This window comes from Bufo bufo, chromosome 6 (genome assembly GCF_905171765.1).
Source record: "Bufo bufo chromosome 6, aBufBuf1.1, whole genome shotgun sequence".
NCBI lineage: Eukaryota > Metazoa > Chordata > Amphibia > Anura > Bufonidae > Bufo > Bufo bufo.
The window spans coordinates 339,847,033-339,919,121 of record NC_053394.1 but is presented as its reverse complement, the minus strand read 5'-3'; the positions used below and the strand labels follow the sequence as shown (position 1 = coordinate 339,919,121).

General features: G+C 44.8%; 1 protein-coding gene across 1 annotated transcript; it reads right to left on the bottom strand.

Annotated features, from left to right (window-relative positions):
• Positions 1–21,525: 21,525 nt before the first annotated feature.
• Positions 21,526–55,046, bottom strand: SLC32A1 (solute carrier family 32 member 1). Its single transcript, XM_040437909.1, has 2 exons — positions 54,678–55,046; positions 21,526–22,713 (listed from the first exon to the last, which is right to left on the bottom strand). The coding sequence occupies exons 1-2, from the start codon at positions 55,044–55,046 to the stop codon at positions 21,526–21,528; spliced, it is 1,557 nt and encodes a 518-aa protein (XP_040293843.1).
• Positions 55,047–72,089: the final 17,043 nt, after the last annotated feature.

The window sequence follows — 72,089 nt, the reverse complement described above, 5'->3', positions numbered from 1 at the left end:
CATCCTCCGTCTCCTTCTTGGCTGACTCCTCCTTTTCCACTGCTACCGTCTCTTCCGCTGCACCCCCCAAGCTCCCCAGAACCTATTCGACATGCCAGGTGAGACGTTGCCATGCTGTGCTGCGGCTGTTGTGCCTGTGAGGCAAGAGCCATACTGGTCCTGCACTGCTTTCAGCTCTGCGGTCACAGGCCGATCAGTGGCTAACCCTGCTCAATTTGACAGTTGGTTAAGTGGTGTGCGACAATGGTGCCAATCTGCTGAGCGCGCTCAACAGGGCAAAATGACTAAACTTAGTCGTGCAGCGATTCATTGCCAAATACCCCGGGGTCCAGGACATCTTGCGGCAGGCCAGAAAAATCTCTGGCCATTTTAGAAGATCTTACATGGCCATGTCTCGCCTTGCTGACGTTCAGCGGCGACACCACCTGCCCGTCAGACGTCTGATTTGTGACGGCCCGACACGCTGGAACTCCACCTTGTATCTGCTTGATAGGTTGCTTTAGCAGGAACGTGCCGTTAACGACTACCTGTACAAACTCTGCAGCAAGACAGGTTCTGGGGAGCTTGGTTTCTGAGTGGCTGCTCATGTGCGACGCATGCAGACTTCTGCGGCCATTTGATGAGATCAGTAAACTGGTCAGTCGCAGCCAGGGCGCCATCAGTGACATCGTACCTTACACCTTCTTTCTGGAGCATGCATTGTGTCGTGTCATTGATCAAGCCGTCGAGGAGCAGTAGCTGGAAGATGAGGAAGTCTCAATGCTGGAGTCAGAGAAGGATGGTGACTGGGGGGAGGAGGAGCAAGAAAAGCAGGCTTTGAGGGGGACTTTAAACTTTTCGGGGATCCCTGGTGTTGTTCGTGGCTGGGGGGACGAGACCGAGGACGACATTCTCCTGGGCGATGAGCAGGAGCCAGGGAGCTCCACTGCTTCTAATTTAGTGCAAATGGGGGCCTTCATGCTGAAGTGTTTGAAGAGGGACCCCCGTATAAAAAGCATAAAGGGCAAGGACCAGTACTGGGTGGCAACGTACTTAGACCCCCGGTACAAACACAAAATGGCAGACATGTTACCAGCCTCACAGAGGGCTGTCAGAATGCAGCATTTCCAGGCCTTGCTGCGAGAGATGCTGCATTCTTCTATTGCGGACATGGCAGAGGAATTTCCTCCCACAGCGAAACAGGTGCGGGTACCAATCCTACTGCGCCTGCAAGAAGAGGACGGTTTGAAGATGTGTTTGTCACTACGGATATGAGATAATTCTTGCAGCCAACCCATCGACAGCCGCCCCACGGATCCAGCCTCAGGGAGCGCCTAGCCCTAGACCAACATGTGTCCGACTACATCAGGTTAACAGCCGATGTGGACGCTCTGAGAAGCGAGGAACCCCTGGACTACTGGGTGTGCAGGCTTGACCTGTGGCCAGAGCTGGCACAATTTGTCATGGATCTCTTGGCTTGCCCCTCGTCGAGTGTCCTGTCCGAAAGGACGTTCAGCGCAGAAGGGGGGATCGTGACCGATAAGCGCACACGCCTAGCTCACGACAGTGTGGACTACCTCACATTTCTAAAAATGAATGAGGCATGGATCTCGGAGGAATTCAACACCTGTGACGACCACGTGTAATTGAATTTCACCTATTATCATTTGGGGTTTATTCAAGAGAGGGGATTTCGTTTGCCATGTTTTTAATCCAATTTTATATTTTTAGTTCTTTTAAACATATGTATTTGACATGTATTTGTGCTGGCCTACAGTACATTTTTAATCCAGTGACTGCCTAATGTACCTCCAGCCACATAATCACAAGTTCTTTTCTGTCAGGTGAATGCCTACGTTTTGGGGCCTGTACTCCCGTGGCCTAAAATAAAAATTTTCTAGGCTCCAGCAGGGCACATTTTTGAGAGTTTCCCTTTAAGATGCATAAAAATGGCCCCTGATTAATTACATATTTTTTGTGGGAATTTTTGACAATGATCCCCCTCTGGTATGTCACTGTCCATGTTGTGGGCCTATTTGTGCACTTCTAGAAAGTATTGGTGGCTGCAAATATGACCTGAAGGTTTTTCAGGTTCGATTGCCATTAAAGTGAATGGGGCCCGCCGAGAAACGCGCGTTCGCGAAACGTCCCGGACGATGTTCGTCCATCCCTACTGATAAACTTCCCCACAAACTTAAGCCAGGCTGGCGTTTTGCTCAGAAGGAATAGTCAGGCACGTGCTACAACACCAGTTATGGGAAGGGGAATACTGTAGAGCAGGCATGGCCAACCTGAGGCTCTCCAGCTGTTGCAAAACTACAACTCCCAGCATGCTCAGACTGCCTATAGCTATCAGCCTGCAGCAGGGCATGGTGGGAGTTGTAGTTTTACAACAGCTGGAGAGCCACAGGTTGGCCATGCCTGCTGTAGAGCTTTGTAAGATTGTAAGCTATTGTGCTGCACTGCAGGCTAGCCCACACCACGCTCCCATACAATTATTCTTGTTTTTTTAGGGTAATAACAGATGTGGCAGTTTAGTTATGCCCGCCAGTAGGTAAATTACCAAGCTTTCCTCCTGCATCCATCGGAGTGCGCCGCGCTGTGCAACACAAGGGTCTCAGCCTTTGTGCTGGGTGTATGTAAATTTATTGTATGTTCCCAGCATTTGTGGTTGTGTTCATTACCACATTTAAGTAAAATTCTGTTTTGGCAAAAGCTGGTGGTGGAGTTGTTTTACTCTTTTGTGACTTCGCTGTATCCTGGGGAGCCCACCCCAGTACACGGCTTACAAATGGGCACAATGTTTGGGGGCACTATAGACAGGGCTGGGACAAGGCCATTTGGTGCCCAGGGCGAAGATGGCAAACTGCGCACCCCCCCCCCTCCCCCCCCCCCCCCCCCCCCCCGGTTTTAAGAAAGAATCAATGTTGTTTCAAAACAAGAATATACTTAAAGCAATAGAACAAAGGACTGTGGGACTTTGAAAGTCACAGACACTATAAAGTTCCCCCCCATCATCATGTGCCAGTATAAAGTCCCCCCCATCATCATGTGCCAGTTTTGTAATAAGCCCCTCCAATGTGCCAGTAACACTATTGTAAAAAAAAAACAAAAAAAAAACACTTATACTTACCTAAGTGTCAGCGATGCGATGCAGCCTCTTCCTGTGTCCCACGCTGTAATGTAAGGCTCAGGCGGCACGATGACGTCATTGCGCCGGCCTCTGATAGGCTGCCGGCCTAGTGCCTGCAGCCAGGGGCGTACATAAAAATCACTGGGCCCCATAGCAGGAATCTAAATTGGGCCCCCATTCCCCTTTTATAGCCCCTCCCTTTGTTCCATGAACTATTCTTGCTGCTGCGTTTTATAATTTATGCCATCAGGGCCGGAATGGGATTACAAAACAGCCCTGGCACACAAAAGAGGTATAATAGATGCAGATGTATATTATATACAGCAGTGTACAGTTATGTGAGGTACGCGGTATAATAGATGCAGTGTGTACAGGTATATAGTATATTCCCTAGTGTTCTGATATGTGAGGTACAGGGTATAATAGATGCAGTGTGTACAGGTATATAGTATATACAGCAGTGTACTGATATGTGAGGTACGGGGTATAATATATGCAGTGTATACAGTATATACAGTAGTGTAATATGTGAGGTACGAGGTATAATAGATGCAGTGTGTACAGGTATATAGTAAATACAGCAGTGTATTGACACCTCGTACCTCACATATCAGTACACTGCTGTATATACTATATATCTGTACACACTGCATCTATTATACCTCGTACCTCACATATATAGTATATACAGAAGTGTACTGATATCTGTACACACAGCATCTATTATACCTCATACCTCACATATCAGTGCACTGCGGTATATACTATATATCTGTACATATTGCATGTATAATACTGTGTAATATATGCAGTGTGTGTGCATGTATGTGTGTGTATATATATATATATATATATATATATATACAGAGCAGTGTATTGATGTGACACATAGAAGGTATAATACTGTAGATGCAGTGTTTATAGAAATATGTGGTCAGTTATGCATTATAGTCACTGTGAGGTACATGAGGTAGTGGTAACTGTCTGAAGTAGTATACATGAGTGAGCAATGAGTAAAAACAGGGCATGGAGGGGGGGGGGGGTAAATGATGAAAAGTGGAGGACCTCCTCTTACCTCTCCATTCCAGTCTGTATGGATCAATACAGAGCTGCTTGTGAACTTTTAATACTTGCTGTTAGGGGTTGAAGGACCTGTGATGATGTCATCACAGGTCCTGGCAGATGTACCTTTGAAACCTAGGAACTACACCATTTTTGGTGCAGTTCCTTTGCTAGATTCTGCAGGACCTGTGATGTTGAAGATGATGTCATCACAGGTCCTGGCAGATGCACTGTTCTAACCTGGGAACTACACTTTACACTGTGCAGTTCCCTTACAGGACCTGTGATGACATCATCAAAGGTCCTTTAGCTTTAGAAAGGTAAACAGGAGTAATTAGGGGGCGGGGCCTCTCCTCCACTTCAGTGCCTGCCTGCAGCCTATCAGAGGAAAGGAAAGGGACACGCCTCTCCCTCCCCTGCACCTCCGCTGGCACAGACACTTTACAATGGAGATGAGCGCAATGGAAGCGCTCATCTCCCTGTGCCCGGCGGCGGCTGCTCACTTGGGGGGGGGGGGTCATTTTAGTTGGGGGGGCACATGGGGGGGCACAGCATGATGTAGGGGGGGCCGTGGCCCCCTCTGGCCCCCCCCTGGCGACGCCACTGCTGCTGGCACTTCACCTGCGCCCCCCTCCTGTCCGCAAATGGTAGCGCCCAGGGCACCCGCTCCTTCGGCCCCTGCCTTGTACCGGCCCTGACTATAGGCATGCATGGGATTCAGCCGGTCCCCTCCGGTTCTCCAGATCCGGTTGTAAAAATTGCAGCCAGATCCGAGAACTGTGTTGCCGGCCAAATCCCGACCCGGAGCTTGGCAGCGGCGGCAGCAGGGCGGGGGAGATGAGCGCTTCCATTGTGGAAGCGCTCATCTCCCTACATTCATCTGTATCGCAATACAGCAATACAGATTAATGCTGCTGCAGGGCAAGGGAGAGATATCTCCCTTCCCTGCTCCTCTGATAGGCTTCCCATCGCCGGCACTCTCATAGAAAATTGCGGACAAGAATGGGACATGTTCTACTTCTACAGAAGTGCAGATCTGGATGTACGGATCCACAAATGTGGATGCGGACAGCACATTCTGGCCCCATTGAAAATGAATGGGTCCGCACCTGTTCCGCAAAATTGCGGAACGGACCCATTTTGAATGGACCCTAAACATGTGTCGTGACGCAGTTGAGTAGGGAACCTGTTGTTAAATATTAGAATCCCACCCCTGACTAAGGGGACTGTATGGGATTGGTTGTGTGTAAATATGCATTGGGCAGAGTTAGAGGTGTGGCTTAAGTATAAAAATTTTTGCTGTGGCTAGGGTCAGGATGTTCTGTGCAGGGCTCCAATTTGGCGCAGCGTCCTCCCTCTCCCACTGCTGCCACATATACTGCACTCTTGTCCATTTGGAATGCAATATAACTACTTTCCTTAGGCTGGGATCCACACTCAGGTTTTGTTTAGGTTTTTTGTTGACATTTCTGAAGCCAAAACCAGGTGTGAATTAAATAAAGGAGGAGTGGTAGCACCTGTCCTATAGGCAGGACTTTCTCCCCTTTATGATCCACCTCTGGTTAAAAAAACTTAAAAAAAAAATCTGAACAAAACCTTGAGTGCCCCAGCCTTAAAATGCGCCTCAGCAGTTGTAAACACGCATTGGGGGGCCCACTGGGTTGGAGACCCATTCATTTGTATATTAAAATACTACACACACACCCACACACACACCCTGAGGTAACTTAAAGGGGTATTCAATTTTTATCAAAGGATATTCATTGTATAGTGAAAAGTACATTTATTTTTATTCTTTCTACATAAATTCCTCACAGTTTTCATGATCTGCTCTTTCTGTCAGTCAATAGGAACCTTCATAATTCCAGGGGATAAAATCTTTCCTGGTCATGTGGTGACCACAGAGGTGTCTCTATCAATGTCCTGCCTTGTATTCCATTTTTCCATTTCAATGATCTGATGCACTGGCCTTCATCATGGCAACAGATGACCATATGTGGCCCCAGGCTATCAGATGGATATCAGGGTCCTAGAGGGCTGTTTCTATGATATGTTTTACATTTATTCATGATATTCATTCATAAGCTGCCTGGTGAATTATCCTACTAAGCTAGTAAATTCCCTCATGAGACAGACAATGTAGCCTCTAGTAGGGTTTGCATCAATTTGGAAGAGAAACTATGGGGGACATTTATTAAGATTTATGTACCCATATGCCAGTCTTGATCCCCCTGCTCTGGAGTAAGATGCTCCTAATTTAAATTAGGTGCATCTTTGCCCCTCAGTGGGCCAGAAACTCAAGTCTACACCAGCCAGGAGCTGGTGTAGACTTGAGCTAGAAGTTTTAGTAAAACCAGTAGGTGGCCTGAAACCACGCTTCTTCCTATAAGCCCGCCCCCTTTGTGTAAATTATGTGCAAATATAGTGTGTGCAATAATTTGTGACTTTTATGGCATAAAAGGCGTGAAAACTAATAAATGTCCTCCATTGACTTATTTTCAACTGGAAACACCCACATGTAACATACAATGTTGTTGTAGAGATCTTAGAATATTGGCTACCTACCTCTTTAACTAGTATTGCAGTATGTTATCGGCAGGTTTCTGTAAAGCTCTAGGTCCAAGAGATACTCAACGACAGAGTCTACTGGACCCCTTTTTCCCATGATTTCGGTTTGAGTAATGGAACTCTACTGGGCCCATAAAGTTCGGTATAAGGTGGTTCTTGGAGGTTAATTCTCTGGATAAAAACTGACTAACTGAGAAAGTGGTTGCCAGTGGCAATGGAAAAAACTGAAATGAGGCAGGAATTGTGGACATGCAAGTTGGGTTAGTAATGGAGGAGCAGGAACATCAAAGGCAAAGCAGCATGAAGCCAATCTAAGCCAAATGTCAACAGGTAGTTACAACAAGCAAGGTACAATAGATAGGAAGGAACTCATAAAGCTGAAAGCAGCCCGGAACCAGTTACTGGTTTATACAACTTTTTGACTGGCTGAGAGGGGGGAGGGGGTAATGCCAATGGTCATGTGACACATAGCATACTGCTGAGCCTATTTTCCTGGTTCATAAAGTCTGTTAGGTAGGCCTTTACAAGATATGCAGGAACCAAGCAAATTAATTCTTTATATTGGGTAGGCCACGAGTAACAGAACCCTGTTTCCCTTGTGTAGTTTGCACAGGATAATGAAAAAATGATGTACTGACCCATTACAGGAGTAAATTGGAGTGGTTTCTACCAGCGGCTAAGTGAAGTTGTGCCTATCTTGGGCTACTTTCAGATCTGCGGCCAAGATTTCCGGCCGGCAGTTCCTGTAGAGAATGCTGGGAATTGACCAGACAAAACTGCTACACGCAGTCATTTTTGTCCAGCCGATTTTCAACATATTTGCCGGGTAGCAGTCGGATCTCTGCCGAACACCTTTATAGTCAATGAAGTCCAGTGGGCAGGTGGCAGTATCTGGCAAAGCCAGATCTAGAGAACTCCGTCAGGCTGCTCTCTCCTGGAACAGCCTGCCAGAGGCTCTGCTGCAGATGCGAAACTAGCCTTACCTGTGTTTTGGGGAACGACGCCTTCTGCAACATCACACATTGCATATTCCAGACATGAATTTCAATTTGCTGTTTCCGTTTGGGTACTGCCTGGGGATTCGTTTCTTATAGCAAGACGGGGCAACTTTCCATATGCGGCTGAGATATAGCAAGTCACCTCATCTTGCTGAAATAAACAATACTCACTTGTGGTTAGTTTACTGTTTTTAGAATTTCTCGAAGACCCTCAATCTGTGTTCCCATAGCTGCCCACCATCTTTGGATCGTTAAGTGGCATTTGTGGCTAGTTATATGAAACCACGCTTCATCAGACCTGATATATTGCAAGGGGTCAATGTACATCTAGTCACAACCAACAGCCAACTGCAATATGTCACACACTTCTGTTTATTTCCCTCCTTTAACTCTTGCACAGCTGACACTCAGTATGGCTTATGGTGAAGTGAGTTTAGTTCAGGTCCACATTTTGTTCTGCTGACATGCTCCTGCTGGGATAATTTTTCGTTGATTTCCTTGGACTTATTATAATCCTCTCCTGGATTTCTGCAACAACAACGTATGCAGATTTTTGCTGAAAGGGGATGGTGATTGACCAAAGACTATTATCCTGTGATTCTGTGAATGAGTCTGTGTGTACATAGGCTTCCACTATCACAATTCTTTGTTGAATTGAATACATCATGTTGGACACACTCACAGCACTACTAACCTCTACATAAAATACCACTCGATTGGTAGGGAAGGATACAATGGGCCACAGTCATGGTAATCTGTCAGCGGTTTTATTCTGTATGTGTTATCCGAAAATGAACTATTGTTTAAATCATGTTTTTATGTTTAACATATTTTTTAAGAATTTAGGATTTTGATCACATTGCCCGCTAAGCCTAATAATAGGAGCAACTTCTTGGTCTGTACCAATGACTTTACTGCAGTTATCTGCTTATCTGTCATTCTAATCCTACCTGTAATGATATCACCTTTGTGTATAGATAAAACAGGATCCTCCATTCACAAAAGGTGATTGTCAAAGATTAGCTATTCTTTCCATGTTCAATGACGTATGAACAGGGCACAAAGCATGTCTAGAAAACTCTCCCATAGAAGTCAATGACCATGTGGCTGTCATAAAGCAATTTTCTTAATGCTTTCTAAATGCTGTTAAGAACAGCTCAGGCAAGATGGCTGCCCCCATAATCAAGTTGAGGAAATAGAATAAATCTACAATTAGAAAATAAAAACAGATTAGAAAAAAAGCATATATGTTACTATATGGTTTTAACTGGCAGATAGTATTTTTAGTGACACGTTACCTTTAAAAGTAAACCTGAGGGCAGCGTAGTATAGTGACAGACCTGCTGACTTCAGTGGGCTGTCACTTCTGGGCTACAATTCAATACATTTACAGTACTGACAGGGCAAACCTCAAAAGCAGGCCCCAGTGCTGCAAAGAAAATGAGTTTGATGACACTCGTGGCCCCACCCTACATCCCCTCCTGCCCATGACTGGCAGGTTTCATGTTACGCATAGGAAAGAAACCTGCCAGTCATGGGCAGGAGGAGGGCGGGGCCAGGAGTATCATCTGACTCATCTGAAATCATGGGCAGGAGGAGGGCGGGGCCAGGAGTATCATCTGACTCATCTGAAATCAGCGGGGTCTGCCTCTATACTATGCTGCCCTCAACAAGATCAGCATAGTAGAGGTGACAGGTTCCCTAAGTCCCATCAGCTCCAGCCATACTTGTGAATCTTAGCAAAACAGTGGGGTCAATTAAAGAAAGTGGATCCAAGAGGATCTGCTCTTAGCCTCATTCACACATCAGTGTTTTGGTCAGTGATTTCCATCAGTCATTGTGAACCAAAACCAGGATCGGAGCCTCCACAGACATAAGGTATAAGGGAAAGATCTGCACCTGTTCTGTGTTTAGAGCCGCACCTGGTTTTGGCTCAAAATCACTGATGGAAAGCACTGACCAAAACACTGACGTGTGAATGAGGCATAAGGACACCATAAAACTGGTGACAAATTCCTTTGTAGCTGTTCTGATAAAATAAAAGCTGCGTTCTGGTTGCTGTGTCCAACATAGACCATTTTACTATCGGTTTTACTATTTGGTTTGTACCATATTGACCAAATGTACTATATATCATACATATTAATATTAAAAGTCAGGGCTGGGACAAGGCCATTTGGTGCCCAGGGCGAAGATGGCAAACTGCGCCCCCCCCCCCCCCCCCGTTTTTAAGAAAGAATCAATGTTGTTTCAAAACAAGAATATACAGGGAGTGCAGAATTATTAGGCAAGTTGTATTTTTGAGGATTAATTTTATTATTGAACAACAACCATGTTCTCAATGAACCCAAAAAACTCATTAATATCAAAGCTGAATATTTTTGGAAGTAGTTTTTAGTTTGTTTTTAGTTTTAGCTATTTTAGGGGGATATCTGTGTGTGCAGGTAACTATTACTGTGCATAATTATTACGCAACTTAACAAAAAACAAATATATACCCATTTCAATTATTTATTTTTACCAGTGAAACCAATATAACATCTCAACATTCACAAATATACATTTCTGACATTCAAAAACAAAACAAAAACAAATCAGTGACCAATATAGCCACCTATCTTTGCAAGGACACTCAAAAGCCTGCCATCCATGGATTCTGTCAGTGTTTTGATCTGTTCACCATCAACATTGCGTGCAGCAGCAACCACAGCCTCCCAGACACTGTTCAGAGAGGTGTACTGTTTTCCCTCCTTGTAAATCTCACATTTGATGATGGACCACAGGTTCTCAATGGGGTTCAGATCAGGTGAACAAGGAGGCCATGTCATTAGATTTTCTTCTTTTATACCCTTTCTTGCCAGCCACGCTGTGGAGTACTTTGACGCGTGTGATGGAGCATTGTCCTGCATGAAAATCATGTTTTTCTTGAAGGATGCAGACTTCTTCCTGTACCACTGCTTGAAGAAGGTGTCTTCCAGAAACTGGCAGTAGGACTGGGAGTGGAGCTTGACTCCATCCTCAACCCGAAAAGGCCCCACAAGCTCATCTTTGATGATACCAGCCCAAACCAGTACTCCACCTCCACCTTGCTGGCGTCTGAGTCGGACTGGAGCTCTCTGCCCTTTACCAATCCAGCCATGGGCCCATCAAGACTCACTCTCTTTTCATCAGTCCATAAAACCTTAGAAAAATCAGTCTTGAGATATTTCTTGGCCCAGTCTTGACGTTTCAGCTTGTGTGTCTTGTTCAGTGGTGGTCGTCTTTCAGCCTTTCTTACCTTGGCCATGTCTCTGAGTATTGCACACCTTGTGCTTTTGGGCACTCCAGTGATGTTGCAGCTCTGAAATATGGCCAAACTGGTGGCAAGTGGCATCTTGGCAGCTGCACGCTTGACTTTTCTCAGTTCATGGGCAGTTATTTTGCGCCTTGGTTTTTCCACGCGCTTCTTGCGACCCTGTTTACTATTTTGAATGAAACGCTTGATTGTTCGATGATCACGCTTCAGAAGCTTTGCAATTTTAAGAGTGCTGCATCCCTCTGCAAGATATCTCACTATTTTTGACTTTTCTGAGCCTGTCAAGTCCTTCTTCTGACCCATTTTGCCAAAGGAAAGGAAGTTGCCTAATAATTATGTACACCTGATATAGGGTGTTGATGTCATTAGACCACACCCCTTCTCATTACAGAGATGCACATCACCTAATATGCTTAATTGGTAGTAGGCTTTCGAGCCTATACAGCTTGGAGTAAGACAACATGCATAAAGAGGATGATGTGGTCAAAATACTAATTTGCCTAATAATTCTGTACAGGGTGTACTTAAAGCAATAGAACAAAGGACTGTGGGACTTTGAAAGTCACAGACACTATAAAGTTCCCCCCCATCATCATGTGCCAGTATAAAGTCCCCCCCATCATCATGTGCCAGTTTTGTAATAAGCCCCCCCAATGTGCCAGTAACACTATTGTAAAAAAAACCAAAAAAAAACCACTTATACTTACCTAAGTGTCAGCGATGCGATGCAGCCTCTTCCTGTGTCCCACGCTGTAATGTAAGGCTCAGGCGGCACGATGACGTCATTGCGCCGGCCTCTGATAGGCTGCCGGCCTAGTGCCTGCAGCCAGGGGCGTACATAAAAATCACTGGGCCCCATAGCAGGAATCTAAATTGGGCCCCCATTCCCCTTTTATAGCCCCTCCCTTTGTTCCATGAACTATTCTTGCTGCTGCGTTTTATAATTTATGCCATCAGGGCCGGAATGGGATTACAAAACAGCCCTGGCACACAAAAGAGGTATAATAGATGCAGATGTATATTATATACAGCAGTGTACAGTTATGTGAGGTACGCGGTATAATAGATGCAGTGTGTACAGGTATATAGTATATTCCCTAGTGTTCTGATATGTGAGGTACAGGGTATAATAGATGCAGTGTGTACAGGTATATAGTATATACAGCAGTGTACTGATATGTGAGGTACGGGGTATAATATATGCAGTGTATACAGTATATACAGTAGTGTAATATGTGAGGTACGAGGTATAATAGATGCAGTGTGTACAGGTATATAGTAAATACAGCAGTGTATTGACACCTCGTACCTCACATATCAGTACACTGCTGTATATACTATATATCTGTACACACTGCATCTATTATACCTCGTACCTCACATATATAGTATATACAGAAGTGTACTGATATCTGTACACACAGCATCTATTATACCTCATACCTCACATATCAGTGCACTGCGGTATATACTATATATCTGTACATATTGCATGTATAATACTGTGTAATATATGCAGTGTGTGTGCATGTATGTGTGTGTATATATATATATATATATATATATATATACAGAGCAGTGTATTGATGTGACACATAGAAGGTATAATACTGTAGATGCAGTGTTTATAGAAATATGTGGTCAGTTATGCATTATAGTCACTGTGAGGTACATGAGGTAGTGGTAACTGTCTGAAGTAGTATACATGAGTGAGCAATGAGTAAAAACAGGGCATGGAGGGGGGGGGGGTAAATGATGAAAAGTGGAGGACCTCCTCTTACCTCTCCATTCCAGTCTGTATGGATCAATACAGAGCTGCTTGTGAACTTTTAATACTTGCTGTTAGGGGTTGAAGGACCTGTGATGATGTCATCACAGGTCCTGGCAGATGTACCTTTGAAACCTAGGAACTACACCATTTTTGGTGCAGTTCCTTTGCTAGATTCTGCAGGACCTGTGATGTTGAAGATGATGTCATCACAGGTCCTGGCAGATGCACTGTTCTAACCTGGGAACTACACTTTACACTGTGCAGTTCCCTTACAGGACCTGTGATGACATCATCAAAGGTCCTTTAGCTTTAGAAAGGTAAACAGGAGTAATTAGGGGGCGGGGCCTCTCCTCCACTTCGGTGCCTGCCTGCAGCCTATCAGAGGAAAGGGAAGGGACACGCCTCTCCCTCCCCTGCACCTCCGCTGGCACAGACACTTTACAATGGAGATGAGCGCAATGGAAGCGCTCATCTCCCTGTGCCCGGCGGCGGCTGCTCACTTGGGGGGGGGGTCATTTTAGTTGGGGGGGCACATGGGGGGGCACAGCATGATGTAGGGGGGGCCGTGGCCCCCTCTGGCCCCCCCCTGGCGACGCCACTGCTGCTGGCACTTCACCTGCGCCCCCCTCCTGTCCGCAAATGGTAGCGCCCAGGGCACCCGCTCCTTCGGCCCCTGCCTTGTACCGGCCCTGTTAAAAGTGGCTAAAACTAAACATTTTCTGTCAAAGGAAATACACTGCTCAAAAAAATAAAGGGAACACTTAAACAAGACAATGTAACTCCAAGTCAATCACACTTCTGTGAAATCAAACTGTCCACTTAGGAAGCAACACTGAGTGACAATCAATTTCACATGCTGTTGTGCAAATGGGATAGACAACAGGTGGAAATTATAGGCAATTAGCAAGACACCCCCAATAAAGGAGTGGTTCTGCAGGTGGTGAGCACAGACCACTTCTCAGTTCCTATGCTTCCTGGCTGATGTTTTGGTCACTTTTGAATGCTGGCGGTGCTTTCACTCTAGTGGTAGCATGAGACGGAGTCTACAACCCACACAAGTGGCTCAGGTAGTGCAGTTTATCCAGGATGGCACATCAATGCGAGCTGTGGCAAGAAGGTTTTTCTGTGTCTGTCAGCGTAGTGTCCAGAGCATGGAGGCGCTACCAGGAGACAGGCCAGTACATCAGGAGACGTGGAGGAGGCCGTAGGAGGGCAACAACCCAGCAGCAGGACCTCTACCTCCGCCTTTGTGCAAGGAGGAACAGGAGGAGCACTGCCAGAGCCCTGCAAAATGACCTCCAGCAGGTCACAAATGTGCATGTGTCTGCTCAAACGGTCAGAAACAGCCTCTATGAGGGTGATATGAGGGCCCGACGTCCACAGGTGGGGGTTGTGCTTACAGCCCAACACCGTGCAGGACATTTGGCATTTGCCAGAGAACACCAAGATTGGCAAATTCGCAGGTTCACACTGACCACATGTGACAGACGTGACAGAGTCTTGAGACGCCGTGGAGAACGTTCTGCTGCCTGCAACATCCTCCAGCATGACCGGTTTGGCATTGGGTCAGTAATGGTGTGGGGTGGCATTTCTTTGGAGGGCCGCACAGTCCTCCATGTGCTCGCCAGAGGTAGCCTGACTGCCATTAGGTACCGAGATGAGATCCTCAGACCCCTTGTGAGACCATATGCTGGTGCGGTTGGCCCTGGGTTCCTCCTAATGCAAGACAATGCTAGACCTCATGTGGCTGGAGTGTGTCAGCAGTTCCTGCAAGACGAAGGCATTGATGCTATGGACTGGCCCGCCTGTTCCCCAGACCTGAATCCAATTGAGCACATCTGGGACATCATGTCTCGCTCTATCCACCAACGTCACGTTGCACCACAGACTGTCCAGGAGTTGGCAGATGCTTTAGTCCAGGTCTGGGAGGAGATCCCTCAGGAGACCGTCCTCCACCTCATCAGGAGCATGCACAGGCGTTGTAGGGAGGTCATACAGGCACGTGGAGGCCACACACACTACTGAGCCTCATTTTGACTTGTTTTAAGGAGATTACATCAAAGTTGGATAAGCCTGTAGTGTGTTTTTCCACTTTAATTTTGAGTGTGACTCCAAATCCAGACTTCCATGGGTTGAAAAATTAGATTTCCATATTTTTTTTTTGTGTGATTTTGTTGTCAGCACATTCAACTATGTAAAGAACAAAGTATTTCAGAAGAATATTTAATTAACTCAGATCTAGGATGTGTTATTTTTGTGTTCCCGTTATTTTTTTGAGCAGTGTATTTAACATATCCTCTTAAAAAAATCTCCTTTTACTTTCATACCTATTTTGTAGCATTTTCTTTTCATATTTTTTACCAATGAATCTATTGAAAGGTTAATTGGGATACATAGATTCTCTTTTTTTTACTGTCCCATTACATCTAAAATATAAATAAAATAACTTTTTTCAAATTGATTAAAAATGTATTGAAAATATCTTACCGGTTTCTGTCTACAACTCCAATGTAGGAATAGGTGTCTCCGTGGTTACAGACTACAAACAAACCTTGTGTAGTCAGATCTTGTAGTCATATCCACCTCCATCTGTTCCCTCCCTCTTGCTTACCTTCTGAATGTTCAGTATATTATCAAAAACAAAGGTGCAGGTAGAAGGAAGTCTGACTGCAGATTCAGACTACACAAGCTTTGTTTATAGTATGTAACCATGGAGACATATACACTACTCACAACAAGTTAGGGATATTTGTCTTTTAGGTGAAATTTATGGAAAACGTAAAACGTTCACACTACAGTGATATTATATCATGAAAGTAGGGCATTTAAGTAGAAGCAGCAATGGCAATTTCCTCATCTCAAACTATTTATTGAAACAAAAGCCAACAACAGAGCCAACTACCTCTGTATACCCCCACAAAAAATGTCACTGTCTCAAAAACTTGTCATGTGGCCTTGTACATCAATTATAGCTTGACAACGACATCTCATGCTGTTCACAAGTCGATTTATTATCTGCTGAGGCATGGCATCCCACTCTACTTGAAGGGCCGCCCTCAGGTCATTGAGATTCTGGGGTACAGAGTTACAAGCCTCTACACAGCAACTCAGCTGATCCCATAGGTTTTCAATGGGATTCAGGTCTGGAGAAAGTGCAGGCCACTCCATTTGAGGTACCCCAGTCTCCAGCAGCCATTCCCTAATGATGCAACCTCGGTGAGCTGGCGCATTGTTGTCCATGAACATGAAATTAGACCTGTGTTGTTCATGCAGAGGCACAATGACTGGATTAATTATGTTTTTCAAGTAGTATGGGCTTGTCACTGTACCATTCACAAAGCGTAGGGCAGTTCAGTATTGACTAGACACACCTGCCCACACTGAAACACCACCACTAACAAAGGCTCATCTGGTGACAACAGTTTGCTGATGCATAGCGCTCTCCTTGACGTCTCCAACATCTTTGGCAGCCATCATTTCTGCTCAGCGTGAATCGACTTTCATCAGTGAACAGCACTGAGGCTCACTGGTCCCTCATCCAGCATAGATGCCCCCTGGCTCATACAAGACGATGACGCCTGAGGTCAGGTACCTTGCAGGTTGTCTAACACACAGACCACGCTGATGAAAATGTTTCAAATGGTCTGACGTGACACTTGGGTGCCTCTCACCTGCTTTAAATGTGCCTGGAAATGTGTGGCATTCATCATATGGTTCTGCAGGGCATTGTTCACAATGAAGCGGTCATCAGTGTGGGAAGTGGCCAAAGGACGTTCACTTTTATGCCTTTCTGTGACTCTTCCAGTCTCTCTGTATCTCTGTTGCAACCTGCTGATGACACTCTGTGACACTCTAAGCTTAGTGGCCACTTCCGTTTGAGAACATCCTGCTTGAAGCCTCGCAATGATGAGGTACTATTGATCAATTGTTAGGTGTCGTCTTGGTCTCATGATGTCAAAATGTGAACATGCTAATGAGGAGGACTGTTTAAATACCAATTCTAATTGAACCAGGAAATGTATTGGGCGATTCATGGATCAAACACCTGTTCTGAGTTTTGACGTTAAAGGGGTTCTGCACTTTCATTTAACTGATGATCTATCCTCTGGATAGATCATCAGCTTCTGATCGGCGGGGGTCCGACACTCGGGACCCCCGCCGATCAGCTGTTTGAGAAGGCAGCGGCGCTCCAGCAGGGCCGCGGCCTTCTCACTGTTTACCGCTGGCCCACTGACGTCACGACTAGTATCAACTAGCGTTGTCGCGGCTAAGCTCCATTCAAGTGAACAGAGCTTAGCCGCGCCCAGGCCAATTGATACTAGTTGTGACATCAGTGGGCCAGCGGTAAACAGTGAGAAGGCCGCGGCCCTGCTGGAGCGCCGCTGCCTTCTCAAACAGCTGATCGGTGGGGGTTCCGGGTGTCGGACCCCCACCGATCAGAAGCTGATGATCTATCCAGAGGATAGATCATCAGTTAAATGAAAGTGCAGAACCCCTTTAAGCTCCATGATAAAGAACAGCAAGTTGTGCAAAAAGTACTGAAACATTTAACAGTTAAATTTAAGATGTCCAACTTGCAAAAATTATTTTATTTATTGCTCAATGTATATAAAGTAAAAAAAAAAAAAAAATTAGGCAACTTTTCAAATAGTCCTAATGAAAAATACCCCACCAGCTTGTGTTACCAGGTCCTATGCCGATAAGAACTACTCACAAAAAGTTAGGTATATTTGGCTTGTGGGTGAAATTTCAGGATAAACCTAAAAGCAATCCAACCTTTACAGGTGAACTTAAAGTGTAACTGTCATTCTTTTTTTATTTTTGTAATGGATAGGGGCAGTGATACTGACCATTGTTGTAATATACTTTAATTACTGAAATCGTACATTTCTATTAGAAAAATAGCTGTAAAGTGGCCCATTTTGAGCCCTAGCAACGCTCCTCTTTCTTCTGTTTACATAACAGGGAAAACTTGCTCAACACTGACTGTGTTACGTAAACAGAAGACAAAGGAGCGTTGCTAAGGCTCAGAATGGGCCACTTTAGAGCAAATTTTCTAATAAAAATGTACAATTTCAGTAATTAAAGTATATCACAAAAATGTATAGTATCACTGCCCCTAGATTATATCAGCATAGGACCTGGTTACACAAGCTGGTGGGGTATTTTTCATTAGGACTATTTGAAAAGTTGCCTAATTTTTTACATTTTTTTACTTTATATACATTGAGCAATAAATAAAATCTTAGTTGCAAGTTGGACATAACCTTTAAATGGCATCTGTGATCAGATTTGTACCTATGAAACTAGCTAACCTGTTGCATGTGTGCTTGGCAGCTGAAGGCATCTGTGTTTGTCCCATGTTCATATGTGCCCACATTGCTGAGAAAAATTATATTTTAATATATGCAAATGAGCCTATAGGAGCAACAGGGGCGTTACTGTTACACCTAGAGGCTCTGCCCTCTCTGCAACTGCAACTGCTCTCTCTACAGAGCCTCTAGGAGTAACAGCAGCCCGCCCGTTGCTCCTAGACGCTCGTTTGCATACATTAAAACTTCATCTGTTTACAGATGCCCTTTAAACTAAATGAATTCAGAGCTTTTATGCTTTTGCAGGCTGGCCCTGTAGTACACTTAGTGGATGGAACTTACCTGGTAGAACATTTTTGTTCTCTATCCAGGACTGAAAATAATGGGCTTCATGAAAAGATATTTTAATAGATTCCTATTGCAAAGAAGATATCATTTTATGGTTGAAACAGATCTCGAAGCAGGTGACTTCATATGCCTCTATCCTCTAGTCAATAGTGATATCTCAAATTGTAGACATGTGAATATATACCTGGTCAGGGGTGAACCTATAGGGAAAGCAGAGGTAACAGTTGAATGTAGACTTGTCTTCCCATCAAATTTGACCGAATTAAGGAACACAACTTAGGTGGTTAAAACCCAGTTCTGCTTTTTCACAGCTCTGATAACCTTCAGTGGTAACTTGAAGAAATTCCATCGCTGAGTGAGAATGTTTGTTGACATATACATACAGCATGAAGTGACAGGCTCCCATAGCAGGGGGTGTCAATGAGACGTCATCACACACCCCTGTAAATGAAGAGATAGGAGGCAGCAGACAGGCAACACTAGTGTCATGGGAATGGAAAGATATCAGTAAGGTAAAGAGATTTTAAAGTTCATTTTAAAATCCCTGCCTGGAAAACCTCTGTGATGCTGGGGTCAGGCTGTAGACAGAATTAGTCTCATTCCCCCTTTGGCAGCTGACAATATAGTCCCTTCTTAATTCCTCTTAGATGTCTACTCAGCTGTACTGCTTTGCTCCTACTGAGGCTCTGCTCCCTCCCTGATAACATAGAAACATAGAAACATAGAATGTGTCGGCAGATAAGAACCATTTGGCCCATCTAGTCTGCCCAATATACTGAGTACTATGGATAGCCCCTGGCCCTATCTTATATGAAGGATGGCCTTATGCCTATCCCATGCATGCTTAAACTCCTTCACTGTATTTGCAGCTACCACTTCTGCAGGAAGGCTATTCCATGCATACACTACTCTCTCAGTAAAGTAATACTTCCTGATATTACTTTTAAACCTTTGCCCCTCTAATTTAAAACTCTGTCCTCTTGTAGCAGTTTTTCTTCTTTTAAATATTCTTTCCTCTTTTACCTTGTTGATTCCCTTTATGTATTTAAAAGTTTCTATCATATCCCCTCTGTCTCGTCTTTCTTCCAAGCTATACATGTTAAGGTCCTTTAATCTTTCCTGGTAAGTTTTATCCTGCAATCCATGTACCAGTTTAGTAGCTCTTCTCTGAACTCTCTCCAAAGTATCAATATCCTTCTGGAGATATGGTCTCCAGTACTGAGCACAATACTCCAAATGAGGTCTCACTAGTGCTCTGTAGAGCGGCATGAGCACCTCCCTCTTTCTACTGGTAATGCCTCTCCCTATACACCCAAGCATTCTGCTAGCATTTCCTGCTGCTCTATGACATTGTCTGCCTACCTTTAAGTCTTCTGAAATAATGATCCCTAAATCCCTTTCCTCAGATACTGAGGTTAGGACTGTATCACTGATTTTATATTCTGCTCTTGGGTTTTTACGTCCCAGGTGCATTATCTTGCACTTATCAACATTAAATTTTAGTTGCCAGAAAGCTTTAATCAACAGGTGGGGTCATACAATGTACAGTAAGTAGATGTCATAACTTCAAGCATATAAATAACAAACATTGCACATGTTTTATGATCTGTACCATAAATATAATAGTTAAAGGAGTTGGTCCATCAAACCAACACCAAGATAGCTGCAGGTACAGTACTGGTACCACCTATCTTCATCTATGGAGCTGAAGGAGAGCGCACCAGACATGTGCTCTCCATTCACTGCTATGAGAGATCCAAAAATAGCTACCATAGCAATGAATGGTGGTGGCCGCTCATCTGGGCTGTTCTCTCCTTCACTTTGATGGGCCCATTCTGGAGATAGGAGCAGATCCCAGAGGTGGCACCCACACCTATCTGACATTGATGGCATATCTTAGCAATATGCCATCAATATCTGAGATGGGAATATCCTTTTAATGGGGGGAAGACAGTCCCTTTTGATGCACTGTAACTATAGTAATTTAATGTGCTGCAGGTCTTTCAAAAGCTTTAAGGATCTGGAATCACGCGTGATGAACAAAGTTTGGTGAACTGCAGATGGCTGTAGGTCTCTAGACTTAGAAGAACCATGAATTACTTACCAAAGATGTCACCAAATAAGAAGTGCAGCATTACGTAAGTAGAATATTAGTCCAACTGTGACCGTCGGAGACATAAAATCAGTCATGAGAATCTCTCTTTATTGTCGTATATATTAAGGTACCACAATAGAATTTAGGATATACACTTGTCTCTGAGCACAGTTACGTCACACATACACACACACTCACAGGTAACAAACCTTGCACTTTGGAAAAAACTGCACATGATGAATTTCCACCCCTGTACAAACCCCTTGTGTGTGTACTTTTCCTTCTAGGTGAACCCAACCTTGGAAGAAAATATTCAATAGGCATTCACAGCTCCTGCCTCTAGGTGGACTGTGACATTTTGGACTGAATTGTGCTTCGAAAACCAGGACAGGAGCGACATTTTCACTGGTGGACTCTGATGAGATTTTGTCATAGTCTACTCCTTCCAGTAACTGTCACAATGTGATAACCAATAATGAAAAACAGCTTGGAAGAATGACAGTTATATGTGTTGTTCCAGTGTGCCATTGTGTTGGTGCCTAGCAGACTGAATGGATGAATGGGCAATGAAATAAATGTTTCATGCAGGCTCTTCTCACATGGGACTCTTTGCTATAGACTTCCTTTGTGGTGTTTTTCTATATATATTTATATCCACCATAATTTATCCAAATTAGATTACCTCTAAATAATTATAACAAAAATAAAATATTTCCCTTTGATTCATATACAGATATCTTTTTGTAAGCTTTTCTTGGGGGGGACTAGAAAATGGAATTATACCTCATGATACGAGGATGTTCTAGCTTTTCAGCTACCAGATGTACCAGCAACACAAAACAAGGCAATGTATTGATGGCACCATCTAAGGTAGCAACGCCTGTGTATAGCCAAAATGAGGATGTCAGTAGAAACTGATGCATAATTCTTAGTGATGCTGATGCCAAACTTCACTGTCTTTGCATTAATCTTCTATATTGTACTTAAAGGCTTCTATTAGACCCTCTAGAGAATGTATAAATCCAGAAATGCTACAGATAGAACCAATGACAAAAATGGAAACATCAAAAAAGACATGATGCCACTGAAGCTTCCTCCACAAAAGCTTAAGATGGAAGAGGCTGGGAAGCAGGAAGCAAAGACCAGCTCCTGTGAGGCTACCAGTGAGACCCATCAAAAGAGCAAAGTGGGGCACATAGATGGCCATAAGCAAGGTCAAAACAACTAGGGCACACCTGAGAGTGAGACCCCAAGACTTCAGTCTCCCATCTCCCCCATAACAGTTTGGGAAAACCGCCCTAGTTCCTTCCTGGAACAGAGATTTTTCCAAGACTTCTACTGCAGCGAAGAAGGGCAGTGGATAAGACAGCAAGGCTTTGGACACCAAGAAGATATTGACCACTGCCCTGATAGTGGAGGGTAGGTTGTCTGTTATGACCTCCTTGGTTTCATCTGCCCAGGTTAGATAAGCCACCAGAGCAAAAAGCCCCTTCAGAATGCAAGCAGCGATGTGGGTCCAGTTCATCATGCAGTGGAATTCTTTGGGGTTGTGCATGTTCCCTTCCAGGGAGGGCAGGAAGATCTGGGAGGTGTAGCTGAAGACAATTATGCCTATGGAGATGGGGAACTTCTTTACATCTATGTAAAACTTCACTTTGTCCCAGGCCCAGTCTCTGGCTCTGGACAGACAATAGGCAATTACTAAGATGTTAATGACAAAATGAGCTAAGGTGCAGAGCAAACTGAACTTGGATACAGACTTAAGGTTTTTGAGGAATGCACATGGTAGAAGCGCAGCAGTGGCTATGATTGACCAGGACTTCTGAGAAATTGGTAGGGTTGGGAAGCTGTTGTACATCAAGTTTCCACTGACCACCACATAAAGGATGCACGTCATGACCAGTTCGATAATTTGAGCCACATTAACAATCCTTCCCCCAAGCTTAGGAAATCTCGGTGTGCAGCAGGCATTGGCAATGTCCACATATGAGTCCCTCACTCTCACAGTCTCTCCGTCTTCATTCTCTTCATACAAGCAAGCAATAAGAATTTTTCCAGTGTAGCAACACACAACTGCAGCAAAAATAATGAGGAACAGTCCCAGATATCCACCATGAAGAATTGCGTAAGGTAATCCCAACACGAACATCCCCTGCAAAATACAAACATAACACAAGTGAGGAATCTGTCATTCCATCCACCTTCTGTCTATAAACAGTTCTTATCCAAAATGCTGTCTTCCCATGGTCTTCCCATCTGCATTTTGCATTATACTTCTATATACAGTCCTCACACACTAAGTTGTGACACAGACAGCAGAGGGTTCCTGTGCAAGAAGTGTATATGGGACCCTCTTAAAGGGAATGTGCCGTCAGAAAATGACCTATTGTCTAAGTCATATTTTTATGTTAAACATATTTTGAAAGAATTTTTGATGATGTTATTTTTCATTTTCCATGTCAATATTTATATTTAAACCAAAACCATAAATCTTGCAGTTTTCACACTGGCCACTAAACATAATAATAGATGCCACTTCTTAGTACGGATTACTTTACTGCCATTATCTCCTAATCATTGCAGGTAGGTTTAGAATTATATCACTTCTATGTATAAAAGTGATATAATTAGGTGATTGTCAAAGCTATTCTTTCCTTGTACAATGACCTCTGCACAGGTCACAGAACATGCTTAGAAGACTCTCCCATAGAAGCCAATGAGGTCCCCTCCTGACCTTCGTGTCTATGGCCCATGAGGCTGCTGTAAAGCAATTCTTTAAATGTTGTTAGGAACAGGTCAGGGAAGACGGCCGCCCCCATAATCATGTTCAGCAATCGGATACAAAAATCTGTGATCAGAAAATAAAAACAGATCAGAAAAAAAGGAGATGTTTTGCTGTCTGATTTTAACTGGCAGAAAAAAAAATTGATGACACATTCCCTTTAAGGTGGCAGTTTACACATATAATATTACTTACCCTGATGTGAATATCACACTATTAAAAACTTTATTCAATTATTACTTGAAAACTTTATTCAATTATTACTTGTTAAGTCAAAAACTCTTAAAGTAGAAAACCCCCAAACCACTTTCTTGAAGTCTAGGGGCAATAAAATCCCTTGCCCCTGCTCAGGGCCAATGCAACCATATAGGCGAACTAGGCGTTGTTACAAATCAGTGAGTGAGTGAATGTCAGTGAGTGTGGATGTCTGTCGGTCAGTAAGTGTCTGTATGTTTGTCAGTGAGTATGTGTATGTTTGTAAGTGAGTATATGTGTGTGTTTGTCTGCCAGTGAGTGAGTGTCTGTCAGTGAGTTTCTGTGTGTGTGTGTTTCAGTGGGTAGGTGTATGTCTGTCAGTGAGTGAGTTTCTGTGTACGTCATTCAGTGAGTGTCTGAGTGCGTGTCTGTCTGTCAGTAAGTGTATGTGTCTGTCAGTGAGTGTATGTGTGTCTGTCAGTGAGTTTCTGTGTACGTCATTCAGTGAGTGTCTGACTGCGTGTCTGTCTGTCAGTGTGTGTGTGTGTCTGTCAGTGAGTGAGTGACATGAGGGGGCGGCAAAATGGATCTTTGCCTAGGGCGGCAAAAATCCTTGCACCGGCCCTGCTGCTGCTTAATTACCCCTCATACCCCCCTATCTAGATGTAAATGATTTCCTGTATCGTTGACCACTCTGTCTATACATGTTGTAGGCCCATAATTGGTAGTCACCAGTACTGGTGGTTGGCGTATGTCAAATAAAAATCTTTTGTGCCTCCTGACAGCTCTGCTCAGTTGACCGGTGTTCTACTGTATATTCTTTGCTGACTCCAAGTGATTCATGACAGCACTGATTGAATTGTCATGGCTAGCCAAGGCTTCATCTGCTGCCTAGTAGATGACTGTAAGGAATCTCCAGACCAACACCTTTCATGTAAACGGAGCTTTGGGGGCAAGTATACTTTTCCGACTCTTACTAAAGGCTAAACTAAAATAAAGGGCTTGTTCTCTCCTGCTAGGGTTCAGTTTAGCAGTCTATTCTTACAAAGTAAACGGGTTATTCCATTATTTATGTTACAAATTAAAATTAGATAGATCTTATAGAGCTTGAAAATCTCTTTCCAACAAAGCTAGCCCTGTACCTCACATAGATCCAGAGATACCCCCATTCATTGCCTCAATTGTTCTTCTAGATTCTCTTCAGGCTGACAGCTCAGGGGCATGTCCTTTCTGCTGCAGCTCTCTCCCTGTCACAGCTCAGGGGGAGTCTCTTTTCTGATGCAGCTCTCTCCCTATCAAAGATCAGGGGGAATGTCTTTTCTGCTGCAGCTCTTTCCATTTAACTGTCACAGCTCCTAACAGTAGATAGGGTGGGTGGCAGTTGATGGATGGAACTGAGCATGTGTGACCACTTCAGTAGGTGACCATTAATATCCAGATTAAACACCAGGGGTGAAGTTAAGAGAATGTCTCAAAGGAGCATTTGTGTAACAGAAAGTTTCCATGCTAAATTATATTAAAATAACATTCAATGGTGGCACAATCTCTTCAAGGGACAGATATATTAATAATTCACAGTCTAAAAAAGGCAACTAGTGGTAAAATATAAAGAAATATAAAAATAAAAAACTATAAAGAATTTATTTTTTATTTTTTTAACCCCACCATACAAAGTATTTTAATTAAATTATTGCTTGATGTATTAACAATGACTGAATGTTTATTGATGATGATGATGTGTAACACCCCAGAGTGGTGTTACCACTTCTGCACCTTGCTACTTTCCCTAATGGTCTAATACAGTGTTTCCCAACCAATGTGCCTCCAGCTGTTGAAAAACTACAACTCCCAGCATGCCCGGACAGCCTTTGGCTGTGCGGGCATGCTGGGAGTTGTAGTTTTGCAACAGCTGGGGGCACACTGGTTGGGAAACACTGGTCTAACATAAAGCTATCTATGCATCATGTTCCAGGTCCTCTCCATAATGTGCATCTATAATAATGTTTGCAACTGTTTATAACATGTAACATGCCTGGTTCACCAGCAGGTGGCAGAAAACCCCGCAGAGCTATAATTTTGTAGAATGGAGCTATCCATTCAATTCTAACCCCCCTCTGGGGAGAAGTGGGCAAGTCCTATTTCCTGGAGAAACGGTGGGGACCAGTTAGAACTGGTTCTAGTGCTAGTGCTAATAGTAGTGTGTATGCTGGTAGGTAGAGTTGAGCGAACTTTAGGTTTTTCGGCACCCGGATCCGAACCTGAACATTTACGTAAAAGTCCGGGTTCGGGTTCGGTGTTCGGCGCTTTCTTGGACAGCAGCCAATCAACAAGCGTCATACTACTTGCCCCAAAAGGCCATCACAGCCATGCCTACTATTGGCATGGCTGTGATTGGCCAACTGCAGCATGTGACCCAGCCTCTATTTAAGCTAGAGTCACGCATCGCCGCCCGTCACTCTGCTCGGATTAGTGTAGGGAGAGGCTGCAGCTGCTGTGAGGGAGAGATCAGGGAGAAATCTTATGAAGAACTGCTTTTTTACTCAGCGATCTACAGAAAAAGTGTTTTGTGGGTGCAGTGCACAATTCTTTTAAGCCTGCCCTGAGCCAACTACTACTAAAAAAAGACTTTTTTTTACTTCAGTTTGTCAATATCAATACATAATCGGCAGCCATTTTATGCAACGATAGTGCACCAGCACAGGATATCTGCATGTCTGCAAGTCCAGAAATACAGCTTTTTGCTTACTGGGGTTAAAAAAAAAACTTTTTTTCATATAGTGCACATCTGGGATTATACGTGTATAAGTGAGTGTCACATTTAGGCCAGAAATACAGCTTTTGCTTACTGGGGTGAAAAAACCCTCTGATATACTGCACATCTGGGATTAGACGTGCATAAGTGACTGTGAAATTTAGGCCACAAATACGGCTTTCTCATACTGGGGCATACTGGGGTGAAAAAAAAAACATCTGTTTCATATAGTGCACATCTAGAATTAGACGTGCATAAGTGGGTGTCACATTTAGGCCAGAAATACAGCTTTTTGCTTACTGGGGTGAAAAAAAAACATCTGTTTCATATAGTGCACATCTAGGATTAGACGTGCATAAGCGAGTGTCACATTTAGGCCGGAAATACAGCTTTTTGCTTACTGGGGTGAAAAAAAACCCATCTGTTTCATATAGTGCACATCTAGGATTAGACGTGCATAAGTGAGTGTCACATTTAGGCCAGAAATACAGCTTTTTGCTTACTGGGGTGAAAAAAACCTCTGATATACTGCACATCTGGGATTAGATGTGCATAAGCGAGTGTCACATTTAGGCCAGAAATACGGCTTTTTGCTTACTGGGGTGAAAAAACCCTCTGATATACTGCACATCTGGGATTAGACGTGCATAAGTGAGTGTCACATTTAGGCCAGAAATACAGTACATCTTTTTGGTTACTGGGGTGAAAAAACCCTCTGATATACTGCACATCTAGGATTAGACGTGCATAAGTGAGTGTCACATTTAGGCCAGAAATACAGCTTTTTGCTTACTGGGGTGAAAAAACCCTCTGATATACTGCACATCTGGGATTAGACGTGCATAAGTGACTGTGAAATTTAGGCCACAAATACGGCTTTCTCATACTAGGGCATACTGGGTTGAAAAAAAAACATCTCTTTCATATAGTGCACATCTAGGATTAGACGTGCATAAGTGAGTGTCACATTTAGGCCAGAAATACAGCTTTTTGCTTACTGGGGTGAAAAAAAACATCTGTTTCATACAGTGCACATCTAGGATTAGACTTGCATAAGTGAGTGTCACATTTAGGCCAGAAATACAGCTTTTTGCTTACTGGGGTGAAAAAACCCTCTGATATACTGCACATCTAGGATTAGACGTACATAATTGAGTGTCACATTTAGGCCAGAAATACGGCTTTTTGCTTACTGGGGTGAAAAAACCCTCTGATATACTGCACATCTGGGATTAGACGTGCATAAGTGAGTGTCACATTTAGGCCAGAAATACAGTACATCTTTTTGGTTACTGGGGTGAAAAAACCCTCTGATATACTGCACATCGAGGATTAGACGTGCATAAGTGAGTGTCACATTTAGGCCAGAAATACGGCTTTTTGGTTACTGGGGTAAAAAAAAACCTCTGATATACTGCACATCTGGGATTAGACGTGCATAAGTGAGTGTCACATTTAGGCCAGAAATACAGTACATCTTTTTGGTTACTGGGGTGAAAAAACCCTCTGATATACTGCACATCTGGGATTAGACGTGCATAAGAGAGTGTCACAATTAGGCCAGAAATACGGCTTTTTGCTTACTGGGGTGAAAAAACCCTCTGATATACTGCACATCTGGGATTAGACGTGCATAAGTGAGTGTCACATTTAGGCCAGAAATACAGTACATCTTTTTGGTTACTGGGGTGAAAAAACCCTCTGATATACTGCACATCTAGGATTAGACGTGCATAAGTGAGTGTCACATTTAGGCCAGAAATACAGCTTTTTGCTTACTGGGGTGAAAAAAAACATCTGTTTCATACAGTGCACATCTAGGATTAGACTTGCATAAGTGAGTGGCACATTTAGGCCAGAAATACAGCTTTTTGCTTACTGGGGTGAAAAAACCCTCTGATATACTGCACATCTGGGATTAGACGTGCATAAGTGAGTGTCACATTTAGGCCAGAAATACGTCTTCTTGGTTACTGGGGTGAAAAAACCCTCTGATATACTGCACATCTGGGATTAGACGTGCATAAGTGAGTGTCACATTTAGGCCAGAAATACAGTACATCTTTTTGGTTACTGGGGTGAAAAAACCCTCTGATATACTGCACATCTAGGATTAGACTTGCATAAGTGAGTGTCACATTTAGGCCAGAAATACAGCTTTTTGCTTACTGGGGTGAAAAAGCCCTCTGATATACTGCACATCTGGGATTAGACGTGCATAAGTGACTGTGAAATTTAGGCCACAAATACGGCTTTCTCATACTGGGACATACTGGGGTGAAAAAAACCCATCTGTTTCATATAGTGCACATCTAGGATTAAACGTGCATAAGTGAGTGTCACATTTAGGCCAGAAATACAGCTTTTTGCTTACTGGGGTGAAAAAAAACATCTGTTTAATATAGTGCACATCTAGGATTAGACTTGCATAAGTGAGTGGCACATTTAGGCCAGAAATACAGCTTTTTGCTTACTGGGGTGAAAAAACCCTCTGATATACTGCACATCTGGGATTAGACGTGCATAATTGAGTGTCACATTTAGGCCAGAAATACAGTGCATCTTTTTGGTTACTGGGGTGAAAAAACCCTCTGATATACTGCACATCTGGGATTAGACATACATAAGTGAGTGTTACATTTAGGCCAGAAATACAGCTTTTTACTTACTGGGGTGAAAAAACCCTCTGATATACTACACATCTGGGATTAGACGTGCATAAGTGAGTGTCACATTTAGGCCAGAAATACGGCTTTTTGGTTACTGGGGTGAAAAAACCCTCTGATATACTGCACATCTGGGATTAGACGTGCATAAGTGAGTGTCTCAAATTTAGGCCAGAAATACGGCTGTCATATAGAGTTTAAAAAAAAAAATTTGAGTACAATACCCTACATCAGAGTTTTTATTGGCGGTTAATTATTTTTAACAGACTTAACCACTTTTTACTTTGCTTGGTGAACGCTAACTATGAGGCAAACATCTAATAAGGGACGCGGTCATGGCCGTGGTGTTGGTGTTGGTGGAGCCGACAGTGGATCCAGCACATTCACATTATCTCCCACCCAGTCTTCTGCAGAAAGCGCCTGAAACCCATGCCCATCAGTCTGTCACATCACCCCTGTGCATATCGGGGAACCTGTCTGAGCCTCAAGTCATGCAGCAGTCTCTTATGCTGTTTGAAGACTCTGCTGGCAGGGTTTCCCAAGGGCATCCACCTAGCCCTTCCCCAGGGGTGGAAGACATAGAATGCACTGACGCACAACCACTTATGTTTCTTGATGAGGACATGGGAATACCACCTCAGCACGTCTCTGATGATGACGAAACACGTATTTCTGCAGTGGGCAGACCGAAAAGGAGGTCAGGGAGGAAGACTGGGTGGAAGACGATGCAGGGGACGATGAGGTCCTAGGTCCCACATGAAATGAAGGTCGTGCCACTGACTTTCAGAGTTCGGAGGAAGAGGCAGTGGTGAGACCGAGCCAACAGCGTAGCAAAAGAGGGAGCAGGGTGCAAAAGCAGAGCAGCCGTCGCCAAAACAGTTTGCCTGCTACTGGCCACCGTCACCAGGGACCGAGCACACCAAAGACAGCTTCAAGGAGTTCCCTGGCATGGCACTTCTTCACACAATGTGCTGACGACAAGACCCGAGTGGTTTGCAGGCTGTGCCATCAGAGCCTGAAGCAAGGCATTAACGTTCTGAACCTTAGCACAACCTGCATGACCAGGCATCTACATGCGAGACACGGGCTGCAGTGGAGTAAACACCTTCAAAACCAAGAAAGGGCTCAGGCCCCTCCTGCTCCCTCTTCTGCTGCTGCCTCGGCCTCTTCCTCCACCTCTGGAGGAACGTTGGCACCTGCCGCCCAGCAAACAGAGGATATGCCACCAACAACACCACCTCCGTCACCAAACATCTCCACCATGTCACATGGAAGCGTTCAGCTCTCCATCTCACAAACCTTTGAGAGAAAGCGTAAATTCCCACCTAGCCACCCTCGATCCCTGGCCCTGAATGCCAGCATTTCTAAACTACTGGCCTTTGAAATGCTGTCATTCAGGCTGGTGGAGACGGACAGCTTCAAACAGCTCATGTCGCTTGCTGTCCCACAGTACGTCTTTCCCAGCCGCCACTACTTCTCCAGGAGAGCCGTGCCCTCCCTGCACAACCAAGTATCGAATAAAATCAAGTGTGCACCGCACAACGCCATCTGTGGCAAGGTCCACCTAACCACAGATACATGGACCAGTAAGCACGGCCAGGGACGCTATATCTCCCTTACTGCACACTGGGTAAATGTAGTGGCAGCTGGGCCCCAGGCGGAGAGCTGTTTGGCGCGCGTTCTTCTGCCGCCAAGGATCGCAGGGCATCATTCTTTGCCTCCTCTTCCTACTCGGCTTCCTCCTCCTCTTCTACCACCTCCTCATCCGGTCAGCGACAAACCTTCACCACCAACTTCAGCACAGCCAGGGGTAAACGTCAGCAGGCCGTTCTGCTCCCTCTTCTGCTGCTGCCTCGGCCTCTTCCTCCACCTCTGGAGGAACGTTGGCACCTGCCGCCCAGCAAACAGAGGATATGCCACCAACAACACCACCTCCGTCACCAAACATCTCCACCATGTCACATGGAAGCGTTCAGCTCTCCATCTCACAAACCTTTGAGAGAAAGCGTAAATTCCCACCTAGCCACCCTCGATCCCTGGCCCTGAATGCCAGCATTTCTAAACTACTGGCCTTTGAAATGCTGTCATTCAGACTGGTGGAGACGGACAGCTTCAAACAGCTCATGTCGCTTGCTGTCCCACAGTACGTCGTTCCCAGCCGCCACTACTTCTCCAGGAGAGCCGTGCCCTCCCTGCACAACCAAGTATCGAATAAAATCAAGTGTGCACCGCACAACGCCATCTGTGGCAAGGTCCACCTAACCACAGATACATGGACCAGTAAGCACGGCCAGGGACGCTATATCTCCCTTACTGCACACTGGGTAAATGTAGTGGCAGCTGGGCCCCAGGCGGAGAGCTGTTTGGCGCGCGTTCTTCTGCCGCCAAGGATCGCAGGGCATCATTCTTTGCCTCCTCCTCCTACTCGGCTTCCTCCTCCTCTTCTACCACCTCCTCATCCGGTCAGCGACAAACCTTCACCACCAACTTCAGCACAGCCAGGGGTAAACGTCAGCAGGCCGTTCTGCTCCCTCTTCTGCTGCTGCCTCGGCCTCTTCCTCCACCTCTGGAGGAACGTTGGCACCTGCCGCCCAGCAAACAGAGGATATGCCACCAACAACACCACCTCCGTCACCAAACATCTCCACCATGTCACATGGAAGCGTTCAGCTCTCCATCTCACAAACCTTTGAGAGAAAGCGTAAATTCCCACCTAGCCACCCTCGATCCCTGGCCCTGAATGCCAGCATTTCTAAACTACTGGCCTTTGAAATGCTGTCATTCAGACTGGTGGAGATGGACAGCTTCAAACAGCTCATGTCGCTTGCTGTCCCACAGTACGTCGTTCCCAGCCGCCACTACTTCTCCAGGAGAGCCGTGCCCTCCCTGCACAACCAAGTATCGAATAAAATCAAGTGTGCACCGCACAACGCCATCTGTGGCAAGGTCCACCTAACCACAGATACATGGACCAGTAAGCACGGCCAGGGACGCTATATCTCCCTTACTGCACACTGGGTACATGTAGTGGCAGCTGGGCCCCAGGCGGAGAGCTGTTTGGCGCTCGTTCTTCTGCCGCCAAGGATCGCAGGGCATCATTCTTTGCCTCCTGTTGCCTCCTCTTCCTACTCGGCTTCCTCCTCCTCTTCTACCACCTCCTCATCCGGTCAGCGACAAACCTTCACCACCAACTTCAGCACAGCCAGGGGTAAACGTCAGCAGGCCGCTCTGAAACTGATCTGTTTGGGGGACAGGCCCCACACCGCGCAGGAGTTGTGGCGGGGTATAGAACAACAGACCGACGAGTGGTTGCTGCCAGTGAGCCTCAAGCCCGGCCTGGTGGTGTGCGATAATAGGCGAAATCTCATTGCAGCTCTGGGACTAGCCAGTTTGACGCACATCCCTTGCCTGGCACATGTGCTGAATTTGGTGGTGCAGAAATTCATTCACAACTACCCCTACATGTCAGAGCTGCTGCATAAAGTGCGGGCCGTCTGTGCGCGTTTCCAGCGTTCTCATCCTGCCCTCTACAGCGTAACTTCGGCCTTCCCGCTCACCGCCTCATATGAGACGTGCCCACCAGGTGGAACTCCACCTTGCACATGCTGGAGAGACTGTGCAAGCAGCAGGCCATAGTGGAGTTTCAGCTGCAGCACGCACGGGTGAGTCGCACTGCGGAACAGCACCACTTCACCACCAATGACTGGGCCTCCATGCGAGATCTGTGTGCCCTGTTGCACTGATTCGAGTACTCCACCAACATGGCCAGTGGCGATGACGCCGTTATCAGCGTTACAATACCAGTTCTATGTCTCCTTGAGAAAACACTTAGGGCGATGATGGAAGAGGATGTGGCCCAGGACGAGGAGGAGGAAGAGGGGTCATCTCTAACACTTTCAGGCCAGTCTTTTAGAAGTGGCTCAGAAAGAGGATTTTTGCAACAGCAGAGGCCAGGTACAAATTTGGCCAGCCAGGGCCCACTACTGGAGGACGAGGAGGGGGAGGATGAGGATGGGGATAAGGCATGTTCACAGCGGGGTGGCATTCAACGCAGCTCGGGCCCATCACTGGTGCATGGCTGGGGGGATACGGAGGACGCAGACGATACGCCTCCCACAGAGGACAGCTTGTCCTTACCTCTGGGCAGCCTGGCACACATGGGCGACTACATGCTGCAGTGCCTGCGCAACGACAGCAGAGTTGCCCACATTTTAACGTGTGCTGACTACTGGGTGGCCACCCTGCTGGATCCCCGTTACAAAGACAATGTGTGTTAATTCCCTCACTGGAGCGTGATCGGAAGATGCGCGACTACAGGCGCACGCTGGTAGACACGCTCCTGAGAGCATTCCCAACTGATGCCGGGGGACAAGTGGAAGCACAAGGCGAAGGCAGGGGAGGAGGAAGAGGTCGCCAACGCAGCTGTGTCAGCGCCAGCACCTCAGAAGGCAGGGTTAGCATGGCCGACATGTGGAAAAGCTTTGTCACCTCGCCGCAACAACCGGCCCCAACTGCTGATATGGAGCGTGTTAGCAGGAGGCAGCATTTGAACAACATGGTGGAACAGTACCTGTGCACACGCCTACACGTACTGACTGATGGTTCTGCCCAATTCAACTTCTGGGTCTCCAAATTGTCCACATGGCCAGAGCTTGCCCTGTACGCCTTGGAGGTGCTGGCCTGCCCTGCAGCCAGTGTACTCTCTGAATGTGTATTTAGCACGGCAGGAGGCGTCATTACAGACAGACACAGCCGCCTGTCCACAGCCAACGTGGACAAGCTCACGTTCATTAAAATGAACCAGGCTTGGATCCCTCAGGACTTGTCTGTACCTTGGGCAGAATAGACAGTTCTAACAGCCTCAACCATCCATCCTTGTACTCAAGTGCACTTATTCCTTTTTTTTTTTTATATGTCCCAATATTTTGGGGGATACCCCTATGTAAAAATGCAAAATAACACACATCTGTGTTGGCTACCTATTCCTCCTTCGCCGCCGCTTCCACCTAGACCGCCATGTGAGCCTACACGGCCACATCCACCCATTCACTGCTTCCTCAACCTCTTCCTCCTACATCATTCCTAATTTTTATTTTTTTAAGGTCTTTTATGTTTTTTTAATTCATTTCCCTATCCACATTTGTTTGCAGAGCATTTGCCGTGCTCTTAAGCACATTTTGCTGCCTTTTACAGCCCTCTAGCTGTTTCCAGGGCTATTTTAGAGCCATTTTAGTGGCCAAAAGTTCGGGTCCCCATTGACTTCAATGGGGTTCGGGGTCAAGTTCGGGTCCCGAACCCAAACTTTTTTTTTAAGTTCGGCTGAACCTGCCGAACCCGAAAATCCAGGTGTCCGCTCAACTCTACTGGTAGGGACTCCATGTTGGAGGTCATCGGATTCTACCACATCCCTTGGCTGAACATAAGCCCGACCAAAGAGTGAAGCACAGCATCACGAAGAAAGCAAAGATACTAATTAACAAATGTGCAACAAAGAAGAAACAACTAGGCGGCACTCACCAAAAAGTGGATGTTCTTTATTCCAGAAGCCATAAACATTCACTGATACAGGCATGGGGCGGACAAACAAAGAGTGCAGGCAAGTAGCTCATGGCAACCCTTTTGTACCTGAGCACTTCCTCAGGCCACTAACGTTCTGACGTGATTACGTCACCTTTATGTGCCGCTTCATCTGTGCGGAGCACATTGATTGCGTCACAGAGGAACCAGCCAAATACATATAAACACCAAAAATGTGCAAATAAAACAAACAATAAAGATATATATATATTTTTACAGAATTACTCCAAGATCGTTACTCCAAGATCGTTACTCCAAGATCATTTGGATTAGGAAAGTGATAAGAGAAAATTGGGACATAGTGGAAAGGGACGATAGTTTAAAAGAGATCAGAGGGTCTAGCCTTTAGGAGGAGCCATACTCTGAAAGATAGGCTGGTTAGGAGTTGTTTCGTGAAACCAAAATCTGATATATGGCTGAAAGATTGGATACGTGCGGGAAACCGCAGGTGCGGTATTTGTTCCTACTGTAAATACAATCCCCAATGGGATTTACTGGTTTTTGGTGGATTACATCACAAAGTAAATACCTTGATAACTTGCAAAAGTAAATATGTAGTGTACCTCATATTATGTGTATGTGGTGGGTTTTACATAGGAAAAATCATTAGGAGCCGTGGTGAAAGATTTAGAGAACATGTTAATTCAATTGTTACAGGGAAAGTTTGTCCATGATTAATAGAACATGTAAAATCTGAGCATGATGGTAATAGTAAGGTGTTGAGGTTTGCAGGGATTGAGATAGTGTGTAGTCTGCCACAAGGGGGAGATAGACATCGTACCCTCCTAAGGAACGAAGCAAGATGGATCATGCATTCCGGAGCTATGGGCCCTCTGGGACTGAATGACAGAAACGATCTTGGAGTATTTCTGTAAAAATATATGTATCTTTATTGTTTGCTTTATTTGCACATTTTTGGGTGTTTATATGTATTTTGCCAGTTCCTCTGTGACGGAATCAATGTGCTCCACAGAGCTGAAGCGACGCATAAAGGTGACGTAATCACGACAGAACGTTAGTGGCCTGAGGAAGCGCTAAAGCGCGAAACGGCAGTCGCCACGAGCTACTTGCCTGCGCTGTTTGTTTGTCTGCCCCATGCCTGTATCAGTAAATGTTTATGGCATCTGGAATAAAGAACATCCACTTTTTGGTGAGTGCCACCTAGTTGTTTCTTCTTTGTTGCACATTTGAAAGACTTAGAGGCAGAAGCACCGCCACGAGTGGTAGGGTGGACCCAGTCTTGGAGATCCAGTTTTTTTGAAGAAAGGGAAAGGAAGCAGTGCCACCCCTTCTGTGTTCTGGAACTTTTTTAAAGACACTAATTAAGCTTGTCAGGACAGCAGAGTCAGTTATAGCAGAGTTGAGTTTGCCTGCCATTTTAATGCTAAAGCCTGCTGGAACCAAGATAAAGCCTGAAATCTGCTTTGGAAAAACATTTACTTAAGTACAGCTGCCATTGAACGTCATCTCAAGGTCTGGACTCAAGTTCTTCCTTAATCCCTCAATTATTCCCTTTATTTATTGCTTCGGAGCCATAGCCTGGGACACGTTATATACAGGTGAAACTCGAAAAATTAGAATACCGTGCAAAGGTCCATTTATTTCAGTAATGCAAATTAAAAGGAATTGCATTAATGCAGCTTAAAATTTGAATTTTGTGAAAAGATTTAATATTCTAGGCTCAAAGTGTCACACTCTTGTCAGCTAATTAATCCATACCCCCTGAGCAAAGGGTACCTCAAAATTGTGACTTTGGGGTTTTATAAGCTACGAGCCATAATCATCCAAATAATAACAAATAAAGACTTGAAATATCTCGCTTTGCATGTAATGAGTCTCTCATATGTTAGTTTCATCCTTTAAAGGGTTTCTATCACTTCGTATGACATAATTAGCTCTCAGACACTAGCGATCCGCTAGTGTCTGCTCTGGCCAACCATCCTAATATAACAGCTTTTGGGGCAGCCGTTTTGCAAAAAAAATAACTTTTATAAATATGCTAATGAGCCTCTAGGTGCTATGGGGGCATCATTAGCACCTAGAGGCTCCGTCTACCTTCATACACAGCCACCGCCCAGCGCGTCCCTCCAGCCCGCCCATCTCCTGCTGAATGCGATCCTCCGTGTGACGCAACGGACGAATTCTCGCGCATGCGCCGTGCGCGGCTGTATTCGGCGCATGCGCAGTGAATGTCTGACCGCTTCCCTGCTCAGACATCTCCACTGCGCCTGTTCCTTGGAGCACTATGACGTCATCGGCGCAGGCGCAGTGGAGATGTCTGAGCAGGGAAGCGGTCAGACATTCACTGCGCATGCGCCGAATACAGCCGCGCACTGCGCATGCGCGGGAATTCGTCCGTTGCGTCACACGGAGGATCGCATTCATCAGGAGATGGGCGGGCTGGAGGGACGCGCTGGGCGGTGGCTGTGTATGAAGGTAGACGGAGCCTCTAGGTGCTAATGACGCCCCCATAGCACCTAGAGGCTCATTAGCATATTTATAAAAGTTATTTTTTTTGCAAAACGGCTGCCCCAAAAGCTGTTATATTAGGATGGTTGGCCAGAGCAGACACTAGCGGATCGCTAGTGTCTGAGAGTTAATTATGTCATACGAAGTGATAGAAACCCTTTAAGTTGCATTACTGAAATAAATGAACTTTGCACGATATTCTAATTTTTCGAGTTTCACCTGTAAAGGGCCCTAGGGGGAGGCGCCCGTTGCAGATGTCCCTTTAAATGGATAACAATTAGAATTGAATCAATACAGTAAGGATCTGCTTGGATTTAAAGTTTTTCTGCAGCCATAGAAAACGTCTGAATGTTCTCACTGATGGAGAGCCAGGCGCCAGGGGAATTTGCGTCCGGGAAATCTCTGTGCCACTTGTGGCTTATTGTGGCTTTATTTGGGTGATCTGAAAATAGGCCATAGACCTATGGGGTCATTTATTAAGACCGGCATTTTAGATGCTGGTCTAAATAACCCTGTGCTGGTCCTTGATGCAGCTGAGTTATGTAGAGCCACCGGCCTCTACATAACTTAACCACTGGCTGTGTGAATTGCTTAAATTTAAGTCATTTTCTACGCCAAAAACAGGTATAGAAAATTATAAATGAGACTGTCCCACCCCTTCCCACACCACACCTCCTTTTTCCGCCACCTCTGGAAAAGTGATGTGAGCAGAGAAAAGTTGCAGATTCGTCCGCAAATCCTCTTTGCGACCAAATCTGCGACAAAAGTATCCCAAAAAGTGGCATACTTCACTTCATAAATGACCCCCTTACAATTTATAGTTTCATCATCTCCTGGATGAAGCCACAAGAAGCCGCAAAGAGCGAAAATGGCTACCTTCAGTGAAGGTCTTAATGTTCAGATCCTCATCTATTAGGAAAAACATGTCTCAGAACAGAACATCAGAACCAAAATGGCTGTACTTCGTGCTCTTAATTTTGCAACAATGACCCCCAAAAAGAAGAAAATGCAAATAACTATTTCTGATATTTATCTTCATCCTATGATGGGCAGTACCAAAGAGTAGTTTACCAGTCATAACCTCAAGAAAACCACTTAAAGGTGTTGTCCTGGTTCACAGCTTAACCCAGACATATCCGTTTTCACCCAGGCAGGCCCTCTGACATGAGAATCGGAGAATCGCGCAGGTCAAAGGCTTTTTCTGGAGAGATGGTGACATACCGGGCTCTCCATGGAAAAGCTAGACTGAGGCTTCCGCCTAGCAGTGAGCCCAGTGACGTCACCTGCACTAATGGGTGAGCTTTAGCGCTGCGCTAGCCTGTAAAACAGATAGGACAGTGCTAAAGCCCGCCCATCAGTGCCGGTGACATCACCGGGAACACTGCTAGGTGGAAGCCTCCACCTAGCAGTGAAGAAAATATAAGCAAACAGCCCTTTCCCTGCGCGATACAGCGCAAGGCAAGGGAAATGCTCCTATGCTCATCTCAGAAGGGCTTCCTGGGTAAAAATGGCGACAACTCTGAACCAGGACAACCCCTTTAAGTATCGATATGCCAGCGATGAGCTTGTCCTTGGGCACAACTCATCTAATATGATGTGTTTGGCATCTGTAGTTTTACATACGGCAGCAGTTAACCATGTTGAACTGATAAATTAAGCTCTGCTACATCTATATGTTTTCTCAGAAGCTAAGCAGAATCTATTTTGGGCTGAGGATTATGTCTAGTTGATTGGTCACATTACATGTAAGTGAGTAGCTAAATCTGAGTCATATGTTACAGAAGAAGAAAGAATGGGCATTAGTGTATTGGAAGTATTAGTAGAATTTGCTGTCGTAACGGCTAAATGACCTGAAATAACTTGTTTCTTCCTCAATGGGCTTGGATTTTTCATCATTGTTTCCACTGATTCATTGCACTTAAATGGACACTAATCTAAAGTGCAAACTTTGATATGATATCAATTACAAGACAAAAGCCATCAGGTATCCAGAGCGTTGCATTGCATCTCAACCTCTGAGTATAGACAATGACGGTGGTCTACTCTACATACTTCAGGTGGGCCTGAATTCATATTTAATCAAGGACACCTCCATGATGGCCATATTTCCCAACAATTCCTAACAGAAAGGCCTCGTAAAATTCGGATAACCAATTTGATGTCACTTCCTGGTAAGAAATTATGGGAGGACTGTCGCTACAGACTGGAAAGACAATGAAAGACATTACTATTTTTAAGCATACGTATATCCTTTCATTAAATTGTAGATGTTACAGGGGCGGTTTACTTTTCACCATTGTTCTGAGCTCAGGGGCCAGCTTCTTGCGGGTTTGAACTAGGTCCATTGTGTTCAATTGTGGTTAATGCTGCCACTGTTCTGTGCGTCCTGGCTTTGGTTTCTTGTGGGTGTGAGTTGTGGCTATTGTGCTTTGTATCTTGCCTCGGTCAGTACTGATAGGTTTAACCTTCTCCAGCTCTGTGTGTGCAACCTGTTTGTCTAATAAGTTCATTTTCCCTGCTATATACTTTCTGAGTTGTGTGTCCTGCCTCTGTCTGTCAGGGGCACACCACCAATGAGGCCAGGTGAGGCAATTGCCTCAGACAGTGCCTGGGAAGGACAAGTGGGCAGGGTCAGCAGCAGGAGCGGTTAGCAATGATACAGTTGAATATGCAGAGATGGGTGCTTCCACAATGGAAGCGCTCAGTGACGTAGCTATAGGGGAAACAGGGGACATGGCTGTTTTGGGGCCTGAACTCAGGGGCCCACTCAGGAGGAGGGCTAAAAGATTTTATTGTCAGGTCCCTTTGTACAATATTATAAAATGCAATTATATACAGAGACACTGTAGGAAACGGATGGAGCAGTTGTTGGGCCTGAGAGCACGATCTTTACTAGACACAGGAGTGGGTGTTGCACAGGAGTCGGGGGTTGCAAAGAAGTTTCTGGGGGGCATTAAAAAATTTGCTGTGGGGCCCAGTCATATCTGGTTACGCCACTGTGTATTCTCAGGATGCGATACAGTTGAATGCTGCGCCAGGGCACAGGAGCCATGTCTCCCTGCCCTGCTGTTCCCTCTGATAGACTTCAGACCTAGTGCCTTTAGCCTATCAAAGGCCAGCGCAGGCGCCACAATTACATCATCATCATTGCACCTCCTGAGCCGGGCAGAATGCAGCTGAAGGCACAGATCATAAGAAGAATGTGTTGGCACTGTGTCCTGACAGCCACATGGAGGTAAATATTTCAGTTTATTATTTTTCCCTTGCAGCATTCTGTTTGGCCGCTATGGATGGGACGGTTCATTATTTATAACTAGGGGTAGCACTGTTTGAGGCACTAAAAAGTGGCATTTTTGTGCTGTCACACATTATAAGAGGGGCACTATGGGGACATTAGTTCTACTGGGGGCAATAAAAGGGAGTATATTTTGTACTATCAGACGTTACAAGGGGGCATTTTTGTACAGGCACACAGAAGGGGGCATTTTTTGTACTAGCACACATCATAAGGGAGCATTTTTGTACTGGCACATGTTAAAAGGGGGCAATTTTTGTATTGGCATGCATTATAAGGGGGGCACTATGAAGACATTCGTTCTACTGGGGATACTAAAAGGGGGTACGTTTTTGCACTGGCACATGTTATAAGGGGGCACTTTTGTAACGGTACACATTATAAGGGGTATTTTTTAGTACTGACACACTTTGTAAGGGGGTATTTTTTGTACTTACATACATGGTAAGAGGGTATTTTTTGTACTGGCACAAATTGTAAAGGGTATTTTTTGTATTGGCACATATTATAAGGGTGTATTTTTTTGTGCTGGTACACATTAGTGGACATTTTTTCTATTGGTACACATTATAAGGGGAATTACTACTGGGGAACTATTGGGAACATGATTACTAGTATGGGCACAATGGGGGCAGTATTACTATTGTGGACACTGTTAACAGTAAGTGCACTCTGGCAAAGGATTATTACTATTTGTGAGACTTTTGGGAGAACTATTACTGTGGTGAGATCCCTGGCTCAATATTAGCATAGCACAATTTTTTTGGGGGCGGGGCACTATAATAATGACATTATTAGTGTCAGGGGCACTATTTGCTGGGTGTAGTGTGTAGTATTGGGAGCTAGTGGACACAGTATTGGGAGTTGCAGGAAGGGGTGTTCAGAAGATGGGAAGGGTGAAAGAAAAATAGGAAACTAAGATGTCTGTTTGTCAAATTCTGCAGAGACTGATATGGCTGAAAGAAATCATCATGGCAGTCTGGACTGTATGGAGAAGATGAATAAAAAGAACATCTACATCAGAGAAGACATCATTGGATGTAAGAGATATGTGGCGCTGTATTAACCTGTATGTTTTGTAGTGCTGTATGTAAGGTTCATAAATGTCTTTGACAGTAGGGCTGGGGAGAGGGGTTAGTTTGAGAATTTGGCATGTGGTGGCACAGTTCCAATTCTCACCTCAGGCAGCAGAAAGGTTAGGTGCACCCCTGAGTTCTGTCTTCATGGTTTTCCAAGTTCTGATTGGATCTGTTCAGATTATGTCTGCTTGTTCAGAGTTAGAGCTTATATCTGTCTGCCTGGTTTTTCCAGATTTTCTTTGGATCTGTTTAGCTTCTGTCTGTGTCTGAATTCTGACCTAGTTCCGTCTGTGATTACCCTGTGCCTGTTAAATGGATTAGTATGTAAGATTAGTATGTTCTCTGTTTGCCTGCTCTTGTCTTTTTCAGTCTGTGGTTGCCTTGGTCTCGCATACACTCTGTCAACCTGCTCTCCATCTGGTTCTTTGCCTATTCTACTATCTATGCCTCTGGTGATTTGTGCTGGAGTGTCAGGTTCCAACTACAACGGAACTATTCCAACAGGTAGCGGCCTGGTGACGATTATATCCCTGTATAGGAGTTAAAGGGTAAAAAAAAAGGTCCAACTGCCTATCTATTAGTTCTGGCAAATGCCAGATGGGCCGGTGGTGGAGTGGGCTGCCCCAGGCCCCGAAAGTAGTTGTTGCCACTGATACAGTTGGATAATGTGGACATGGCAAACAATGGTTCCCGGCCCTGTCATTCACTATAGAGGGGCCTATAATAACAATTGGGGCACTATAGAGGTGTCTTTAATAACTACTGGGGGCAGTATAGGGGGGCCTGTAATAACTTATGAAGAACTATAAAGGGGCCTGTAATAACTACTGTAGGAACTATAAAGGGGCCTGTAATAACTATGGGGGCACTATAGAAGGGCCTATATTAATTACTGGGGAACAATAGAGGGATCTACAGTATATTGTTTACTGGGGCACTATAGAGGGACCTATGATAACTACTGGGGACACTATAGAGGGGCGTATAATAACTACTGGGGCACTATAGAGGGGCCTATAATTACTACTGGGGCACTATAGAGATGTCTGTAATAAGTACTGGGGGCAGTATAGGGGGGCCTGTAATAACTTATGAAGAACTATAGAGGGGCCTGTAATAACTACTGGAGGAACTATAAAGGGGCCTGTAATAACTATGGGGGGCACTTTAGAAGGGCCTATATTAATTACTGGGGCACAATATAGGGATCTATATTGTTTACTGGGGCACTATAGAGGGACCTATGATAACTACTGAGGACACTATAAAGAGGCATGTAATAACTACTGGGGCTCTATACAGGGTCCTATGATAACTACTGGGTCAATATAGAGGGGCCTACATTAACTACTGGGAGAACTATAGAGGGGCTATAATAACACTACTGGGGGCACTATAGAGGGGCTATAATAACACTACTGGAGGCACTATAGAGGTGACTATGATAACTATTTGGGCACTACAGTGGGACGTATCATAACGACTGGGGCGTTATAGAAGTGCCTATGATAAATACTAGGGCACTATAGAGGGGCCTGTGATAACTATTGGGGGCACTATAGAGGGGCCTATGATAACTAATAGGAGTACTTTAGAGGGAACTGTAATAACTACTTGGGCACTATAGAGGGGCCTGTAATAACTACTGGAGGCAATATAGTGGGTGCATGTAATAACTATGGGGGGTAACTATAGAGGGGCATGGGGCACCATAGAGGGGCCTATGTTATTTACTAGGGCACTATAGATGGGTCTATGATAAATGCTGGGGGGAACTATAGAGGAGGCTATGATAACTACTGGGCGAACTGTAGAGGGGCCTATGATAACAACTGGGAGTACTATAGAGGGGCTTAGAATATAGTGCTATATATTCGTAATGATGAATATTCGTCATTTTTGTTTCCATCTGAACACATGATTCCTCCCTGCTTCTTGCTTGTTGGCCAATGACGTCATTGGCCCACAAGCAACTTAAAGGGAGTCTATCACCACCATATGGCCATATACAGTGCTTACATTGTCCTATAGCACACCTATACATGAATGTAATGGTATCTTTGTTATTTTCTTTAGACTTGCAGAAGCTGGAAAAACTAAGTTTAATTCATATGCAAATGAGCACTCGCAAGTGCCTAGGGGCGCTGTTCACTGTGTTGGAGCCCAGGCTGCTCTGCCTTTTTTCATTGTTTACCCGCCCCGACCTCTGCCTATGCCCGCCTTCCTATTCCCTTGCGTCATCCTTCAGTCCGGCCGAGATCCCGTTCCTGTGCGCTGCCTCGGTGTACTTGTGAGCACAGCATCGCTTTAACTACCGCACATGCTCTGGCAAACGCTACATTGCCGCCGGTTTCGCGCCATTTGCCGGCGCATGCGCAGTAGTTAAAGCGATGCCGTGCCAACGCTGGGCATCGCAGTGTGCATGCCCCGGCCCAGCGAGGCAGTGCGCAGGCGCAGGATCTCGGCAGGACCGAAGGATGACGCAAGGGAATAGGAGGGCGGGCATAGGCAGAGGCTGGGGCGGGGAAACAATGAAAAAAGGGCAGAGCAGCCTGGGCTCCAACACAGTGAACGCCGACCTTGGGCACTTGCGAGTGCTCATTTGCATATAAATCACAGTTAGTTTTTCCAGCTTCTGCAAGTTTAAAGAAAAAGACAAAGGTACCATTAAATTCATGTATAGGTGTGCTATAGGAAAATGTAAGCACTGTATATGGCAATATGGAGGTGACAGACTCCTTTTAAGCAGGGAAGAATCATGACTTCACATGGAAAAAAATGACGAATATTCTGAAAAACTAATATATAGCACTATATTGAATATAGTGCTATATATTTGTTTTTTAGAATATTCTTCATTTTTTTCCATCTGAAGTCATAATTCCTCCCTGCTTAAGTTGCTTGTGGGCCAATGACTCATTGGCCCACAAGCAAGAAGCAGGGAGGAATCATGTGTTCAGATGGAAAAAATAACGAATATTCTAAAAATGAATATATAGCACTATATTCTATAGTGCTATATATTCATTTTTGACCCACGCCTGCACTGAGCGCGCAATATTCGCATATTAATCGATCATTACCTTGCCGATTTTCACGTAAAAAAAGAAAGAATGTAGACTATAACGAATATACGAATTCGCGAATATATGACGAATATTCTACAAAATATTCGCGAAATATCACAAATTCGAATATGACTCCTGCCGCTCATTACTAATGATAACTACTGGGTCAATATAGAAAGGCCTACATTAACTACTGGGGGCGCTATAGAGGGGCTATAATAACACTACTTGGGGCACTATAGAGGTGCCCATAATAACTACTGGGGGCACTATAGAGGTGACTATGATAACTATTGGGGCACTACAGAGGGGCCTATCATAACTACTGGGGGCGTTATAGAAGTGCCTATGATAAATACTGGGGCACTATAGATTGGCCTGTGATAACTATTGGGGGCACTATAGAGGGGCCTATGATAACTAATGGGAGCACTTTATAGGGGACTGTAATAACTACTGGGGCACTATAGAGGGGCCTGTAATAACTACTGGAGGCAATATAGAGGGGCTTGTAATAACTACTGGAGGCCAGGGGCGGGCTGGGACGGGGGCAGGGAGGCAATTGCCCCGCAGGCCGCCCTAAAAAAAATGGCCGCTGGGTGATCTTTAACAAATAAAAAAAAAAATTATTCCCCAGGCGGCGCGGCCCTGGATGTAAATGCAGCGGTGGTGGCGGCGGGCAGTAGGAGATGAGCGCTTCCATTGTGGAAGCGCTCATCTCCATCTTCATCTGTATCGCCTTCCTCAGGACAGCGATACAGATGGCTGTGCTGTGGGGTAAGGGAGGGAGAGGCGTCTCCCTCCCCTGTTCTTCTGATAGGCCGCAGGCACTAATGCCTGCGGCCTATCAGAGGCCGGCTCAGGCGGCACGATGACGTCATTATCATCGTGTCGCCTGAGCCGGTCAGCACACAGCGCGGGACAAAGGCCGGAAGAGGCCTGCATCGCATCGCTGCTGAGGGAGGTAAGTATTCGCGGTTTTTCTTTGCAGGGGGAGCTGGCACTATGGGGGGCAGCTGGCACTATGGGGGGGTTGGCACTATGGCGGGAGCTGGCACTATGGGGGGGCTGGCACTAGTGGGGGGAGCTGGCACTATGGGGGGAGCTGGCACTATGGGGGGGCTGGCACTATGGGGGGAGCTGGCACTATGAGGGGGAGCTGGCACTATGGGAGAAGCTGGCACTATAGGGGAGCTGGCACTATGGGGGAGCTGTCCTTTTTTACAGACCCATTTTTTTGGGGTAGCATTATGGGGGCATTTATTTCTTGCCCATTTTGGGCGGCACTATGGGGGCATTTCTTACTGGCACATTATGGGGGGGCACCATTGGGGAGAAGAGCACTATGGGGGTATCTGGGGGCTCTAAAGGGGCTTTTTTAAATTAGGCCTTTTTTTAATTAGTGGCACATTATGGGGGGCACTATAGGGGAGAGCGGCACTATGGGGCCTCTGGTGTCACTATAGGGGAATTATTTGGGGACACTATGGGGAAGTGGGGGCTCTAAAGGGGCCTTTTTATTGGCACATTATGGGGGACACTATGGCATCTGGTGGCACTAAGGGGGCATTTTTTACTGGCACATTGTGGGAGGCACTATAGGGGAGAGCGGCACTATGGGGCATTATTTGGGGGCACTATGGGGGAGTGGAGCACTATTGGGGCATACGGTGGCACTAAGAAGGGGCATTTTTTACTGGCACAGTGGGAGAGAGGAGCACTTTAGGGACATCTGCTGGGGGCACTAAGAAGGGACATTTTTTTACTGGCATATTATGGGGACACTATGGGGAAGGGGGAGAGGAGCACTATGAGGACATTTACTGGGGCACTATATAGGGGTATTTTATACTGGCATACATTACGGGGACATTAGCTCAACTTCGGGCACTATGCAGGGGTATTACATATTATAGGGAGAATTATTACTACTGGGGGGCTATGAGGAACATGATTACTAGTAGGGGCATTATTACTACTAAGTGTGCTCTGGCAGAGAATTATTTCTATTGGTGGGATTTTGGGGAGCACTGTTACTTTGGGGGGCAACTTAGCACAATTATTTTTGGGGGACATTATCTTTATACTATTAGTGTCTGGGCGCTGTTATTTTTTTAGAGCACTGTGTGCCAATAATTGTTGAAGGGGGCACTATCTGTGTTGTAGCAGTATAGTATTGGGGGTGGCAGGAAAGGGTGTTCAGAAGATGTGAAGATGATGGAAATGTGGGAAACTAATGTCTGTTTGTCAATCTCTGTAGAGATGGGAGATGGCTGAAAAATCATCATGGCGGTCTGGTCTGAATGGAGAAGATGAGGAAAGAGAACGTCTACAACAAAGGTGACATCACTGGATGTAGGAGGTATGGGGCGCTATGTAGGAGAGGAGATGCTTCGGCTCCATCCCCTGCCATTTGCAGAAGGAGGATTCAGAGCTGGGTGAGGACGGCCAAAGGGGGCAGCAGGCCACGAGCGGGCAGATGGTGGGGGGAACCACATGCCTGTAGGAGAGCGGAGGAGCTCCCTGGCTGTAGCCTGCTATTTATTGTATAATGTGAAGTAGGCAGTGCAGCCAGGAAAGCCCGCCCCCCCCCCCCCCTCTCCGTATGATGTGTAGAGACAGGCCTTAACAATAGAATTTCAGCTGTATAGTGTTTGTTGGGAGTGGCCTATTATATGTAGGAGGGGCTTTTAATAATGGGCAGGGCTCAAATGGGCCACTTAAATGGATTTGCCCCCCAGGACTAAGGCTGCCAGCCGTCCCCTGTTGGAGGTAATAACTACTGGAGGCAATATAGAGGGGCTTGTAATAACTACTGGAGGCCAGGGGCGGGCTGGGACGGGGGCAGGGAGGCAATTGCCCCGCAGGCCGCCCTAAAAAAAATGGCCGCTGGGTGATCTTTAACAAATAAAAAAAAAAATTATTCCCCAGGCGGCGCGGCCCTGGATGTAAATGCAGCGGTGGTGGCGGCGGGCAGTAGGAGATGAGCGCTTCCATTGTGGAAGCGCTCATCTCCATCTTCATCTGTATCGCCTTCCTCAGGACAGCGATACAGATGGCTGTGCTGTGGGGTAAGGGAGGGAGAGGCGTCTCCCTCCCCTGTTCTTCTGATAGGCCGCAGGCACTAATGCCTGCGGCCTATCAGAGGCCGGCTCAGGCGGCACGATGACGTCATTATCATCGTGTCGCCTGAGCCGGTCAGCACACAGCGCGGGACAAAGGCCGGAAGAGGCCTGCATCACATCGCTGCTGAGGGAGGCAAGTATTCGCGGTTTTTCTTTGCAGGGGGAGCTGGCACTATGGGGGGCAGCTGGCACTATGGGGGGGTTGGCACTATGGCGGGAGCTGGCACTATGGGGGGGCTGGCACTAGTGGGGGGAGCTGGCACTATGGGGGAGCTTGCACTATGGGGGGGCTGGCACTATGGGGGGAGCTGGCACTATGAGGGGGAGCCAGCACTATGGGAGAAGCTGGCACTATAGGGGAGCTGGCACTATGGGGTGCTGGTATTATGGAGGAGCTGGCACTATGGGGGGAAGCTGGCACTATGAGGGGGAGCTGGCACTCTTGGGGGAGCTGGCACTATGGGGGGAGCTGGCACTATGGAGGAGAGCTGGCACTATGGGGGCTGGCACTATGGGGGGAGCTGCCACTATGGGGGGGAGCTGGCACTATGGGGGAAGCTGGCACTATAGGGGAGCTGGCACTATGGGGGGCTGGTATTATGGGGGAGCTGGCACTATGGGGGGAGCTTGCACTATGAGGGGGAGCTGGCACTCTTGGGGGAGCTGGCACTATGGGGGGGGGGCTGGCACTATGGAGGAGAGCTGGCACTATGGGGGCTGGCACTATGGGGGAGCTGTCCTTTTTTACAGACCCATTTTTTTGGGGTAGCATTATGGGGGCATTTATTTCTTGCCCATTTTGGGGGGCACTATGGGGGCATTTCTTACTGGCACATTATGGGGGGCACCATTGGGGAGAAGAGCACTATGGGGGTATCTGGGGGCTCTAAAGGGGCTTTTTTAAATTAGCCCTTTTTTTAATTAGTGGCACATTATGGGGGGCACTATAGGGGAGAGCGGCACTATGGGGCCTCTGGTGTCACTATAGGGGAATTATTTGGGGACACTATGGGGAAGTGGGGGCTCTAAAGGGGCCTTTTTATTGGCACATTATGGGGGACACTATGGCATCTGGTGGCACTAAGGGGGCATTTTTTACTGGCACATTGTGGGAGGCACTATAGGGGAGAGCGGCACTATGGGGCATTATTTGGGGGCACTATGGGGAAGTGGAGCACTATTGGGGCATACGGTGGCACTAAGAAGGGGCATTTTTTACTGGCACAGTGGGAGAGAGGAGCACTTTAGGGACATCTGCTGGGGGCACTAAGAAGGGACATTTTTTTACTGGCATATTATGGGGACACTATGGGGAAGGGGGAGAGGAGCACTATGAGGACATTTACTGGGGAACTATATAGGGGTATTTTATACTGGCATACATTACGGGGACATTAGCTCAACTTCGGGCACTATGCAGGGGTATTTCATATTATAGGGAGAATTATTACTACTGGGGGGCTATGAGGAACATGATTACTAGTAGGGGCATTATTACTACTAAGTGTGCTCTGGCAGAGAATTATTTCTATTGGTGGGATTTTGGGGAGCACTGTTACTTTGGGGGGCAACTTAGCACAATTATTTTTGGGGGACATTAACTTTATACTATTAGTGTCTGGGCGCTGTTATTTTTTTAGAGCACTGTGTGCCAATAATTGTTGAAGGGGGCACTATCTGTGTTGCAGCAGTATAGTATTGGGGGTGGCAGGAAAGGGTGTTCAGAAGATGTGAAGATGATGGAAATGTGGGAAACTAATGTCTGTTTGTCAATCTCTGTAGAGATGGGAGATGGCTGAAAAATCATCATGGCGGTCTGGTCTGAATGGAGAAGATGAGGAAAGAGAACGTCTACAACAAAGGTGACATCACTGGATGTAGGAGGTATGGGGCGCTATGTAGGAGAGGAGATGCTTCGGCTCCATCCCCTGCCATTTGCAGAAGGAGGATTCAGAGCTGGGTGAGGACGGCCAAAGGGGGCAGCAGGCCACGAGCGGGCAGATGGTGGGGGGAACCACATGCCTGTAGGAGAGCGGAGGAGCTCCCTGGCTGTAGCCTGCTATTTATTGTATAATGTGAAGTAGGCAGTGCAGCCAGGAAAGCCCGCCCCCCCCCCCCCTCTCCGTATGATGTGTAGAGACAGGCCTTAACAATAGAATTTCAGCTGTATAGTGTTTGTTGGGAGTGGCCTATTATATGTAGGAGGGGCTTTTAATAATGGGCAGGGCTCAAATGGGCCACTTAACTGGATTTGCCCCCCAGGACTAAGGCTGCCAGCCGTCCCCTGTTGGAGGCAATATAGAGGGTGCATGTAATGACTATGGGGGGGACTATAAAGGGGCCTGGGCACCTATATTATTTACTAGGGCACCATAGATGGGTGAATGATACATGCTGGGGGGAACTATAAAGGGAGCTATGATAACTACTGGGCAAACTGTAGAGGGGACTATGATAACTATTGGGGCACTATAGAGGGGCCCATGATAACTGGGAGTACTATAGAGGGACCTATGATAACAACTGGGAGTACTATAGAGGGGTCTATGATAACTACTGGGGGAAGTATAGAGGGGCTTTTATTAACTACTGGGGGCATTATACCAGGGCCTATATTAACTACTAGGGTACTTTAGAGGGGGTCTATGATAATGACTGGGGCAGTATAGAGGGGGATTATGATAACTACAGAAGGAACTATAGAGAGGCCTATGATAACTACTGGGGCACTATAGAGGGGCTTATATAACTATTGGGGCACTATATAGGGGCTTATGATAACTACTGGGGCACTATAGATGGGGCTTATAATAACAACTGGGGCACTATTGGGGGGGGGCCTATGATAACTTCTCATGCACTATAGAGTGGGCTATGATAACTACTGGGGCAGTATAGAAGGGCCTATGATAACTACTGAAGGCACTATAGAGGTGCTTATGATAACTAATGGGGGCACTATAGAGGGGTCTATAATAACTATTGGGGCACTGTAGAGGGGCATATGATTACTCAGAGAACTATAGAGGGGCCTTAGTACTATTGGGAGCACTTAAGGGGGCATTACAACTCATGGGGGGCACAATATGGAGGGCACTATAACTAACGGGGACACTCTCAGGGAGCATTTTCACTACAGAAGTCAGTAGAAGTGGTATGGGGTGTACTATCTGTATGGCACAATCATTTCTGCAGTATAGTATTTGGGGGCACTGAGGAGCACTGCTGGCACTGTATTGGGAGGTAGAAGCACTGTTGGGGCACCAGGAGGGGGAGGATGGTGGAAAGGTAAGGAATCTAAGATGTCTGTGTGCCAAACTCTGCAGAGACAAGACATAGCTCAAAGATGTCGTCATTATGGTCTGCTCCCAATGGAGCAGATGAAGAAAGAGAGCATCTTCATTAAGGAGACTTCGCTGGATGTAATAGATATGTAATCTCCTCTATATTTTGTAGTGGTGAATGTAATGAGCATCCAAATATACAATTAGCACTGGGACAGAGGGTGAAAACTTATTTAACATTCACCACAAAGCAAGAGGACCTGTCTGTTTTAAAATGCCAGGGCTGAATTTCAGTCCTAGTCCAGCCCTGGGTGAAAACCAGGAGACCGCCAGAATAATGCCCTCAGGACTAGCCGTAAATCAAACTGGTTTGTTGGCACAGTGGTTCCACGACATTGTCTATAACAGTATAGTTACAGACTGTTCTCTGTAGATGTAAATTTACATGATGATAATAATGGGCATGGGCAGATTGGCCATAGACCTTACAGGGAAATTTCCCAGTGGGCAGATGCCCATGGGGACGACTAAGCTCTCCTCATGGCTGCCAGCCGGGCATATAATGATCTGATGTTCTCAGCATTTCTTATGCCAGCTGCCGCAGGTGCCCTCCTGAACTCAGCTGTATCTCTGCCCTCAATACAGTGATACAGTTGAATACTGTGGTGAGGGCAGCAATATTTTGTGCAGCACGGTGGTATTTGGTTCTGTTGAGGTGGTATTTTGTGCTGCACTATGGTATTGCAGACCCGGCCTACTTCTGTTGTCTCTACCTATCTATTTACTATGTATATACAGTATACTTTGAAATTGCAGTACCAAGAAGGGCAAGCTGTAGGGTTATTCAATTTGAGGAAGTAGCAGGTGGCGCTAAGATCTGCAAATGTTAAAATTTTCAAGCACCTAGCTCCAATCTGTGGCATGTGGGAGGGGCATAAAAAACAGATTGAAATCAAAGTTTTTTAGCCACATGAAACCTCAAAAATCAGATTAAGTCATGTGAAATAATTGTGTGATGCCTCCTGTTCTTCGACGTGCCAGTTATCACCACTTGTCACAAACTGAGACTGACAAACGAGCCAAACATGTATGCGTATGAGGGAGCCGGAAGGGAGCTGGGACAGATAGCTGTTGGCTGAACAGCTATTTAATGTGTATGAAATTCATGCCCCATGTTCAATATGATATTGTTTCTCCCCAGCTCCAGAAACCTCACATTTCCATACATTTCCGTGTGTCCAACTTCTGTGTAATCTGCATCTTTATAAATGGAGCTTAAAGGTCTTGTGCTCCTTTAGGACCTTAAAGGGGTTGTCTCACTTCAGTAAATGGCATTTATCATGTAGAAAAAGTTAATACAAGACACTTACTAATATATTGTGATTGTCCATATTGCTTCCTTTGCTGGCAGGATTTATTTTTCCATCACGTTATACACTGCTCGTTTCCATGGTTACAGACCACCCTGCAATCCATCAGTGGTGGTCAGGCTGGCCTACTATAGGAAAAAGAGTCAGCTTGTCTGGTGGCCGGGACCATGTGAGCACATTTAGGCTAGAGTTTTTCCTATATTGTGCCAGCACGAACACCACTGATGGATTGCAGGGTGGTCTGTAACCATGGAAATGAGCAGTGTATAACGTGATGGAAAAATGAATCCAGCCAGCAAAGGAAGCAATATGGACAATCACATTACATTAGTAAGTGCCTTGTATTAACTTTCTCTACATGATAAATGCCACTTACTGAAGTGAGACAACCCCTTTAACTATAGGACTGATCAACGATGAAGAATGATTTTGCAATCAAATTCATGATAGAATGACTAATGACGTTCAACGGTAAATGTAATATTGAAGGCCAATGTACAGCAACTGATGAACCAATGGACCAAACAGAACTGGGAAATGAGGACTGACAATAATCACGGGAGATGGCTTGATCTACTACTGATTGTACAAATATTCAACTAGAAATAAACATACATAATGTATACCAAGAGATCAGTCATACAGTGTGCACTGACATCTCAACAAGCCTTCTCCAGAATTTCACTTCATATGTTGGACCTCCACTTTGGCATGGTGAACTGCAGAGCTGGTAGTATCACTGTCTCCATTGGCCTCTATTGCTAATTATCTACATAATCATGTTCTATCTACATAAAAAAAATATAAAAAAATGTATATATAATATGAAATTAGATATATAGTTATTAGATATTCAAATAGATATGTGAGATAAATAGATATATGAGATAGATAGATAGATAGATAGATAGATAGATAGATAGATAGATAGATAGATAGATAGATAGATAGATAGATAGATAGACACTGTAGATAGCTACAACCTCCATCTCATTGGTCATGTCAAAACCATCTTTACAGGGCCAAAAATATCAGGCTGTAGTTCCTTTTTTTTCCACTGGGGGCAGTAATATCCACGAGATACAGTGCCCAGATTACCCTGTTCTACGGTGTAGAGGTATTCACAGCTGGGCTGCCATTTTCTCAGTGTTTGTCTCAGCCTCAGCTAATACTGTGTGAAAACTCCATATATGTAATATGATAATAACTTATTAGAATGTGTTGCATTTCTATCCTGAATTTCCTGAGATATAAGCAATGTTCTTCTTTTACTGTTTTTTCTTTAAGAAATTAAATAAAAATACAGGCATTATATAAAAACACAGATATATGTGACATTGAATATATATATATATATATATATATATATATATATCAGCTGCAGATCTTTGTGTGTGGCTGTGAATTTCCTTTTCTGCGACTTCTACATAGGGAGCTACAAATCTCTGTCTTTGTATTGTCTTCCTGTACAAAATTCGCTTTGTACAGAAAAGATTTGTACAGAAACAGGCAAAATATTACTACTTTATAATATATCAGATCAGGGATCCCATGTATTAATGTATTACATGAACACTGTTTTTACTTTTAAAATTGATATTTCTGATGTATTACTCATTTACTCAACTGAGGATCATTTTATATTAGTCATTTATGGTCAAGAGCTTAAGGAAACAGTTTTTACATCTATTCTATCTGTCTAACATCTATCTATCATCTCCTATCTATCTATCTATCTATCTATCTATCTATCTATCTATCTATCATCTATCTATCATCTCCTATCTATCTATCTATCTATCTATCTATCTATCTATCTATCTGTCATCTCCCATCGATCTATCTATCTATCTATCTATCTATCTATCTATCTATCTATCTATCCCCTATCTATCTTTATATCTATCTAATATGAATTGTATTATTTACTTAAATGTTTTCTATATAACACCCATTGCATTATCTATATACAATTTTCTTTATCTGTTCCTGTCTCTAGTTAAATACACATAAAATGGTTGGAGATGGGCCGTCTCTACTGGCTTCAGATTTGGGGTCTCTTTGCCCCTGTATACTTATTTTGTATTTATGGCATGGAAGCATTGCAGATATGAGATGCTCTGCACACAGAATCCCTATTTAGAACATCTGACCCATGTTTAATTGGGATTATATCTCCTAAGGGAATGCTCGTATGTATGTAAGATTTAACCTTTACTGCTGTATGGAGTACATTGTTTTACAGGGAGGGGCTATTTGGAGCTAGTAAAAAGTGGTCTTGCAAGAGAAAGGAATTTTTGACCTTGGGAAAAATGACCTCAGTAGGCAGTAATATCATGGGGTATCTCCAAGCCATCTATGGTAAACACCATCATCTTTGACCATAAAAAAATAATTATTAGAGACAATATGACCCCCAAAAGCTACGAACAGCTATAGAGGGAAATGTCTTACCTGGATGGCGTTGGTGACATTCCAGCCAGCTTCCCAGGCTGTGATTTTAGGCTTTCCATTCGTTGAAAGCTCAGAACATAGTCCTTCATCTTTTGAACCAGAAGGAGGGGGACCTGTGCCATCTCTTTGGTAATGGATATCTCCCTCTGCGGGGACATCTCCAGGGGACACCTCAGTCTTCAGAATGTCCATCTGAAGACCCTGTCGGTGTTCCATGTCCAGGTCATCGCAATGAGCAAACCCAACTGCTTCTTCATTAGTGGCCGCTTGAAAGCCCATCCTGGCAAACATTCCACTAACCTTGGCCTGTGACTTGTTGGACACAGAGGTGGCCACATTGGACAGTTTGCTCCTTATCATGGTAGTCATGTTGGCTTGTGAGGACCCGATACGATCAGGAATGTCTTCCTTTTTGGTCTGCAGGTATCGCCTTGATGTAGACTGTTACCTCCACTTGTTCAGGCTGGTTCTTCTCCACCCCCGAGCCCCCCTCAGCATGACACCTTCTGCAAAGGTAATTAGAAGAACCTCCTAGACAATGCCATGATGAGCACCTTAATCTTTCTTTCTTTGTGTATTTGGGTTGGAAGTAGTGGGTGCTGGTATTAATAGACACTTGGTAGACACTTCTTCTGTGTGTACTTTCCTCAGTGGAATAGGAGCCCAATGCAAATCCTGTGGTAGGTGGGTGATTGAGATGGGGAGGGGAAAATGCAGTATGTTAGTATTCTGCTGAGCACCGTCAAAGAATATCTACAGCTAGAACATACATCTAGCCAGTGGAGATTGGGGAAAAAAAATTCATAGGGGGAGGGTTAAGGGGATGAGGGTGTCTGCATGACTGCTGCATATCTGGAGGAGGGTCTAAATGTTCACCCCCACCCCTTTTGTCACCAATTGCATTGCTCAATCCAACCCTTCCAACACTTTAAGCCTCCCATTCTGTCACCCCATGCAGTAGTCAAATCCAGCCTTCCACCAACACTGGTCCCTTATTGCACTACACCTCCCAGTATTACCCCAGAATTCCTTATTTTCTAAATCCACGTCACCAACCTTCATCATACATTTTTCCTTAAGCATGAGATCGTCAACCTCAGTGGTATTTTCCATTAATGCAAAATGCACCATCATCTTGCCACCAGAATTGTCAGCATGCATAACCTTCAGTGATCTTAACCTTCTCTCCCAGCCATAACTTAGCTTCCACCTTGAAGGATCTCCTACATCTGTCTTATCTAGTTCTCGATTATAAACCATATTGCAACCACATTTGGGCATCTTTGCCGATGTGACATTGTTCTGTATAAAGGTTTCATCCTAAAGAACTGATGATAATGTCCATGTATCTACAACCAACTGGAGGTGCTGCAGGAACCCGATCCTCTGACGATCTAAGGAGCAGAGAACACTATTCAATTTGTTTCTATTCACTGGAAAATCACTTGTAATTTTCTTCTAAGACTTAATTACCGAGGGATCCTGCTCAGCAATTCTGTGTAGAGCCTGCAAACATCTCATCCTGTTTTCTGGAATGGTGGGGCCATAATGAAAGCGAGATGGACATGTACAATATATGTAACGTGATATTAATATATATATAGAGAGAGAGAGAGAGAGAGAGAGAGAGAGAGAGAGAGAGAGAGAGAGAGATTACTGATAGATCTATCTATAGATAAATACATATGTCTAGATAGATATATCGATGGCTGAATAGATAGATAGGCAGCTAGATACATAAATACGCAGATGGATACATATATAGATAAATAGATAGAAAATAGGTAGATAGATACAAACATAAATTAATAGATAGATAGATATGAGATAGATATAGAAAGAGATAGATAGATAGATAAGAGAGAGAGAGAAAGAAAGAATAGCACATACAAAAGTAAATATTTATTACACACTAATTTTATTATTTTTCCCATATATTTCTGATCATGATTATTACTGTTACTACTAATATTATTCTGTTAATGTTTGGATAAAGGTGGTAGTATCCAGTAACAAATATTCGTTGTAAAGCCCCGTCCTTTCCTCTTCTTCCTCCCTTGTAAAGGAGTGAGCATCGGATACAAGACATTTGCACACGTTGTAGTTTGTATGAAGGACGTGGGTGACATAAGGGCCGTGGGGTATCTGGAGGGCGGCAGCACTGAGGAAGGTTTAGGGATACATTTTGTGGCGTGTATAACTGGATATGACATGCTGAATCCCTCCTTTAGAAATCAAATGCTTACATCTCACTGCACAAATAGGTCAACATTTGTCTGCTAATATCACATTATTATTTTTTTCCTGGGAATTCCAGAGTATCCTACAGGGGACACATTGTAAAATGATTGCTGTATTTCAAGAAGTCTTTGCTTCCACTGTGAACGGAGGACTCCAAATGTTTTATATAAAAATACAAGGAAGAAATAATAACATAAATAAATAAATAAAAATACAATGGATGTTTACTGCGTAGATGTGAAGTGATGATGATGTCTGTAAAACGACATATACAATGAGTTAAATATAAAGAAAAGAAACAAACATAAGGGACACCTAAAATAAATACTAAAATAATGAAAGTAAAACGTGAGGAATGAGAGAGGGAGGCCTGCTCTGTAAAGTCAGATGACAGGGGAGAAGTCTGTGTAAATAGCAGTGACATTTCCTACATGTGCCCTGTATTGTGAATCTGTTATAAGAGACAATCCACAGAGGAGAGCTCAGTGTTAAACTGAGAGGGCAACAATATTATTCTCTATAGCACCTGAGGGATATTTCTAGTACTGTATACAAAGCACTGAAACATGAATCAACATCTATCTGTCTCTCTATCTAAAATCAAGAGGTATATAAAGGTATATAAAGCCAAAGTCTGGTGTATTTGCGTGGAGTAATTTTTTAATTATTTCTAAATCATTTCCCATGTTTTATATATATATCAAACATGCACACAAATATTTCTAATGTGTGGATCATTAGGAGGTGAATTGTCTGGATAATGTTAGAATTTTATTCAGTCCAGTTTGAAATAACCCCAAATCCAGGAGAAGGGGATTCCTAGGATTTCAGTAACCACAGACCAGTGTTCACACCCCCAGCCCCCATACTCAGCAACCACAGGTATGTGAGAGGGAACACTCAGCGCAGGACAGGTTGTGTTCAGGGGGTATATTACATATGAAGAAAGTGTGGCAAGTGTTCATTAAGAAAGCAGCACAAAGACTGAATAAAACAAAGGAATATATTTGGTAGAGAAGAGAGATACCGTCAGATAAAGGGATAGATGAAACAGAGAAGCAGAGGGATAAAGAGACAAGTGGAGAGAAGTAAGGATACAGAGATGAAGAATTATTCATAGAGGAGAGAAATAGAAGAGAGTAGGACTGAAGGGTAATGAGGTAAGGAGGAAGAGAGGAGAGAGACATAGACGTGATGGGAAGAGAGAGAAGTAAAGGTAGAGAGATAAAGAGGAAAAGAATAGAGAAAGAAGATGACATAAAGAGAGGAAAGGACCAATAAAAGAGATAGAACAAATGAAGGACAGAGAGATACAGATGGAAAGATAAAGAGACAAGAGCAAAAAATAGGAGATAAAGGGGTGATACAGAAGGTAAGGCCAGGAGATAAAGAAGAAAGGATGTAAAGAGGAGAGAGACAGAAAGAGAGAGGGGAGAGAAGTAAAGGACAGAGAGATAAAGAAGAATGGATGTAGAGAGGAGAGAGATAGAACCAGAAATGGGACATGAAAGAAACTATGAAAATAGACGAAGGGAGAAGAAAGAAGCTAGAGTGCAATAAAGTAACTGAAATATGCAAAGAAAGAAATGGAGGAGGAGAAATATAATAAAAAAGAATGAAGAGAGAAAAAAAAGAAAGCAGGAAGAAGAGTGAGATAGAAAAGAGGGAAGAGATTAGAGAAGGAAAAGAGAAAGATAGAAGTAGGAGAAGAGGAAGAAAGTAGAGAGAAGAACGGAAAGAGATGGAGCAAGAGAGAAGATTGAGAAAAGGAAATTAGAAGAGACAGAGAAAGCCAGAAGGAATAAGAAGCTAGAAAACAGATGACAGAGAAGAGAAGGTAAAGAAAATGAGAGAGAAGAGGGAAAGAAAAGAGACACGTTAGAAGGAGGACAGAGAAAGGTAACAGCAAAGAAGAGACAGATCAGACAGCAGACTGAGACAGAACTGAGAGTGATGAACAGCTTCTGACCACACACAGGGGTCAGTAAGGACTATAATAGGCATGAAAGTAGAAGACAGAGGACGGCTAGATGCAGGAAGATGAGGACATTGTGGTGAGAGGTAAAGCTATGTGCTGTCCCGATCAGAATCAGTAGACTCCCTTTACCTAGTTGGTGTCATGTCCTTCTGTGCAGCAGTAAGAAGCTCCAGAGCAGCACTCTCAGCCTGCAGGGAGCACTGCTGCTGAGCCTCCATCATCTCACCATACACCCAGTGTCTCTCTGCACTTATATACCCCCATCCACACACAGGGCAGGTGCAGCACCGCCTCTTACCACCTCCTCCTCCCTCAGCCCTGCTGAACTGTACTCACCTTATAGCATCAAACTCTATGATCAATCACTCTTATCTCCAGTCTCCCAGCATATTGCTTTCTTCAGCATTAGAGTCAAATATCATTTATTGTTCTCATAATTGACAATTAATCTTCTGGACATGTCTTAACTATGATCAGCAATATGATGGGCTGGAAATATATTGCAGATTATACTGTAATCTGGATTCATCTTTACTTGGATTGTTATATTCTAGCCACATCTAGTTCTGCATACTGAATAGTATAGAACATTTTGTGCATTTCTGGGTGGAGGATGATCTCTATGTGGCACCTCTGTGGGATGTGAGGCAGATTATTCTCCAGTTTGTAATACGAGTCCAGCCAGCTGCAAGGGGCATGAATAGCTAGGAGCCAGGCTTTGTGTCCTTCCATCTACAACCTGCCTGTATTTACTGTAGAGATGACTAATGAGGCAGAGAACAATAATTCTAAGCATTGCCCGGTCCACATAAAGCATACACATGGGCATATAACAGAGGGAAACCATGCAGCTGCTATAGGACCCCTGGAAAGAGGGGGTTCCAGCTGTGATTTGTAACATGCCCTTGGCTATTGGTTTATTTTAACCTGTCCAGGAATCCTTTCTTCAGATGAATTGCATTGTTAGCAAACAAGAAGTTACTGAACTGGCGCAAGGGGGTAGAGGTGGAAACAAACACTGGACCCTTATGTCCTGGATGGCAAAAGCTGGCCCCATATGACATATAGGAAAGATAACCAGACCATCTATGAGATTGTAGAATTGCTGTCATACATCCATATAGTACTGAGACTGTCATGGTAACTCAGTGGTCACTTATTGGATGCAAAACCTGAAACAGCACCCACCCTCCATTACAAATTCTCAGCCTAACCCCTACACTCCAACCCCACCATTCAGAGCAGACCGCCATGATGATTTCCTTCAGCCATCTGTTGTCTCTGCAGAGTTTGGCACACAGACATCTTAGTTTCCTACTTTTCCATCCTCCTTCCCACTTTCTGAACACCTGAGAACAGCGATACAGTTGAGTATACATAGATAAGCGCTTCCACAATGGTAGCACTCATTGCCCATGGCTCTTCCGCTGCCTCCCACTTGTCCCTACCTGGCACAGCCTGAGGCAATCGCCTTACCTCGCCTCATTGGCGGTGCACCCCTCCATGATTGGCAGCACGGTGGCTCAGTGGTTAGCACTGTTGCATTGCAGCGCTGGGGTCGTAGGTTCAAATCTGACCAAAGACAACATCTACATGGAGTTTGTATGCTCTAATTTATAGCAAAGACAGGTGCACTCTGCGGTCTTACTAAACCCTCAAACTGATTCTAAAATTGAGAGATTAGTCAACATGTCCTACGGTGTAGGACATGTCTAAGCCTCAGGCAAGGTTTCTCAAGTAGCCCGGGACCTAACACTCTCCTAACTGAGCCGTATGGGCAATACCAGGGGCCAGTGGGCGAATTACAGGAGTGTGAGGACCAACTCACCAGTTACCTTCAGCATGTGACCATGCTAGCAATGGGAGGAGGGAGGAGTCTGCGAGTCCCACTCAAGACTGGCTGATATAGCCCAGGCCTCACAGGTGCACCTAAATGTAGCCTGTAGATGGAAAACAGGCACATTTAAATTGGAGTTTATACACCTCCAGGAATCTCTATATATACAAACTGAAAAGACTAGCGTGGTATTAAACAGGTAGGAAGTGCTCAAACCCACATGCAGTTGTGCATATATATATAAAGGGGAGCAAATCCTGCACTTGTGGCCCGTTGCTAATGGCGATCCCCAGCAAAAATGCATACGGTGGAGGATGCCCGCACCACAAGTACCACAATAGACATCCTACACAAGGTAGCAATTGTGTGGATGTCAAAATCAATATAACAATATAACAAATTTATAGCAAAGACTGCACTCTGCGGTCTTACTAAACCCTAAAATTGAGAGATTAGTCAACATGTCCTACGGTGTAGGGCATGTCTAAGCCCGGGCACCACGCCAAGGTTTCTCAAGTAGCCCGGGACCTAACACTCTCCTAACTGAGCCGTATGGGCAATACCAGAAGCCAGTGGGCAAATTACAGGAGCATGAGACTGACTCACAAACAACTCACCAGTTACCTCCAGCATGTAGCCATGCTTGCAATGGGAGGAGGGAGGAGTCTGCGAGTCCCACTCAAGACTGGCTGATATAGCCCAGGCCTCACAGGTGCACCTAGATGTGGCCTGTAAATGGAAAACAGGCACATTTAAATCTCTCCATTTTAAAATCAGTTTGAGGGCTTAGTAAGACCGCAGAGTGCACCTGTCTTTGCTATTAATTTGTTATATTGTTATATTGATTATGACATCCACACAATTGCTACCTTGTGTAGGATGTTTATTGTGGTACTTGTGGTCCGCTGCGGGCATCCTCCACCGTATGTATTTTTGCTGGGGATCGCCATTAGCAACGGGCCACAAGTGCAGGATTTTCTCCCCTATATAGATGCACGACTGCATGTGGGTTTGAGCACCTCCTGCTAATACCACGCTAGTCTTTTCAGTTTGTATATATAGAGATTCCTGGAGGTGTATAAACTCCAATTTAAATGTGCCTGTTTTCCATCTACACGCCACATTTAGGTGCACCTGTGAGGCCTGAGCCTTATCAGCCAGTCTTGAGTGGGACTCGCAGACTCCTCCCTCCTCCCACTGCAAGCATGGTCACATGCTGGAGGTAACTGGTGAGTTGTTTGTGAGTCGGCCTCATGCTCCTGTAATTTGCCCACTAGCTTCTGGTATTGCCCATACGGCTCAGTTAGGAGAGTGTTAGGTCCCAGGCTACTTGAGAAACCTTGGCGTGGTGCCCGGGCTTAGACATGTCCTACACCGTAGGACATGTTGACTAATCTCTCAATTTTAAAATCAGTTTGAGGGTTTAGTAAGACCGCAGAGTGCACCTGTCTTTGCTATTAATTTGTTATATTGTTATATTGATTTTAACATCCACACAATTGCTACCTTGTGTAGGATGTCTATTGTGGTACTTGTGGTTCGCTGCGGGCATCCTCCACTGTATGCATTTTTGCTGGGGATCGCCATTAGCAACGGGCCACAAGTGCAGGATTTGCTCCCCTATATATATGCACAACTGCATGTGGGTTTGAGCTCCTCCTGCTAATACCACGCTAGTCTTTTCAGTTTGTATATATAGAGATTCCTGGAGGTGTATAAACTCCAATTTAAATGTGCCTGTTTTCTATCTACACGCCACATTTAGGTGCACCTGTGAGGCCTGAGCCTTATCAGCCAGTCTTGAGTGGGACTCGCAGACTCCTCCCTCCTCCCACTGCAAGCATGGTCACATGCTGGAGGTAACTGGTGAGTTGTTTGTGAGTCGGCCTCATGCTCCTGTAATTTGCCCACTAGCTTCTGGTATTGCCCATACGGCTCAGTTAGGAGAGTGTTAGGTCCCGGGCTACTTGAGAAACCTTGGCGTGGTGCCCGGGCTTAGACATGTCCTACACCGTAGGACATGTTGACTAATCTCTCAATTTTAAAATCAGTTTGAGGGTTTAGTAAGACCGCAGAGTGCACCTGTCTTTGCTATTAATTTGTTATATTGTTATATTGATTTTAACATCCACACAATTGCTACCTTGTGTAGGATGTCTATTGTGGTACTTGTGGTTCGCTGCGGGCATCCTCCACCGTATGCATTTTTGCTGGGGATCGCCATTAGCAACAGGCCACAAGTGCAGGATTCGCTCCCCTATATATATGCACAACTGCATGTGGGTTTGAGCACCTCCTGCTAATACCACGCTAGTCTTTTCAGTTTGTATATATGGAGTTTGTATGCTCTCCCTGCATTTGTCTCTTCCCACACTCCAAATAAATACTGTACTTAGATTGCAAGCTCCATTGGGGACAGCAATAATTATTTCTGCAGGGCATTGCGGAATATGTCAGCGCTATATACAGTAGATGAGTAAATACTCAATATTCTCTATGTTTTTTTCTTTTTCCCTTCCTAGGTATGCAGTTTCTTGGAATTCCTACCAAACCCAGTGCATTACAATACAATATGCTCCTCCCCTGTTCTTTCACCACCAGCCTTTTTCCTTTCTCCTGTCTCATGGGAGAGATATGACAGGGTAATAAAGAGTTGCACAATACACTATTAAAAGGCAATTAACTGAATTGCTGGAGTGAGACCAGACTGTGAGTGACAGGGTTAATGGCTGGCAAGAGAACAGCAGAGGGTTGACTGAGAGTAGTAAATAGCAGCCAGGCGCTGTCCATGGTGCTGATCCTGAACATGGTCCTGCCAATTGCTAGAAGCAACTGTGGTCTGTCCTTGTTCCTGATCTGTACCTCTCACACTTTTCTGATTAGTCCGTATCAGTCTATAGTATTGAACTATACCGTGTGCATTATACAGTCTACATCGGAGAGGTCTGCATTTATGGCTTGCATGCTTTTTAAGCTATCTTCATGTGGGTTTCATAGATTTAGCTCAAATAACAGAGAACTGGACATGCTGTGATCTCACAACATCATTTTAGTTAAAATTATCTACCAGAGCTCTGGGGTAGAGAGTGTGTACGGTATATATTGAATATCTGATCTAATATCGATGAGAGATAATATTGTAGGGATTTTAAATTGTCTATCTCTCAATGTCCACAGACTTAGTCACTAAGATAAACAACCACCAGGGACTATATTTTCATAAAAATTTGGAGAATCTATCTAGCCCTTTGATATTTGAGCCATATATTCAGAATATGGCAGGGCACATTATCCTGCTGGAAGAAGTGACTGGCAGTAGATAATATTGCTGCCATGAAGCAGTGTACTTGTACTGTCTACACCGGCTTGTCCTCTTCTCACAGTGCATCCTGTGCCATCTTCCTCCCAGGCTTATGATGCATATGATGTAAAAGAAAACATGATTTATCAGCCCAGGCCACTCTTTTCTATTGCTCCATGGTCCAGTTCTGATTGTTTTGACAGTAGACAGAAGTCAACATAGACACTTTGACCGGTCTGTAGATACACAGCTCCATAAACAGCAGGCTGTGCACCATGTGGGTTCTGACACCTTTCTAGCATAGCCACAATCTACTTTTTTGCAATTTGGGATCGACAAGATGGGCTATCCTTCAGTCCCTATGTGCATTTATGAGCCTTGAGTGCCCATGACTGTCACCGGTTCACAGGTTGTACCACTTTTGGTACAATAGGTCCTAACCACTACATATCAAGAACATCCCACAAGACCTGGAGATGCCCTAACTTAGTCAGATACTTACGTATAGCCCAATTTCCCTGCTTCCATTAACTTAAAGAATGGATTGATCATTTGCTGCCTAATATATGTCGCTCCTTGTCAAGTTAAAAAAAAAATATAGAGGCAGCTCTACATCGCTTAAATATGTCAACACGTACTATGGTGAGAAAATTCATTTAATCCCATCCAATTAAATACACTGGTTCATATTCAGTTACAGAAATCATAGCAACAAAAATATATACAGTACAGACCAAAAGTTTGGACACACCTTCTCATTCAAAGAGTTTTCTTTATTTTCATGACTATGAAAATTGTAGATTCACACTGAAGGCATCAAAACTATGAATTAACACATGTGGAATTATATACATAACAAACAAGTGTGAAACAACTGAAAATATGTCATATTTAGATTCTTCAAAGTAGCCACCTTTTGCTTTGATTACTGCTTTGCACTCTCTTGGCATTCTCTTGATGAGCTTCAAGAGGTAGTCCCCTGAAATGATTTTCACTTCACAGGTGTGCCCTGTCAGGTTTAAGTGGGATTTCTTGCCTTATAAATGGGATTGGGACCATCAGTAGCGTTGAGGAGAAGTCAGGTGGATACACAGCTGATAGTCCTACTGAATAGACTGTTAGAATTTGTATTATGGCAAGAAAAAAGCAGCTAAGTAAATAAAAACGAGTGGCCATCATTACTTTAAGAAATGAAGGTCAGTCAGTCAGCCGAAAAATTGGGAAAACTTTGAAAGTAAGGGCTATTTGACCATGAAGGAGAGTGATGGGGTGCTGCGCCAGATGACCTGGCCTCCACAGTCACCGGACCTGAACCCAATCGAGATGGTTTGGGGTGAGCTGGACCGCAGAGTGAAGGCAAAAGGGCCAACAAGTGCTAAGCATCTCTGGGAACTCCTTCAAGACTGTTGGAAGACCATTTCAGGGGACTACCTCTTGAAGCTCATCAAGAGAATGCCAAGAGTGTGCAAAGCAGTAATCAAAGCAAAAGGTGGCTACTTTGAAGAACCTAGAATACGACATATTTTCAGTTGTTTCACACTTGTTTGTTATGTATATAATTCCACATGTGTTAATTCATAGTTTTGATGCCTTCATAGTCATGAAAATAAAGAAAATTCTTTGAATGAGAAGGTGTGTCCAAACTTTTGGTCTGTACTGTATTTCTGGGGAAATAAACGTTTTACAAGTCATGGGCGGCACCGTGGCTTAGTGGTTAGCCCTGGTACCTTGCAGAGCTGGGGTCCTAGGTTTGAATAAGGAATTTAGATTGTGATCTCCATTGCAGACAGCAAGCAATGATAATGTCTGTAAGGCGTTGTGGAATATGTCAGCGATAGATAATTAATAGAACAAAAGTAACTGGGCACTCTCAGGATATCTGAACCATTTGAAATTTATTAACATATAATAGCATGAATAACTGTACTTATTGACAATGATAATATAAAACTGTAATAAAAATACCTGTCCACTACACCATAATACACAATGTGCAGTACTCCAATATGACAAATACTACAATATAAAATACTAAAATTCGAGGAATACAATAGAATAAAAACTCGTATAAATATTCGGCAGATATGTGTATGGGAAAGTCAAATATTTAAAATTTGGCGATAATCCAATGTCCTTTATGTATGTCTCTTTCGATAAATGACAGGGATATCCGAAAAAAAGCAAAGTCCCAATGAGCAATCAAAGAACAAACTCAAGCAGCGTCCCGCTAATAGCATCCACCAGCAGCGTCCCACTGGAATAATAATGCAGTTTTTAAATCGCTGGAAAATAATTGCTGGATAAAATCGTACGGTCTTACCGTCTCCTTTGATAAGTCGACAAACATGCAGTTATGGACTTCTGAGTTTGCAGACCATATCTTGTAGTAAACTCGCACAACTGCAATTGTTTGGCACATGTAGTCAGGCCTTCACCATGGAATCAGGCCTTACACTTTCTTTTCCAAGTGTACCTTTCTTGTGCCAGGTAGTTCTTTCTTTGCGACTTTCCAGTCAAATCTCCAGCTTCCCAAGTGGTCCAAATGTTGGGGTCCTGTCTAGGCTAGACGCGTTTCGGGGTTTAGAAGTACCCCTTCCTCAGTAGCTATCAGTCCCCCAAACAGTCCCTTTCTTATATAGTGGAGAAGTTCTTCCAAAAGTCTGGATAAGATGTTCCAAAAACCTGAAATGGATCAATTTTTGATCCAGTGTTTCATTGAGTCTATTCCCATTAAAATCCTCGCTATAAAATAACATTGTCAAATAATTTTTAATATATATAAAAAACACACATATGTCACAATGGTCTTAAAATTTAAAATACCATTCTACACAGATAAAAAACGAAAATATGCTCTAGATTGTGTTTGCAGCTGGGTATGTGAAAGTCATTTCATCCCCATATTGATGTGAGTCAGGTGCTTCTAATGGACCAAAAAACCCATCTAACACCATGCGGTTTCCATGCGGTTTTGATGCGTTTTTTGCGGCAATCATCCTGGACGCCTCTGTGGGATATTTCTATCTTCACTAAAGTGTCCAGGATCACAATATAAGGGCAATACTTACTAAAATACAACTAAAAACTCATGAGTTGTTTACTGGTGAATACTATATATTCCAATATCTAATTTTCTGATGCCCTATTTTCAGGGAGAAAAGATACCTTGCTTGGAAGTCTATATTCAACATTACCATTCAAATTATTCAATATATAGAAACAAAATAAAATATGCTCTAGATTTCCTTAGCAGCTGGGTATATAAAAACCCTTCCATCTCTATATAAATATGGACCAGGAGATTCCAATAATCCCCAAAAAAAAAAAAAAAAGTTAAAAAAAAAAAAACGCATCCGACACCATGCGGTTTCCATGCGTTTCCGATGCGTTTTTTGCGGCAATCATCCTGGGCACTTCCATACAACATTTCTACATTCCCTGGAGTGTCCAGAATCATAATTTAACAACAATATTTGATGAAATTGCCTGTATCAGCCTCCTGAGTCATTTAATGGTGAATTAAATGTATGTATCCTGATAGACTAATTCCAAAACGTGAGTTGTCTTGCTTGAAAATCTGTATCCCACAGTACAACTCAAAATATTCTGGATAGTGTGTATAAGGGTGGAAGCCCATTGCCAAGGGCAAACCCACCTATTATAAAATACCAGGTGGGTTTGAACCATCAGCAGGGGGCATCCACCCACTCTACAAGAAGCCAAATAATTCAAATTCAGCATTGAGCCCCCCTGGAAGCAACGTATTCAATTCAAAAATACACTGCGTTTCCAGTCTCGACATTTTATTGATATGGTTGCCCCCCCTCCAATCCTTGTGGACCTTGTCGATAGCTGCGAACTTAAGGCCAATTGGATTTTGATTGTGTACAACTTTAAAATGGTTGGATAAAGAATGAGTCTCCAAACCTTTCCTAATATTGGTCATATGTTCGGAGATCCGTTTTTTCAACGTCCTTTTTGTCCTACCCACGTATTGTTTGCTGCAGGGGCATTCAATCACATAAATAACTTCTGTCGAATTACATGACAGAAATTCCCCAATTTTATGTTTATATTTGTTTGTGGCAGAAATAATTTCATTCGTTCTGCGTGGGAAATTTGTGATCTTACAGTTTCCACATTGTCCACACCTAAAGAAGCCATTGATGTTTGCCCAACTTTGAACTGAACAAATTTGTTTGCTTTCTTTCTTAATGGTTGGGGCCACTTTGATATTTAGACATGAGGCTTTAGTAAATGTGATCAGGGGGTTAAGTGAGGTAATGGGGCCCAATATTTTATCCTTTTTTATTAAATGCCAGTGTTTGTGTAATGCAAGGCACCAACAAACAGACCAGTGATGAAAGCAAAAAGGTGTTTATTCACCAGAAACATAAACGTCCAGGACACTTGCTGGTAACAAGGAATAATAACAAAAACTAGGCAAGGAGATTCCAGGAATAGTCCCAACCAGTGCTGAATGATGCTGTGCACTTGGCAGTCGAGTCACTCCAGATCTTGGGTCCGCTGCAAAGGACAAAGTTCCTGGCAGTCTTCAGTCACTAGCAGTTGTGACCTATACCTGGTTGAGGGAAAATAACAGTGGGCACTGATCACCCTGAGAGACCTCCTTTTAGATGCCTGCTGACCAATCCCAGGGTGCCAAGTGTCCACTATCATAGGTGAACAAATTGCCCTGCACCTGGAGTACATGGCCTAAGGCAATCACAAGTTGATTAACCCATGGCTGGCTCCCTAATCCACTTTGCTCTTGTGAGTCAGTATATTATGCGCCACTGGTCGACGAAGCGCATAAGAAGCGCGTACTCGCGACCGTGTATCCCTTTGCGAACCTGCCCTCGTGCGTACGCACGGACGCATGATTGACTCAGCGCGAGTATGCGAGCGCGTGGACCCAGATGCGGAAACGGAAGTCGCAGGAGACACCGGAGACAACCCTGGCCGCGGCGTCTTGTCACTCGCCTGGCCACTCTGTCCCCGGGACTCCGACGGTCCTCCCCTCCGATGTCCACGCGAACGCATCCCCGCACTGGCTCGCAAAGGGGTCAGCGCTGGTGCATCAGAGACACGCATAACCTGTCCCGCAACTCCACGAGGACCCCTCTTGGTTCCCCTGGAGTGCAAAGCAGGTGAGGATCTTACATTACCCCCCCCTCGAGGAGGCGGCTCTGAAGACTCCAAGCAAGCTTTCCCCGGATTATCCCGGTGAAAGGCTGCCACCAACTCATCCGCATGCACCTGGCGAGCAGGTATCCAACATCTCTCCTCTGGACCAAAACCCTTCCAGTCCACCAAGTATTGAAGAGACCTTTGGACAAAACGAGAGTCCAAAATTCTGTTCACCTCGAACTCCGGTACCTCTTGGACCTCCAGCGGGGATGGGGTCTGAATGAAGGGAGCGGAGTCGGCTGCCGATTTGAGAAGTGAAACATGAAAGGTGTTCACTCCTCGGATCGACGGTGGAAGAGCAACCTTGTACGTAACTCGGTTGATCTTTTGTGTCACTGGGTATGGGCCAATGAATCGAGGACCCAACTTGGAAGATGGCTGACGCAGCGGAATGTTCCGGGTGGAGACCCACACCTGATCTCCCACCTTAAACTTTTGCTCTACGGTGCGATGACGATCAGCAAACTTCTTCTGTTGCGCCACCGCACTGCGGAGATTCCGCTGGGCCGACGACCAAATGGGATGTCTATCCTCGAACCATTGATCCACCACCGGTGAGTCAGTGGAGGGTCCGGCCAAAGAAGAGAGTCTTGGATCCCTGCCCCCCACGCACCTGAACGGAGACATCTTAGTGGAAGCATGCTCAGAGTTGTTATAAGCCACCTCCGCAAAGGGTAGATACGCTGCCCATTCCTCCTGGCAGTCTGACACGAAGCACCGGAGATATTGCTCCAGGGTCTGGTTAGTCCTTTCCGTCTGACCGTTGGTCTCTGGGTGAAAACCAGAAGAAAAAGACAAATTAATACCCAATCGGGAGCAGAAAGAACGCCAGAAGCGAGAGATGAATTGCACTCCTCTGTCTGAAACAATGTCATCCGGCGCTCCGTGTAATCGAAAGACATGATTCAAGAACAGATCTGCCAATTCTCTGGCCGAGGGCAATCCAGGGAGTGGGATAAAATGGGCCATCTTACTAAAACGGTCCACCACTACCCAGATTACCGTACTTCCAGAGGACCTTGGCAAATCTGTGATGAAATCCATGGAAATGTGAGTCCATGGAGCCTGGGGAATTGGCAGTGGGAGTAAAGTCCCAGAAGGGGCAGACCGGGACGGTTTACATCTGGCACAAACAGTACATGCCTGGATATAGGCCTTAACATCCACGGACATGTTGGGCCACCACACGTGACGTTTAACAAGGGCAAGTGTTTTCTTAACACCCAAGTGCCCGGCAGACTTTGAGTCATGAAGCTGTTGGATGACCTTCAATCGAAGGTTAATGGGTACAAACCATCGACCCTCGGGTTTGTCAGGTGGACTCTCTGCCTGTGAAGGCTCAAGAAGAGAGGACAAGTCCTCCATTACTTCTGCGGCCCCCAGGGCAGCAAGAAAACATTTAGTTGGGAGAATGGTTTCTGGCTCAGAGTCCAGGGCGGAAGCAGCCTCGGGGAAGCAGCGGGACAGGGCATCTGCCTTCACGTTTTTGGAACCTGGTTTATAAGTGAGGCGGAAATTGAAGCGGGTGAAAAACAATGCCCACCGGGCTTGTCGGGAGTTGAGTCTTTTGGCACTCTCTAGATACTCCAAATTTTTGTGGTCAGTGTAAACCGTGATGGGATGTTCTGCCCCCTCTAGCCAATGTCTCCACTCTTGAAAAGCCAATCTTACTCCCAGAAGCTCTCTATTGCCGATATCATAATTACACTCGGCTGGAGAGAGCTTCCGAGAGAAGAAGGCACAGGGATGTAACCTCTCAGGGTCCCCAGAATACTGTGAGAGAACTGCCCCTACACCGACCTCTGAGGCATCGACCTCGAGAACAAAAGGTCTGGAGGTGTCTGGATGAGTAAGAATTGGTGCCGTGCAAAAGGCCTGTTTCAGCATCTCAAAGGCTCTGACTGCCTCTCTCGTCCACTTAGAAGGATTAGCTCCCTTCTTAGTGAGGTTGGTGAGAGGTACTACTATCGCAGAAAAATTCTTAATAAACTTGCGGTAGAAGTTGGCAAAGCCTAAGAAACGCTGCAACCCCTTAAGATCCTTAGGCTGAGGCCAATCCAAGACAGCAGAAAGTTTGGATGGGTCCATAGCCAATCCCTTTTCTGAGATAATGTACCCCAGGAAAGGCAACTCCTTCACCTCAAACAGACACTTCTCAAGTTTGGCATAGAGGCGGTTCTCCCTCAGCTTCTGGAAAACCTGACACACGTGTCTCCGATGAGAGACCAGATCCGAAGAGTAGATTAGTATGTCATCTAGATAGACAACAACACATCTATCCAAGAAATCTCTGAGAACATCGTTGATGAACTCCTGGAAGACCGCGGGAGCATTACAGAGACCGAAAGGCATCACGAGATACTCGTAATGCCCGTCTCTGGTATTAAATGCGGTCTTCCATTCGTCACCCTCTCTAATGCGAACTAAATTATAAGCACCCCTTAAATCGAGTTTGGTGAAGACTCGGGCCCCTGCCACCTGAGAAAACAGATCATCAATCAGAGGCAGTGGATACCGATTCTTCACCGTAATCCGATTAAGGGCACGATAATCGATGCAAGGTCTCAAGCCTCCATCCTTCTTCTCCACAAAGAAGAATCCAGCTCCAGCAGGGGAAGTGGATGGACGAATGAAATTCTTCTCAAGGTTCTCTTTAATATACTCCCGCTGAGCCTGAACCTCAGGCCCAGTGAGATTATAAAGATGCCCTCGTGGTGGCATGGTACCTGGCAACAGGTCTATAGGACAATCATATGACCTGTGGGGAGGTAACACATCAGCCCCCTGAGGACTGAACACATCTCGGAAATTATGATACTGCTGTGGTAAAGTACTTAATACTTCCATGGAGGCTAGTGACAGGTC

Coding starts and splice junctions, on each gene's coding strand:
- SLC32A1 (XM_040437909.1), bottom strand. CDS start 55,046: ATGACTACCATGATAAGGAGCAAACTGTCCAATGTGGCCACCTCTGTG. Junction 22,714..54,677: donor ATGTCACCAACGCCATCCAG/GTAAGACATTTC, acceptor TGTATTTTGCAG/GGGATGTTCGTGTTGGGATT.